The sequence below is a fragment of the Ranitomeya variabilis genome, chromosome 4 (assembly GCF_051348905.1).
Source record: "Ranitomeya variabilis isolate aRanVar5 chromosome 4, aRanVar5.hap1, whole genome shotgun sequence".
Classification (NCBI taxonomy): Eukaryota; Metazoa; Chordata; class Amphibia; order Anura; family Dendrobatidae; genus Ranitomeya; species Ranitomeya variabilis.
The window spans coordinates 639,719,782-639,791,870 of NC_135235.1; the positions used below are offsets into that span (position 1 = coordinate 639,719,782).

Here is a 72,089-nt window from a genome sequence, read left to right on the forward strand (position 1 = left end):
ACAATCAGAGGGATGGCGCACTTCCGCATTCCAGTTGCGTTCCACAGAGGTGAACTGTCCTCGGATACATCAGGGTGACGTACTTCCGGTAGCGCCGGTTCCTCTTGCGTGTCACCTATCGTTTCAGGCACTTTTCTTAGACGTCACTTCCGGGCGGGTAGCTATAAAAGAATTAGCGCAGTAACCAGCCAACATGCAGGCTATTTCCCAGTGTCTTGTGTGCGGTCAGCAGTTATACTCACCACCGGATTTAATTGCGGTAAGCTCATTTCTTATACTATGGAGGAGTCTTTTTGCTTTTGTTTCTGTTTTTTGTCTTGGTATTAGCAGAGCTATCTGTTTATAGGCACGCATTCTTATTTAGTCTTTTGTCTTTGTACAGAACTCCTATTGGAGTCATATATATCTGAATGGTCGGTTCTTCTCAGCCACTTTGCTTTTCTCAGTTTCCACATTTGTCTGGTAAGCGAGTTTTCTTTCTCTTTTTCTTGGATTTGTTTTTTTGTTTTTGTGTTTTTTTGTTTGTTTTTTTGATTCTCTTATCACGAAGTTGCAGCATTCCTATATTTAAACAGTATGGAGTGATGTTTTAAGTTCTCCTTATTTCTTTGTGGGACACAGATCAGTTCTTTCATGGAGACCCCATTTATTATTTAGTAAATGTATGTGATTTTTTTCATATGGTAACATGCGGAAAACCTTTAGTGTGAACATGATCCGTTTAAAGAAAACATTTTTTGAAAAAATTGTAAATCATATTATATATAAAAATTATAACATATTATAATACTGATGTGAGGATAAAAAGATGACATTTTTGTCTTTCATGGTTATGTAAAAATACAAATTATATGTAAATATAATGAAATGTAATTTTGTATGGATCGTTATTGGTAAATATTAAATATACTGGGAACATATGAATAAATAAAAAATATTTTTTTTTTTTTTTTTCTTGAGTGCCGGACTTTGGATTATGTTCACCTGATACCAGAGCTTGACCAAGGAGCTCCTATTGTCTTACTCCTCGGAAGAGACATACTATGGGTGCACAAGGCTAGAGGACAGATTAACGGCCCACAAAACGCCCCGTATGCTCAGAGACTTGACCTAGGATGGGTCATCGTGGGAGACGTCTGTCTTGGTGGAGCACACAGGCCGACATCAGTCAACAGCATGCTCACCAATACTCTTGAGAATGGACGTCCGTCTCCCTTCCAGCCATGCGAGAGCAGTTTCCTGGTTAAAGAATTGCCACACAACACCCCTAGACCTTGTCCGTTAGCTGACCCTTCCTGCGAAGACCATGCATGCGACGGTGAGCAAGATCACATAGGGTGCACAGTTTTCCACAGGACAAGAGAAGACAACCAGGTAGCAACGTCCATAGAGGACAGACTGTTCTTGGAAATCATGGAGCGAGAGATAGTAAGAGATGAATCAAAGAGTTGGGTCGCACCTTTACCATTCAAACCACAGAGGCAACACTTACCCAACAACAGAGAACTTGTCTACAGTCATTTGTCTCCCTTACACGCAAACTGCAGAAGGCACCAGAAACAAGAGAACACTTCTTTACCTTCATGGAGAGAATTTTCCAGAGTGGCCAGGCGGAAATTGCACCTGCAGTTCAAGATTCCGAGGAATGTTGGTACTTACCTATTTTCGGCATGTATCATCCGAAGAAACCAGGTCAGATAAGAGTGGTATTGACTCAAGTGCCAGATACGAAGGTGTTTCTTTAAACGACATCTTTCTGTCTTGTCCAGACCTCAAGAACAGACTTCTGGGAGTACTTCTTCATTTCCGCAAAGATGCAGTAGCATTTATGGCCGACATACAACATATGTTTCACTGCTTCCTTGTTAAAGAAGAACACAGAAACTACTTGAGGTTTTTCTGGTACCGCGATAATGACCCCTACAAGGACATCGTGGAATATCGGATGAAGGTACACATCTTCGGGAACAGCCCTTCCCTTGCCGTCGCTATCTATGGCCTTAGACATTCAGCCAGAGAGGGTGAAGCAAAGTATGGATCGGATGTAAGATCGTTTGTGGAAAAGGATTTCTACGTAGATGACTGCCTGAAATCCACACCCACAGATGAGTCGGCAGTTAATCTCCTGAAAAGGGCTCAAGAAATGCTCGCTTCATCCAATTTGAGGTTGCACAAAATTGCTTCCAACAGCCAAAAACTAATGGCAGCCTTTCCCTCTCAAGATTACTCAACCGATTTAAAAGACTTGGATTTAAGCATGGACTCCATTCCCATGCAGCGGATCCTGGGTTTACTCTGGGATTTGAAAAATGATGCATTCACCTTCCAGATCAACGAGGAAGAGAAACCCTTCATGCGTAGAGGTGTCCTGTCCGTTGTAAACAGCTTGTACGATCCTCTGGGATTTGTAACCCCTGCAACTATCCAAGGTAAAATGATGTTGAGAGACTTCACCCAAGAGACGTCCGATTGGGATGATCTGCTTCCCAGCGAGAAAAGAGACTTGTGGGTAAGATGGAAGAACTCTTTAGAAGCCCTGTCAAGTCTCTACGTGGCACGACCATATGCTTCTGTGCCATCAACAGAAATCAAGATGCAAAGGCTTTGTATCTTCTGCGATGCATCAACCAAAGCAATTGCAGCAGTGGCGTATTTGAAAACTACCGACATCAATGAACAATGCTATGTAAGGCTTGTTATGAGCTGGACAAAACTGGCCCCACTCTGTGAACACACAGTACCCAGACCCACAATCAAAAAAAGATACTGCTGGTAATATGTGGTTTTGGAAAATGAGTTACACGCTCAACAGTACTTTATCTGAGGAGTAAAAAGGAACCTGGAAGTCTGGATGACCTCCTCAACAATCATCCAAACTTACGTGTTTTCCCGATGGCTTGTTTCCCTATGGGCATATTGAGCAGTCTTTGAAAAAATATCCAGTATGACCACAGTAGAGGCAAAATATAAGATCGGTACAACAACGGGCAGCTCCAACTTCCATTGGTTCCACCTCAGGTAGGTAGACTGATTTGGGGGAAATGACCAAAACCTCCTGTAGCTCATAGCACCTCTCCCGAATTTTGCGATCCAACCAAATGGCATAAGTCATGGCCTACCCCATGGAACAGGGTGGAATATGCAGAGCCAGAGCTTCCTTAAGGTGTATCCGAAAGGCCACAGCGAAACTGACACCTGAGAGCTGCATCATTCAGAACTTCAGAGGACCATTGCTGGAATTTGGTACTATAGTCAGGCTCATGATCTTTTCCTCCACAACCAGCATTATGTCAAGTTCATCGTAGATTAACCCCAAGGCGTAAAAAAAAGCATCAACAGATGACCGTTCTGTGGTTTGGGAAGACAAAATGCCCAAATCTGAAGACCCCCCCTCGCTGTATGGATATAATTATTCCCATCCACTGGGACTTATTCTCTGATGAGCAGGGTTGCAGGGTAAAAACTGGTTCTCCGTGAACACCCAAAACAGGTCTTTTGCCCCTGAAAATTTGTCAGGAAAGGACATTACTGATTAGGGAGAAACCAATTGCATATCAGAGGATACTGACATCACAGCCACTGCCAGTAGTGGAGACCAATGGGAAGTTTTCATCAAACTAATTATCTGACACGGCAACTGATATTGCGACAATTCAATACACTGGTATTATTTTGCCAGATCCTGCATCATCTGTGTCAGGTTTGCCATTTGGTCACAGAGCATGTGAACACGTTCTATACATTGTAATGTTACGCTAGTCACTACTCATGGACAAGCCCTTAGGCTGGGTGGTCTACAGGTTCAAGGTCAAAAGTCAGGGGGGGTACATCACAGACAGCGGGGTGAAACAAAGGCATAGTCATGTCACAGTCTGGAGTACTGGATAAGAATTCCAAGAAGGTAGCGGATTATGAAAAAAGGGCAAGTCAAATGCAAGGTAAGAAGCAAATCGAAAGTTGAGCAACAAAGATCAGAATACAAGACTAGGAGCCCAGACCACACACCTGTTGAGCAAAGCTACAATTGGCAGTAATTTAAGGAACAGAGCTGACTAAATAGTAAGATAATTGTTCATAACGGGGCACATGGATGAAGATTTGGCACGCTGTGGACCTGATTGGATGGTTAAATTGTCACTCATGACACTGACAGTCCTCACGCTCTGTCCTAGATTGGATGGCAGAACTCTCATTCACTGCATCCAGACACACTGACAAGCAGAATCATGACAGTACCTCCTCTTTTAGGGGGGCCATCAGACCCCCAGGTTTCCCAGGAAACCTATGACGGAAGGCTCTCACCAGATCGAATGAACCTGAACCCAAGATCCCTTCTCGGATCCATATCCCCTGCAATAAACGTGATATTGAAGTTTCTGACCCTCCGAGAATCCACGATCCTCTGCACCTCATACTCCAAACCTCCATTAACATAAAATGGTGGAGGCAGAAAAGAGGCAGACAACACTGATGGGACAAACTCCTTCAACAGGAACACTGATAGACAGAATCGTGACAAATATATTATCAAAATGTTCCTTAGAAGTTATGACCCATATTATCTAACAGGAGGAAATCAAATTGCACAAGTAACATTTCACTGGCGACAAAGACAAGGCTTTTACGTGGTTTTCATTCTTTTTGTGGTAACATTCTGATCCAAACCATGGACAATAAAAAAACAAGACAGAAGAAGAATAGCAGCCTTTGAAGTGTGGTGCTGGAGAAGGATGTAATGGATTTTCTATAAAAATCCAGCAGCACTTTTTCCATTTTTATATTCACTTGCTGAACCTGACAAGGTTTCTCTGCAGATTTAAGGACTGATCAACATATACAGGTCCTTCTCAAAAAATTAGCATATAGTGTTAAATTTCATTATTTACCATAATGTAATGATTACAATTAAACTTTCATATATTATAGATTCATTATCCACCAACTGAAATTTGTCAGGTCTTTTATTGTTTTAATACTGATGATTTTGGCCTACAACTCCTGATAACCCAAAAAACCTGTCTCAATAAATTAGCATATCAAGAAAAGGTTCTCTAAACGACCTATTACCCTAATCTTCTGAATCAACTAATTAACTCTAAACACATGCAAAAGATACCTGAGGCTTTTAAAAACTCCCTGCCTGGTTCATTACTCAAAACCCCCATCATGGGTAAGACTAGCGACCTGACAGATGTCAAGAAGGCCATCATTGACACCCTCAAGCAAGAGGGTAAGACCCAGAAAGAAATTTCTCAACAAATAGGCTGTTCCCAGAGTGCTGTATCAAGGCACCTCAATGGTAAGTCTGTTGGAAGGCAAAAATGTGGCAGAAAACGCTGTACAACGAGAAGAGGTGACCGGACCCTGAGGAAGATTGTGGAGAAGGACCGATTCCAGACCTTGGGGAACCTGAGGAAGCAGTGGACTGAGTCTGGTGTGGAAACATCCAGAGCCACCGTGCACAGGCGTGTGCATGAAATGGGCTACAGAGAAGCAGCACTGGACTGTTGCTAAGTGGTCCCAAGTACTTTTTTCTGATGAAAGCAAATTTTGCATGTCATTCGGAAATCAAGGTGCCAGAGTCTGGAGAAAGACTGGGGAGAAGGAAATGCCAAAATGCCTGAAGTCCAGTGTCAAGTACCCACAGTCAGTGATGGTGTGGGGTGCCATGTCAGCTGCTGGTGTTGGTCCACTGTGTTTCATCAAGGGCAGGGTCAATGCAGCTAGCTATCAGGAGATTTTGGAGCACTTCATGCTTCCATCGGCTGAAATGCTTTATGGAGATGAAGATTTCATTTTTCAGCACGACCTGGCACCTGCTCACAGTGCCAAAACCACTGGTAAATGGTTTACTGACCATGGTATTACTGTGCTCAATTGGCCTGCCAACTCTCCTGACCTGAACCCCATAGAGAATCTGTGGGATATTGTGAAGAGAAAGTTGAGAGACGCAAGACCCAACACTCTGGATGAGCTTAAGGCCGCTATTGAAGCATCCTGGGCCTCCATAACATCTCAGCAGTGTCACAGGCTGATTGCCTCCATGCCACGCCACATTGAAGCAGTCATTTCTGCCAAAGGATTCCCGACCAAGTATTGAGTGCATAACTGAACATTATTATTTGATGGTTTTTTTGTTTGTTATAAAAAAACACTTTTATTTGATTGGACGGGTGAAATATGCTAATTTATTGAGACAGGTTTTTTGGGTTATCAGGAGTTGTAGGCCAAAATCATCAGTATTAAAACAATAAAAGACCTGACAAATTTCAGTTGGTGGATAATGAATCTATAATATATGAAAGTTTAATTGTAATCATTACATTATGGTAAATAATGAAATTTAACACTATATGCTAATTTTTTGAGAAGGACCTGTATATGGAACTGGTAATGGTGAGAATATTTTTTAAAGTTTTGCACTTTACTAACCTTCAGTTAGTCGCGTCAAAATATTTACACTATTATTTGTATTGGGTTCATGGGACCTCAGTTTTCATATTGAAAAAAAAACCCCAATAAATTAAAGAAGAATTTTTAGTTTATTTAGGAACTTAAGGTACAACATCTTAGCTAAATGAAAAATATAACATTTTTAGTAATCAACAAAATGTAAACGGCTACTTACATACTATGAAATAAAAAAACAAGTAATTATTTGGAATCACAAATCTTCTTATGGTGCTCATTGTACATAATTCTTGCAATTATCACATCTGGTTTTGCTTTTTTCGGTCACTAGATCTCACATACAAATTGACATTGACCTACTTCCAGAAAATAAGGCTCGGTGTCATCATTGAGTCGTCTTTTCAGTAAACTTGGTCATTTCTAAATTAATGCTTTCATAATTTTATGAGTTCTTACAAATTACATCGGAAAAATAATTTCAGAAATTCTTTTGGGGTAATTATAATCTTATTAATCATGTTACAAATAATGTAAGCATTTATATCTGATACATTGAAGAGATAAAAAAGTAACGTTGAGCAACGTTTTAAGTTTAGCACAGTTTGACTTTTCTATCAATGCCACCCTGGGTTTTATGGTAAAAGTCTATTATTTCCAGCTTCTTGTTATCACCGTCACATATAACTATCATGATTCATAGTGGACAGTATGGTGGCTCAGTAGTTAGCACTGCAGCCTTGCAACATCTGCAAGTTTGTATGTCCTCCCCGTGTTTGCGTGGGTTCCCTCCCACACTCCAAAGATATACGGATATAGGATATAGACATTTTAGATTGTGCCAATAATGTCTGTAAAACGTTATGGTATAAATGGCGCTACACAACTGAGTAAAATAAATACTAGAAATACCTTGGGATTTTTTTTTGCTGCAGCACATGTAGTTGATGCAGCGTCATTAAGGACTAGGAAGCTACCAAAACAGACTGTTAACTGCCTTCCATATTTGCGGAAATATGACAAAAACAAACTTGATTGGGGTCCAATGGACTCCACTTGACTAAAGGTTAAATGGTACACAAAAACAGTAAATATTTTATAGAAATTAGGATTGTACTTACTTTATGGTCATTGATAATTATATACATTTTCTATCAATCATTTAGTGATCCGAGTTGATTTTCCTCTCTCTTGTAGAAAAGTGACTTTACTTGATTATAACTTGTAATTTTTCTGTTACATGATAACAATGTAATGATTTAAAACAAAAGAGGCTTCTCTCCTGTGTGAATTATTTCATGTTTAACAAGATCTAATTTCTTGGTAAAACATTTCCCACATTCTGAACATGAAAATGGCTTTTCCCCCATGTGAGTTCTCTGATGTCTAACAAGATTTGATTTTTCTAAAAAACATTTCCCACATTCCGAACATGAAAATGGCTTTTCCCCAGTGTGAGTTCTCTGATGTCTAACAAGATTTGATTTTTCTAAAAAACATTTCCCACATTCCGAACATGAAAATGGCTTTTCACCAGTGTGACTTCTCTGATGTCTAACAAGATCTGATTTCTGTTGAAAACAATCCGCACATTCGGAACATAAAAACGGTTTCTCCCCTGTGTGAGTTATTTGATGTTTAACAAGAGTTTGTTTGTCACTAAAACATTTCCCACATTCTGAACATGAAAATGGTTTTTCTCCTGTGTGAGTTCTCTGATGTGTAACAAGATGTGATTTATATATAAAACATTTCCCACATTCTGAACATGAAAATGGCTTTTCTTCTTTGTGTCTTCTCTGATGTGTAACAAGATAGAATTTATCTATAAAACATTTCCCACATTCCGTACATGAAAATGGCTTTTCGCCTGTGTGACTTCTCTGATGGGTAACAAGATAGAATTTATTTCTAAAACATTTCCCACATTCCGAACATGAAAATGGCTTTTCACCAGTGTGAATTCTCTGATGTCTAACAAGATCTGATCTCCGACTAAAACAACCCCTACATTCAGAACATAACAACGGTTTCTCCCCTGTGTGAGTTATTTGATGTTTAACAAGAGTTTGTTTCTCACTAAAACATTTCCCACATTCTGAACATGAAAATGGCTTCTCCCCTGTGTGAGTTCTCTGATGTATTACAAGATGTGTTTTATGTCTAAAACATTTCCCACATTCTGAACATGAAAATGGCTTTTGCCCTGTGTGAATTCTCTGATGTGTAACAAGATGTGATTTATCTGTAAAACATTTCCCACATTCTGAACATGAAAATGGCTTTTCCCCTGTGTGTTTTCTCTGATGTGTAACAAGATGGTATTTATGTCTAAAACATTTCCCACATTCCGAACATGAAAATGGCTTCTCCCCTGTGTGAGTTCTCTGATGTCTAACAAGATGTGTTTTATCCATAAAACATTTCCCACATTCTGAACATGAAAATGGCTTTTGCCCTGTGTGAGTTCTCTGGTGTTTAACAAGAATTGTTTTCGCACTAAAACATTTCTCACATTCTGAGCATGAAAATTGCATCTCCCCTGTGCGAGCTACTTCATGTTCATCAGAACTGTAGTAGTTTTTGTTTTTCATATTTTCCTTTAACGAAGTCAAAGAAAAGACCTGTCTAAAAGGATCAGATAATAGATTTTTTCTTAGAAGGTCTTGAGGTATATCGGTGATAATTATATCTTCTTTATATGTATCTGATGTGATACCTTGATCCCCTGCTGCAAAATCTGAAAATATCAGATGTCCCTCTGAGCTCCTGGTATAGTTATCTGCCAAAAATAAAATTATTATTTGTCAATAACACTGCATTGAAATTATATTAATATTTATATTATCTATATAATTTCCATACAAACTGTAATACAATTCATTTTTAGACAATAGACTACTACCCAAGGACTTGTAGATTATAATGTTAGGCCACCAGATTGTGCTTTTTTCAATATTTTCTCTTCTCTGTTGAAGCCACATTCTCTATAGGTTCTGGTTTCACTTCACCTGTCACCAATCATATGCAGTTTCATGTTCAGTGGATCTTTAGAAATTTAACTGCAAGTCAGTGCTATTAGGCCACGTTAACACGTTCAGTATTTGGTCAGCATTTTACCTCAGTATTTGTAATCCAAAACTAAGAGTGGAACAATCAATGGAAAAGTATAATAGAAATATGTCACCACTTCTGTATTTATCACCCACTGCTGGTTTTGGTTTACAAATACAGATATAAAATACTGACCAAATACTGAACGTGTGAACGTGGCCTTAGATAGTTTTCATCTCTCATACACTCCCTGACAGGTATATACTGTACATGCATCTAGCACAGAGCACGGCTGTATGGTCATGTAAAAATAAGCCACGGCTTTTATGCAAGTGTAGGTTTTGTATTTTTTTTATAAAAAGAAACTAAGCGTTAGATACAAGATAGGAGAAGAAGTTTTAAGTACTATTTTATATGTATTGGAAGTCAACAGAAAGCATTGGATTCCATAATGAATATGGGAGCACTGGGGATCTGAAAATGAATTCCCTGTAATCCATGGATGGCAGTTGTTGGTTCTTTCAAAGATCACCTAGCTTAAAGGCTACAGAAATCTTTGTGCACAACAAATAGGTAACCACATAGGTGACTAAACTTCTGTGGTAACAAAGCTCCACATATCTGGTTTTTTTTGCATGGAGCTATCCTGCTCATCAGAAACCCTCACAGCTGTTTTTTCACTTCTTCCACATTCAAACTTTTTTCTCTCGGGATGTTTCTCCAGCACAAGGAAAGAAATGTCAACATACACCATTCTGATTTAGTTAATGAATCAGGATATTTTTGATGGCATGTGAGTGCTATCCGGAAATGCAAACCCATTCCCTTGAATGGGCAAATTCAATCAAGGGGATCAAACCCAGACATGGGTTCTCTTCAGGAAAATGGCATTTATGTCCAAAACAGTGGGCCTGTTAATTGTTGCCCGTCTAGATTCCATTATTATTATTATTTGTGTCCTTTTTTAGAATGGAAATCAAAGTTCTGCATGATAAGCTTTCTTTGCCGATAAAATATTATATATATATATATATATATATATACACTCACTGGCCACTTTATTAGGTACACCTGTCCAACTTCTTGTTAACACTTAATTTCTAATCAGCCAATCACATGGCGGCAACTCAGTGCATTTAGGCATGTAGACATGGTCAAGACAATCTCCTGCAGTTCAAACCGAGCATCAGTATGGGGAAGAAAGGTGATTTGAGTGCCTTTGAACGTGGCATGGTTGTTGGTGCCAGAAGGGCTGGTCTGAGTATTTCAGAAACTGCTGATCTACTGGGATTTTCACGCACAACCATCTCTAGGGTTTACAGAGAATGGACCGAAAAAGAAAAAAAATCCAGTGAGCGGCAGTTCTGTGGGCGGAAATGCCTTGTTGATGCCAGAGGTCAGAGGAGAATGGGCAGACTGGTTCGAGCTGATAGAAAGGCAACAGTGACTCAAATCGCCACCCGTTACAACCAAGGTAGGCCTAAGAGCATCTCTGAACGCACAGTGCGTCGAACTTTGAGGCAGATGGGCTACAGCAGCAGAAGACCACACCGGGTACCACTCCTTTCAGCTAAGAACAGGAAACTGAGGCTACAATTTGTACAAGCTCATCGAAATTGGACAGTAGAAGATTGGAAAAATGTTGCTTGGTCTGATGAGTCTCGATTTCTGCTGCGACATTCGGATGGTAGGGTCAGAATTTGGCGTAAACAACATGAAAGCATGGATCCATCCTGCCTTGTATGGAGCATCTTTGGGATGTGCAGCCGACAAATCTGCGGCAACTGTGTGATGCCATCATGTCAATATGGACCAAAATCTCTGAGGAATGCTTCCAGCACCTTGTTGAATCTATGCCACGAAGAATTGAGGCAGTTCTGAAGGCAAAAGGGGGTCCAACCCGTTACTAGCATGGTGTACCTAATAAAGTGGCCGGTGAGTGTATATATATATATATATATATATATATATATATATATATATATATATATATACTGTTCAAAAAAATAAAGGGAACACTTAAACCACAAAATATAACTTCAAGTAAATCACACTTCTGTGAAATCAAATAGTCCACTTAGGCAGCAGCACTGTTTGACAATCAATTTCACATGCTGCTGTGCAAATGGAATAGACAACAGATGGAAATTATTGGCAATTATCAAGACACACTTAATAAAGGAGTTTTTCTGCAGGTGGGGACCACAGACCACATCTCAGTACCAATGCTTTCTGGCTGATGTCTTGGTCACTTTTGAATGTTGTGCTTTCACACTCGTGGTAGCATGAGACGGACTCTACAACCCACACAAGTGGCTTAGGTAGTGCAGCTCATCCAGGATGGCACATCAATGCGAGCTGTGGCAAGAAGGTTTGCTGTGTCTGTCAGCGTAGTGTCCAGAGGCTAGAGGCGTTACCAGGGGACAGGCCAGTACACCAGAGGATGTGGAGAGGGCAACAACCCAGCAGCAGGACCTCTACCTCAGCCTTTGTGCAAGGAGGAACAGGAGGAGCACTGCCAGAGCCCTGCAAAATAAATATAGAAAAACTGACTGAACAGCCATCTAGTCTGAACTGGTGCATAACCAAAAAGTCTTACATAGCAAATAGATAATGGCTGCACTCAAAATTTACTGTGCTAAAGCAAGGAAATGTGCGATACATGAAATGTGAATAGCATAATGGCTTGTGAAATTTATGAAAAAACACATGAGATTCTTAGCACAAGATTTGGCCAAAAGTTGTGAGCCCATCCACCAAACGTCAAGGTAATCTCAGAACGGATGGGTAACTAACCTGTCTGCCTAGTGTGAACACTTACCTATGGCTAATAACATGGTAAAGCCTGCATTTATAGGAAGGTTAGAACCAACTATGTTTGGATGTAATTAAAATCACAGCATGGTGAAGGGCGGGGCGTTCTAACCTTCCTATAAATGCAGGCTTTACCATGTTATTAGCCATAGATATGTGTTCACACTAGGCAGACAGGTTAGTTACCCATCTGTTCTGAGATTACCTTGACGTTTGGTGGATGGGCTCACAACTTTTGGCTAAATCTTGTGCTAAGAATCTCATGTGTTTTTTCATAAATTTCACAAGCCATTATGCTATTCACATTTTATGTATCGCACATTTCCTTGCTTTAGCACAGTAAATTTTGAGTGCAGCCATTATCTATTTGCTATGTAAGACTTTTTGGTTATGCACCAGTTCAGACTAGATGGCTGTTCAGTCAGTTTTTCTATATTTACTATGTACTGTTTTTTTCTGACTTGAACGCCCCGCCCTTCACCATGCTGTGATTTTAATTACATCCAAACATAGTTGGTTCTAACCTTCCTATAAATGCAGGCTTTACCATGTTATTAGCCATAGGTAAGTGTTCACACTAGGCAGACAGGTTAGTTACCCATCCGTTCTGAGATTACCTTGACGTTTGGTGGATGGGCTCACAACTTTTGGCCAAATCTTGTGCTAAGAATCTCATGTGTTTTTTCATAAATTTCACAAGCCATTATGCTATTCACATTTCATGTATCGCACATTTCCTTGCTTTAGCACAGTAAATTTTGAGTGCAGCCATTATCTATTTGCTATAGAGCCCTGCAAAATGACCTCCAGCAGGCCACAAATGTGCAAGTGTCTGCACAAATGGTTAGAAACCGACTCCATGAGGATGGTCTGAGTGCCCGATGTCCACAAATGGGGCTTGTGCTCACTGGCCAACACCGTGCAGGACACTTGGCATTTGCCACAGAACACCAGGTGTTGTGAATTTGGATTCTGGGCTCCCCCGGTGGCCACTGGTGGAATTGAACTGGTGTTTTCATCTTCTCTGTTCACCTGTTCCCATCAAGATGTGGGAGTCGCTATATAACCTTGCTGCTCTGTTAGTTGCTTGCCGGTCAACAATGTTATCAGAAGCCTCTCTGTGCTTGTTCCTGCTCCTAGACAACTACTAGATAAGTTGGACTCTTGTCCATGTTTGTTTTTGCATTTTTGTTCCAGTTCACAGCTGTAGTTTCGTTACTGTGTCTGGAAAGCTCTTGTGAACAGGAATTGCCACTCTGGTGTTATGAGTTAATGCCAGAGTTTTAAAGTAATTTCTGGATGGTGTTTTGATAGGGTTTTCAGCTGACTATGAAAGTGCCCTTTCTGTCTTCTGCTATGTAGTAAGTGGACCTCAAATTTGCTAAACCTATTTTCATACTACGTTTGTTATTTCATCTTGATTCACCGCCAATACATGTGGGGGGCCTCTGTCTCCTTTCGGGGTATTTCTCTAGAGGTGAGCTAGGACTAATATTTCCCTCTGCTAGCATTATTTAGTCCTCCGGCTGGTGCTGGGCATCTAGAATCAACGTAGGCATGCTACCCGGCCACTGCTAGTTGTGTGTTAGGTTTAGTTCATGGTCAGCTCAGTTCCCATCTTCCAAGAGCTAGTTCCTATATATGCTGATGCTATGTTCTCTTGCCATTGAGAACATGACAGTTTGACCGGCCCACTAAAGGGTTAAAATCCTTGGCTGAGAAAGGAGAGAAATAAGAAGTCTGCTGAGAATTTTTTTTTTTTTTCTCCTTCTAATCTTTGAATGGCTCTGTGTCCACCTGTTTGTAATGGATCTTCAGAGTGTAACTGCAGGTTTGAATAATCTCGCCACGAAGGTACAAAATTTGCAAGACTTTGTTTGTCATGCACCTATATCTGAGCCGAGAATTCCTTTGCCGGAATTTTTCTCGGGGAATAGATCTGGGTTTCAGAATTTTCGAAATAATTGCAAATTATTTTTGTCCCTGAAATTTCGCTCTGCCGGAGACCCTGCACAGCAGGTCAGGATTGTGATTTCCTTGCTCCGGGGCGACCCTCAAGACTGGGCTTTTTCGTTGACACCAGGGGATCCTGCGTTGCTCAATGTGGATGCGTTTTTTCTGGCCTTGGGGTTGCTTTATGACGAACCTCATTTGGAGCTTCAGGCAGAAAAAACTTTGATGTCCCTATCTCAGGGGCAAGATGAAGCGGAAATTTACTGTCAAAGATTCCGTAAATGGTCTGTGCTTACTCAGTGGAATGAGTGCGCCCTGGCGGCGACTTTCAGAGAGGGTCTCTCTGATGCCATTAAGGATGTTATGGTGGGGTTCCCTGTGCCTGCGGGTCTGAATGAGTCCATGACAATGGCTATTCAGATCGATAGGCGTTTGCGGGAGCGCAAACCAGTGCACCATCTGGCGGTGTCCACTGAGAAGTCGCCAGAGAGTATGCAGTGTGATAGAATTCTGTCCCGAAGCGAGCGGCAGAATTTTAGACGGAAAAATGGGTTGTGTTTCTATTGTGGTGATTCTACTCATGTTATATCAGCATGCTCTAAGCGCACTAAAAAGCTTGATAAATCTGTTTCCATTTGCACCTTACCGTCTAAGTTTATTCTATCTGTGACCCTGATTTGCTCTTTGTCATCTATTACCACGGACGCCTATGTCGACTCTGGCGCCGCTTTGAGTCTTATGGATTGGTCCTTTGCCAAACGCTGTGGGTATGATTTAGAGCCTTTGGAGACTCTTATTCCTCTGAAGGGGATTGACTCCACCCCATTGGCTAATAATAAACCACAATACTGGACACAAGTAACTATGCGTATTAATCCGGATCACCAGGAGATTATTCGCTTTCTGGTGCTGTATAATCTACATGATGATTTGGTGCTAGGATTGCCTTGGCTGCAATCTCACAACCCAGTCCTCGACTGGAGAGCTATGTCTGTGTTGAGCTGGGGATGTAAGGGGGCTCATGGGGATGTACCTGTGGTTTCCATTTCATCATCTATTCCCTCTGAAATTCCTGAGTTCCTGTCTGACTATCGTGACGTCTTTGAGGAGTCCAAGCTTGGTTCATTACCTCCGCACCGAGAGTGCGATTGTGCCATAGATTTAATCCCGGGTAGTAAATACCCAAAGGGTCGTTTATTTAATCTGTCTGTGCCTGAACATGCTGCGATGCGAGAATATATAAAGGAGTCCTTGGAAAAGGGACATATTCGTCCGTCGTCATCTCCCTTAGGAGCCGGTTTTTTCTTTGTGTCAAAAAAAGACGGCTCTTTGAGACCATGTATCGATTATCGGCTTTTGAATAAAATCACTGTAAAATATCAATACCCATTGCCGTTGCTGACTGATTTGTTTGCTCGCATAAAGGGGGCCAAGTGGTTCTCTAAGATTGACCTTCGTGGGGCGTATAATTTGGTGCGAATCAGGCAGGGGGATGAGTGGAAAACCGCATTTAATACGCCCGAGGGCCACTTTGAGTATTTAGTGATGCCTTTTGGTCTTTCAAATGCTCCGTCAGTTTTCCAGTCCTTTATGCATGATATTTTTCGCGATTATTTGGATAAGTTTATGATTGTGTATCTGGATGATATTCTGATTTTTTCGGATGACTGGGACTCTCATGTCCAGCAAGTCAGGAGGGTTTTCCAGGTTTTGCGGTCTAATTCTTTGTGTGTGAAGGGTTCTAAGTGTGTTTTTGGGGTACAGAGGATTTCCTTTTTGGGATATATTTTTTCTCCTTCTTCCATTGAAATGGATCCTGTCAAGGTTCAAGCTATTTGTGATTGGACGCAGCCCTCTTCTCTTAAAAATCTTCAGAAATTTTTGGGCTTTGCTAATTTTTATCGTCGATTTATTGCTGGTTTTTCGGATATTGCTAAGCCATTGACCGATTTGACTAAGAAGGGTGCTGATGTTGCTGATTGGTCCCCTGACGCTGTGGAGGCCTTTCGGGAGCTTAAGCGCCGTTTTTCCTCTGCCCCTGTGTTGCGTCAGCCTGATGTTGCTCTACCTTTTCAGGTTGAGGTCGACGCTTCTGAGATCGGAGCTGGGGCAGTGTTGTCGCAGAAAAGTTCTGACTGCTCCGTGATGAGGCCTTGTGCCTTCTTTTCCCGTAAATTTTCGCCCGCTGAGCGGAATTATGATGTTGGGAATCGGGAGCTTTTGGCCATGAAGTGGGCTTTTGAGGAGTGGCGCCATTGGCTTGAGGGGGCCAGACATCAGGTGGTGGTATTGACTGACCACAAAAACTTGATTTATCTTGAGACCGCCAGGCGCCTGAATCCTAGACAGGCGCGCTGGTCATTATTTTTCTCTCGGTTTAATTTTGTGGTGTCATACCTACCGGGTTCTAAGAATGTTAAGGCGGATGCCCTTTCTAGGAGTTTTGAGCCTGACTCGCCTGGTAACTCTGAGCCCACAGGTATCCTTAAGGATGGAGTGGTATTGTCAGCCGTTTCTCCAGACCTGCGGCGGGCCTTGCAGGAGTTTCAGGCAGATAGACCGGATCGTTGCCCACCTGATAAACTGTTTGTTCCTGATGATTGGACCAGTAGAGTCATCTCTGAGGTTCATTCTTCTGCGTTGGCAGGTCATCCTGGCATTTTTGGTACCAGGGATTTGGTGGCAAGGTCCTTCTGGTGGCCTTCCCTGTCACGAGATGTGCGAGGCTTTGTGCAGTCTTGTGACGTTTGTGCTCGGGCCAAGCCTTGTTGCTCTCGGGCTAGTGGATTATTGTTGCCCTTGCCTATTCCTAAGAGGCCTTGGACGCACATCTCGATGGATTTTATTTCAGATCTGCCTGTTTCTCAGAAGATGTCTGTCATCTGGGTGGTGTGTGACCGTTTCTCTAAGATGGTCCATTTGGTTCCTCTGCCCAAGTTGCCTTCTTCTTCCGAGTTGGTTCCTCTGTTTTTTCAAAATGTTGTTCGTTTGCATGGTATTCCTGAGAATATCATTTCTGACAGAGGGACCCAATTCGTGTCTAGATTTTGGCGGGCATTCTGTGCTAGGATGGGCATAGATTTGTCTTTTTCGTCCGCTTTCCATCCTCAGACGAATGGCCAGACCGAGCGGACTAATCAGACCCTGGAGACATATCTGAGGTGTTTTGTGTCTGCTGACCAGGATGATTGGGTTGCTTTTTTGCCATTGGCAGAGTTCGCTCTCAATAATCGGGCCAGCTCTGCCACTTTGGTGTCCCCGTTTTTCTGTAATTCGGGGTTTCATCCTCGATTTTCCTCTGGTCAGGTGGAATCTTCGGATTGTCCTGGAGTGGATGCTGTGGTGGAGAGATTGCATCAGATCTGGGGGCAGGTGGTGGACAATTTGAGGTTGTCCCAGGAGAAGACTCAGCTTTTTGCCAACCGCCACCGTCGTGTTGGTCCTCGGCTTTGTGTTGGGGATTTGGTGTGGTTGTCTTCTCGTTTTGTCCCTATGAGGGTCTCTTCTCCTAAGTTTAAGCCTCGGTTCATCGGCCCGTATAAGATATTGGAGATTCTTAACCCTGTTTCCTTCCGTTTGGACCTCCCTGCATCCTTTTCTATTCATAACGTTTTTCATCGGTCATTATTGCGCAGGTATGAGGTACCGGTTGTGCCTTCCGTTGAGCCTCCTGCTCCGGTGTTGGTTGAGGGTGAGTTGGAGTACGTTGTGGAGAAAATCTTAGACTCTCGTGTTTCCAGACGGAGACTCCAGTATCTGGTCAAGTGGAAGGGATACGGCCAGGAGGATAATTCTTGGGTTAATGCATCTGATGTTCATGCCTCTGATCTGGTTCGTGCCTTTCATAGGGCCCATCCTGATCGCCCTGGTGGTTCTGGTGAGGGTTCGGTGCCCCCTCCTTGAGGGGGGGGTACTGTTGTGAATTTGGATTCTGGGCTCCCCCGGTGGCCACTGGTGGAATTGAACTGGTGTTTTCATCTTCTCTGTTCACCTGTTCCCATCAAGATGTGGGAGTCGCTATATAACCTTGCTGCTCTGTTAGTTGCTTGCCGGTCAACAATGTTATCAGAAGCCTCTCTGTGCTTGTTCCTGCTCCTAGACAACTACTAGATAAGTTGGACTCTTGTCCATGTTTGTTTTTGCATTTTTGTTCCAGTTCACAGCTGTAGTTTCGTTACTGTGTCTGGAAAGCTCTTGTGAACAGGAATTGCCACTCTGGTGTTATGAGTTAATGCCAGAGTTTTAAAGTAATTTCTGGATGGTGTTTTGATAGGGTTTTCAGCTGACCATGAAAGTGCCCTTTCTGTCTTCTGCTATGTAGTAAGTGGACCTCAAATTTGCTAAACCTATTTTCATACTACGTTTGTTATTTCATCTTGATTCACCGCCAATACATGTGGGGGGCCTCTGTCTCCTTTCGGGGTATTTCTCTAGAGGTGAGCTAGGACTAATATTTCCCTCTGCTAGCATTATTTAGTCCTCCGGCTGGTGCTGGGCATCTAGAATCAACGTAGGCATGCTACCCGGCCACTGCTAGTTGTGTGTTAGGTTTAGTTCATGGTCAGCTCAGTTCCCATCTTCCAAGAGCTAGTTCCTATATATGCTGATGCTATGTTCTCTTGCCATTGAGAACATGACAACCAGGATTGGCAAATTCGCCACTGGCGCCCTGTGCTCTTCACGGATGAAAGCAGGTTCACATTGAGCACATGTGACAGAAATAACAGTCTGGAGACGCCGTGGAGAGCGATCTGCTGCCTGCAACATCCTTCAGCATGATCGGTTTGGCAGTGGGTCAGTAATGGTGTGGGGTGGCATTTCTTTGGAGGGCCGCACAGCCCTCCATGTGCTCGCCAGAGGTAGCCTGACTGCTATTAGGTACCGAGATGAGATCCTCAGACCATATTGTTACACCCGGTCCAACCCCTGTACCTTCGCGGGATACCTGTTGGGACTCCCGCTCTGTGTCGGCTCCATGCTGTCCGGATGCAGCCTCTGCTCCTCCTTCCTCATTTGCTTCCTGGCACGCAGCCAGCAGGTTTCCGGGCAGAGTGCTTGGGTTGTGCATGTGCTCACTCCCGATCTCTTAAAGAGACAGCGCGCATTTTCCAAAAAGTACTTCTGACCAATGGCGTGTTAGTGATCACTATTTCTAGCCCCTCCACCATAGGGAGGGTGCCGGAGCAACAAGTATCCACTGTTGCTTACTTCCGGTTCCTGCTAGCACGTGCTCCTGTTTCTGAAGTTCTCTGCCAGTACTCCGCTTATACTGTCTGTCTCCACAGATCATCAGCTTCCTGCTACCCAGATATCCTGGACGACGTCTGTTCTATCAACGCAATCCCATTTTGTCCCTTTAGTCAGCCATCCTCCTCTCTGTACAACGCCAGACTCGCCGGTACCAGCTCTTACCCGTACACTCGGTATCACCTGGTTAGCTCCACGTCTTCTGCTAACCCTGCTTGTCCGCCTGTTCTGGTGGGACAGTTGCCACGAGTCCAAGGTCAAACTGAAGGTTGCACCCTTGTCCCCCAGGCATTCCATTCTGACCCTGTTTGAGGGGACATACTACGGGTGTCTGGGGCTCACGTAGTCACGCCCCCTTTGGCGCCCCCTGACCATGGTCCCGAAGTTCCACGTTAAACTTAAAATAAAAACTAATGTGAAATTCAGCTTCTGTGCCTCTGTTTACATTTGTTACAGATTGCTTCGGCCAAGGAACCCGCTGGATCCCAGACACCTCCGGCCGTGGAGCTATATCAAGATGTTACCCGTCTGAGGAGTCAACAGGACAAGATCATGACTTTTCTGCACAACTTGTCTACTCGCATGGATACTTTGGTCTCCTCGCCTGCACCCGTCTCTGCCACCGGTATCCAGGTACCTAGCTGCACAGCAAGTAAAGGTCCTCACCTGGTGGCTCCCAACCGCTTCCGTGGCAACCCCGTTCAATGTCCGGAGGTTTATTAACCAGTGCACGCTGCACTTTGAACTCCTGGGGCATATGTTTGCTTCTGATCGGGTCAAGGTGGGCTTCATCATGTCTCATCTTGACGGAGAGGCCCTCGCCTGGCTGAATCCTCTGTGGGAGAGAATGGATCCTCTGTGGGAGAGAATGGATCCACTGGATACTAATCTTCAGTCATTGCTAGAGGCATTCCGCAGGACCTTTGACAAACCTGGTCGAGCTACGTCAACAGCTTCGGCTCTTCTTCGACTACGCCAGGAGGCTCTTACTGTGGTTCAGTATGCGGTGCGGTTCTGTACCCTTTCGTCTGAATTATCCTGGAACAATGAAGCCTTGGTGGCTACATTCTTGGAGGGTCTTTCAGGAAGAATAAAGGATGAGCTGGCGTGACAGGACATGCCCACAAGCCTGGATGACCTGATTTCTCTGGCAGTCCGGACTGACCTACAGTTTCAGGAATGATCCAAGGAGACCAAAAGTGAAATAGGTTCCTACCACCTGGCCGCTAGTACTTCAAAATCAGAGACTTCCCCGACTTCATTCCCCTCACCTATGCCTATGGAAGTAGATTGGGTAAGCTTGGGTAACTACCGCCAGGAGGGGAGCTGTTTCTACTGTGGCAGTTCCGAGCATTTCATCCACACCTGTCCAAAGAAGTCAAGAAACTCCAGTACCTAGAGTCGGTAGGAGAGGCAGCCCTAGGTAAGGATCATCTCTCTCCACCACTACAAATAACAGTTTCCGTGGTCTTTGGCAAGGTAAAATTTTCTGAACTGTTACCTGGACTCTGGAACCGCTGGGAACCTCATGCAGCAGGAGCTTGTGGATCCTTATCAGATACCAGTCCAGCACCTTCCAGAACCATTGCAGGTGACATCTGTAGATGGCAAACCCCTGTCCGAGTCCATTCAGTTCCAGACTGTGCCCATGGAACTCTCGGTAGGTTTAGCTCATTCAGAAAGAATCCGCTTTTATGTGTTGCCATGTTCGTCTCACCCATTGCTTTTAGGTCCACCCTGGCTCCGGATGCAGGAACCTGTCTTAAATTGGAAGACGGGTGAGATTCTGCATTGGGGAGACTCCTGCTTGGATCGGTGTATCATCCCTGTTCGACCTGTTCTTCCTCCAGTCCAGCCCACTGCCCTGCCGGGTCTACCCTCCTCTTATTGGCCCTTTGCTGATGTCTTCGGGAAAAAGGAGGCTGAGAAATTACCTCTGCACAAGTCGTATGATTGCCCGATTGATCTGCTCCCCGGAACATCTCCTAAATGGCAAATGTATCCTCTTTCTCAAGCAGAGACCCAGTCCATGTCTGATTACATACAGGAGAACCTGGCCAGAGGATTTATCTGGAGGTTATCCTCGCCAGCAGGAGCAGGATTCTTTTTAGTGAAGAAAAAGGATGGATCTCTACGGCCCTGTATCAATTACAGGGGGCTGAACCTGATTAAGGTAAAGAACAGGTATCCGTTGCCTCTTATTTCTGAGTTGTTTGATCGCCTTAGGGGGTCTAAAATTTTCACCAAACTGGACCTCAGGGGGGCCTACAACTTGATACGTATTCATAAAGGAGACGAGTGGAAAACCGCTTTTAACACCCGGGACGGACAGTACGAATACCTGGTAATGCCGTTCGGCCTAAGTAATGCACCTGCAGTTTTTCAAGAATTTGTAAATGATATTTTCAGAGATCTGCTCTATTCGTGTGTTGTTGTTTACCTGGACGACATCTTGATTTTCTCTGAAGATTTAGCCTCCCACCGGAGACAAGTACATCTGGTTTTACAGAGACTTAGGGAGAACAGACTTTATGCTAAATTTGAAAAGTGCCTCTTTGAACTATCTGCTCTGCCTTTCCTTGGTAATATAGTCTCGTCCACAGGGGGTAAAGATGGATCCGGAGAAGGTATCCGCCATCCTTAAGTGGCCTCGCCCATCCGGTCTGAAAGCCATACAACGGTTCCTGGGCTTTGCCAACTAATACCGTTTATTTATCCCTCATTTTTCCACCCGAGTGGCACCCATCTCGGCCTTCACCCGGAAAGGCGCAAACGCCAAGGATTGGACTCCTGAAGCAGAGGAGGCTTTTGTTTCTCTAAAACAGGCCTTCTCCTCCACACCCGTTCTTCATCGACCTGATTCAGATAAACAGTTCTTGCTGGAGGTAGATGCTTCTTCCATAGGTGCTGGAGCAGTACTCACCCAGAAGTCGTCCACCTGTTGGATGGTCACCTGTGGTTTCTTCTCAAAGAATTGTTGGCTATCAAGTTAGCCCTGCAAGAGTGGCGACATCTCTGAGGGAGAGGCCTATCAGGTTGTCATCCTTACAGATCATAAGAACCTCGCTTTTCTTCAATCTGCACAAAGGCTGAATCCTTGTCAAGCCCGTTGGGCCTTGTTTTTTGCCCGATTTAATTTTGTTCTTCATTTCCGTCCAGCTGATAGGAACATTAAAGCCGATGCACTCTCTTGAGCATTCCTGCCTCCCGATATTGAGGAAGAACTGCAACACATCATTGAACTGTCAAGGATTGTGCCTGTAGCCGCAGTTAATCTTGTTCGACTTCCTCCGGGAAAGACTCTAGTATCTACTTCAAATCGGAGCCGTGGCCTCCGGTGGGGTCATTTTTCCCAGTTGGCCAGCCATGCCGGCCAGAAAAAGACTCTGCAACTCATCTCCCGTTATTACTGGTGGCCCATCATGGGCAAACATGTCCAGGAATATGTTGCTGCCTGTCCTTCGTGTACCCGCAACAAGATGGCTAAGCATCTGCCCTCCCGGCTGCTATTACCTCTTTCTGTTCCTTCAATTCCCTGGCAGCACATCACGATGGACTTCATTACTGATCTTCCTGTCTGTTCCGTCATCTGGGTAGTGGTGGATCGTTTTTCGGAGAAGGCTTATTTCGTTCTGTTACCCGGTCTTCCATCTGCTTCTGAGCTCGCGGACCTTTTCATACAGCACATTTTCTGTCTTAATGGTTTTCCTCTCCACATTGTGTCCGACAGGGGTGTCCAGTTCACCTCCAAGTTCTGGAGAGCAGTTTGTAAATTGGTGAAAGTGGAACTGGACTTCTCTTCTGCATACCACCCTCAATCCAGCGGGCAAGTAGTGAGGACCAATCAAATCCTGACTGGATTCCTGAGTCATTTCGTCAATGTACATCATGATGACTGGATCAATCTGCTGCCTTGGGCATAATTCTTGTACAATAATCAAGTAAGTGAATCCTCTGGAAAATCTCCTTTTCAGATAGTGTTTGGACTCCAACCCGGGATTCCTCTTCCCATGACTGGGTCTTCGGGCATTCCTGCTGCTGACACCTTTATTGGGGAATTCTCGAAGTATGGAGCGAAACCAAGGTCGCTTTGGAAAAAGCCTCACATCGTTTGAAGCACGCGGAAAAAAGACGTCTGGATGCACCTATCTTTCAGCCCGGAGATAAGATGTAGCTCTCCTCCAGGTATATCCGTCTGAAGATGCCCTCATACAAGTTGGGCCCCAGCTTCATCGTCTCGTACAAATTGAAATTGCCTGCTTCTTTACGTGTGCCTAACTCTTTCCATGTTTCCCTCCTCAAACCAGTAGTTTTGAGCTCCTTCTTTAAAGATCCAGGTTCCACTCCTGATCCCGTCAGTGAGGAGGATGTTTTTGAGGTAGACAATATCTTGGCCTCTAAAAGAGTAAGGGGTAAGATTTAATATTTGTTGGACTGGAGGGGCTTTGGACCTGAGGAGAGGTCATGGGAGCCTAAAGAGAATATTCGGACTTCTCTCCTTCTGAAAAGATTTTACGCAGGCTTGAAAAAGAGGGGGCATAAGGAGGGGGATACTGTTACACCCGGTCCAACCCCTGTACCTTCGCAGGGTCCCCGCTCTGTGCTGGCTCCATGCTCTCTGGATACAGCCTCTGCTCCTCCTTCCTCATCTGCTTTCTGGTACTAAGCCAGCAGATTCCCAGGCAGAGTGCTTAGGTCTTGCGCGCTCCCGGTCTGTTAAAGAGACAATGCACATTTTCCAAAAAGTACTTCTGACCAATGGCGTGTTATTGATCACTATTTCTAGCCCCTCCACCATAGGGAGGGTACCGGAGCAACAAGTATCCACTGTTGCTTACTTCCGGTTTTTGTCAGCACGTGCTTCTGTTTCTGAAGATCCATGCCAGTACTCCGCTTATACTGTCTGTCTCCACAGATCATCAGCTTCCTGCTACCCGGCTATCCTGGATGACGTCTGTTCTATAAACACAATCCCGTCTCATCTCGTTAGTCAGCCATCCTCCTCTCCAGACAACGCCAGACTCGCCGGTACCAGCTCTCATCCGTACACCCGGTTAGCTCCACATCTTCTGCTAACCCTGCTTGTCCACCTGTTCCGCTGGGACAGCTGCCATGAGTCCGGGGTCTAACTGGAGGTAGCAATCGTGTCCCCCAGGCTTTCCATTGTGACACTGTTCGAGGGGACATATACTGGTGTCTGGGGCTCCCGTAGTCACGTCCCCTTAAGGGCCCCCCTGACCGTGGTCCCGAGGTTCCACGTTAAACTTCTATAAAAACGAATGTGAACTTCACCTTCTGTGCCCCCGTTTCCATTCGTTACACATATGCTGGTGCGGTTGGCCCTGGGTTCCTCCTAATGCAGGACAATTCCAGACCTTATGTGGCTGGAGTGTGTCAGTAGTTCCTGCAAGATGACGGTATTGAAGCTATGGACTGGCCCGCCTGTTCCCCAGACCTGAATCCGATTGAACACATCTGGGACATTATGTCTCGCACCATCCACCAATGTCACGTTGCACCACAGACAGTCCAGGAGTTGGAGGATGCTTTAGTCCAGGTCTGGGAGGAGATCCCTCAGGACACCATCCGCTGCCTCATCAGGAGCATGCCCAGGTGTTGTAGGGAGAACATACAGGCACGTGGAGGCCACACACTACTGAGCATCATTTCCTTGCCTTGAGACATTTGCACTGAAGTTGGATCAACCTGTAACTTCATTTTCCATGTTGATTTTGAGTATCATTACAACTCCAGACCTCCGTGGGATATTAGTTGTGATTTACATTGATCATTTTTAGGTTTTATTATTCTCAACACATTCCACTATGTAATGAATAAAGATTTACAACTGGAATATTTCATTCAGTGATATCTAGGATGTGAGATTTTAGTGTTCCCTTTATTTTTTTGAGCAGTGTATGTATGTATATATATATATATATATATATATATATATATATATATATTGTAGCATTTTGCATACTACGTGTCTTGGGGACACTCGCTTGGCACGGGATCAAGCACTTTGGCACGGTTTTTCCACTTAAAGCAGTCTGTTTGGTTTATTCTCTCCATAAACCATAGAAACAAGAACAAGCGGTAAACAGTCTTACATCAGACAGATAAATCCTCAATGTCCATAGTAGAGCTCCGCTCTCTCAGGTCTGTGGGCGCTCAGGCTGTGCTAAGTCCAGCACGCAGGCTCTACAGCCTAAACACAGTCTCTCTGTAGTGTCCAGCCGGGACACATGTGAGTCTGTCCACACTGGCAGACTCCCAAACACTCACTACCATGTGCTAAACACACCTCCTTTAGGTAGCATGTAACCACACCCACAGGTGAGGTAACATCACATGCACTGGTCACATGATCATGACATCACTGCAGGTCCTCAAACTCAAGCACTTCCCGCAGGGAAAAGGGGTACAGTAAGCACCCTCACCCAGAGATGAGGCATGTGGGTAGCCAGACCCTCCCATCTCTCATAGCTACCCGCAACACGGACCCAGGTGCAGTAAATGATATCTTTAGTAGGGTTGAGCGAAACGGGTCGGCCATTTTCAGAAGTCGCCGACTTTTGGCAAAGTCGGGTTTCATGAAACCCGACCCGACCCCTGTGTGGGGTCGGCCATGAGGTCGGCGATCTTCTGAATCTGGTATCGGAATTCCGATACCGAGTTCCGATATGTTTGCGATATCGGAAATCGGTATCGGAATCCACATTTAAGTGTAAAATAAAGAATTAAAATAAAAAATATTGATATACTCACCTCTCCGGAGGCCCCTGGACATCGCCGCCGGTAACCGGCAGCCTTCTTTGCTTAAAATGAGCGCGTTTAGCGCCTTCCATGACGTCACGGCTTGTGATTGGTCGCGGCCGCCCATGTGACCGCTCACGCGACCAATCACAAGCCGTGACGTAATTCTCAGGTCCTAAATTCCTAATTCTAGGAATTTAGGACCTGAGAATTACGTCACGGCTTGTGATTGGTCGCGTGGTGGTCACATGAGCGACCGCGACCAATCACAAGCCATGACGTCATCTAAGGCCCTTCACGCGCTCATTCTTAAGAAGGAAGGCTGCCGGAAAGAAGCAGGGCGCGTCCGAGGGTGAGTATATACCTAATAGGAATATACTCACCCTCGGCTTCTTTCCGGCAGCCTTCCTTCCTAAGAATGAGCGCGTGAAGGGCCTTAGATGACGTCACGGCTTGTGATTGGTCACGGCCGCTCATGTGACCGCCACGCGACCAATCACAAGCCGTGATGTAATTCTCAGGTCCTAAATTCCTAGAATTAGGAATTTAGGACCTGAGAATTACGTCACGGCTTGTGATAGGTCGCGTGAGCGGTCACATGGGCGGCCGCGACCAATCACAAGCCGTGACGTCATGGAAGGCACTAAACGTGCTCATTTTAAGCAAAGAAGGCTGCCGGTTACCAGCGGCGATGTCCAGGGGCCTCCGGAGAGGTGAGTATATTAATATTTTTTATTTTAATTCTTTATTTTACACTTAAATATGGATCCCAGGGCCTGAAGTAGAGTTTCCTCTCCTTCAGACCCTGGGAACCATAGTATCCCATTGCACTGCATTGGGTTTCGTGTTTCGGCCGACCCCGACTTTTTTATAGGATCGGCCTATTTCACTCGACCCGACTTTTGAGAAAGTCGGGTTTCGTGAAACCCGACCCGATCCTATAAAAATAAAAGTCGCTCAACCCTAATCTTTAGTGCTCACGTGCACTAAAGACAAAATACTCCGGGTTGCATCGCAGGGAGCATCCATCCCTGTGACACATACCTCCCATTAACCACACGACCACCAGTCACACCACAATATATATATATATGTGTGTGTGTGAATGAAAACAAAGATGTCATTTTTATTTACACTATTTACCGATCACCATAAATCACTATATTGTACATGTTGTTACAATTACAGGGACACAAAATATGTTCATATTTACTGTGATGATTTTGTATGACTTTTGAAAATGATTCTATAGTTAGAAATCTCTGGTGATTACTTTTCAGCACTTATAATGCTCTGGCATGATATCTGTATATAACTTTATATTATGCATGTAGAGAAGAATGCTTTTGAGGTTTTCAGGCTGAGAAAATTCTCCATAACAGTACAGCCTGTGGCTCCCTAGTAATGTTTCTACCTTCCATATCAGGGGTCTTGAGTTCAGATCCCCGGTGCTGACAAACTTCAAACTTATATTAAGAGACATCCACTATGTGTCCTGTATTAACCCCTTTACCCCAAGGGTGGTTTCTGACCACTGTCTCTTTATGAGGTTATAACTCTGGAATGCTTCAATGGATCCTGATGATTCTGATAATTTTTTCTCGTGACATATTGTACTTCATGATAGTGGTAAAATTTCTATGAGATAACCTGAGTTTATTTGAGAAAAAAACTGAAATTTGGCGAAATTTTGAAAATGTCGCAATTTTCCAACTTTGAATTTTTATGCCCTTAAATCACAGAGATATGTCACACAAAATGCTTAATTAGTAACATTTCCCACATGTCTACTTTACATCAGCACAATTTTGGAACCAAAATTTTTTTGTTTTCAGGGAGTTATAAAGGTTAAAAATTGACCAGTAATTTCTCATTTTTACAACACCATTTTTTTTTAGGACCACATCATATTTGAAGTCCCTTTGAGGGGTCTATAGGATAGAAAATACCCAAGTGTGACACCATTCTAAAAACGGCACATCTCAAGGTGCTCAAAAACACATTCAAGAAGTTTATTAACCCTTCAGGTGTTTCACAGGAATTTTTGGAATGTTAAAAATAAACATTTAACTTCTCTTCACAAAAAAATTACTTCAGCTCCAATTTGTTTTATTTTACCAAGGTTAACAGAACAAACTGGACACCAACAGTTGTTGTAATTTGTCCTGAGTACGCTGATACCCCATATGTGGGGGTAAACCACTGTTTGGGCGCATGGCAGAGCTCGGAAGGGAAGGAGCACCATTTAACTTTTCAATGCAAAATTGACTGGAATTGAGATTGGACGCCATGTCGCGTTTGGAGAGCCCCTGATGTGCCTAAACATTGAAACCCCCACAAGTGACACCATTTTGGAAAGTAGACCCCCTAAGGAACTTATCTAGAGTGTGGTGAGCACTTTGACCCCCCCCCAAGTGTTTCACTACAGTTTATAACGCAGAGCCGTGAAAATAAAAAATCTTCTTTTTTCCACAAAAAAAATGTTTTAGCCCCCAGTTTTGTATGTTCCCAAGGGTAACAGGAGAAATTTGACTCCAAAAGTTGTTGTCCAATTTGTCCTGAGTACGCTGATACCCCATATGCGGGGGGGGAACCACCGTTTGGGTGCATGGCAGAGCTCGGAAGGGAAGGACCGCCGTTTGGAATGCAGACTTAGATGGATTGATCTGCAGGGGTCACATTGCATTTGCAGAGCCCCTGATGTACCTAAACAGTAGAAACCCCCCACAAGTGACCCCAAATTGGAAACTAGACCCCAAGGAACTTATCTAGATGTGTTATGAGAACTTTGAACCCCTAAGAGTTTCACTACAGTTTATAACGCAGAGCTGTGAAAATAATAAATCCATTTTTTTTCTGCAAAAATTATTTTTTAGCCCCCGGTTTTGTATTATCCCAAGGGTAACAGGAGAAATTGGACCCCAAAAGTTGTTGTCCAATGTGTCCTGAGTACGCTCATACTCCACATATTGGAATAAACCCGTGTTTGGGCGCACGGGAGAGCTCAGAAGGGAAGGAGCGCTGTTTAACTTTTTCAACGCAGAATTGGCTGGAATTGAGATCGGATGCCATGTTGTGGAAAACCCCTGATGTACCTAAACATTGAAACCCCCCAATTTTAACTGAAACCCTAACACAAACACACCCCTAACCCTAATCCCAACCCTAAAAATGACCCTAACCAAACCCCTAACCCGAACATGCCCCTAATCCCAACCACAACACACCCCTAACCCCAACACACCCCTAACCACACCCCTAACCCTAATCTCAACCATAACCCTAACCACACCCCTAACCCTAATCCCAACCGTAATTGTAATCCAAACCCTAACTTTAGCCCCAACCCTAACTTTAACCCCAACCCTAACTGTAGCCCCAACCCTAACTGTAGCCCCAACCCTAACCCTACCTTTAGCCCCAACCCTAACTAGCCCCAACCCTAACTGTTGCCCCAATCCTAACCCTAACTTTAACCCCAACCCTAACTTTAGCCCCAACCCTAACTGTAGCCCTAACCCTAATGGGAAAATGGAAATAAATAAAAAATTTTTTATTTTATTATTTTTCCCTAGCTAAAGGGGTGATGAAGGGGGGTTTGATTTACTTTTATAGTGGATTTTTAAGTTGATTTTTATGATTGGCAGCTGTCACACACTAAAAGATGCTTTTTATTGCAAAAAAATAGTTTTTGCGTCTCCACATTTTGAGAAAAATTCAAAAAGATTCAATTTGAGAGCTATAATTTTTCCAAATTTTAGTCTACAGAGTTATGTGAGGTCTTGTTTTTTGCGGGACAAGTTTACGTTTTTATTGGTACCATTTTCGGGCATGTGACTTTTTTTATCGCTTTTTATTCCGATTTTTGTGAGGCAGAATGACCAAAAACCAGCTATTCCTGAATTTATTTGGGGAGGGGGAGTTTATACCGTTCCACGTTTGGTAAAATTGATAAAGCAGTTTTATTCTTCGGGTCAGTACGATTACAGCGATACCTCATTTATATCATTGTTTTGGCGCTTTTATACGATAAAAACTATTTTATATAAAAAAATAATTATTTTTGCATCGCTTTATTCTGAGGACTATAACTTTTTTACTTTTTTGCTGATGATGCTGTATGGCAGCTCGTTTTTTGCGGGACAAGATGACATTTTCAGCGGTACCATGATTATTTATATCCGTCTTTTTGATCATGTGTTATTCCACTTTTTGTTCGGCGATATGATAATAAAGCGTTGTTTTTTGCCTCGTTTTTTTTAAACGGAGTTCACTGAAGGGGTTAACTAGTGAGACAGTTTTATAGGTCGGGTCGTTACGGACGTGGCGATACTAAATATGTTTAATTCAACAAAAACCGACATATCATAGACATCTATTAATATCCAAAAATGGAAAAATGTCCAAACAATTTACGGACCATAGGACAACTCCCATTAACAATAGAACCTATAAAGACCAACGGAGTATAACACCCCAAGAAATATTCGACACTGTACATAATATAGTGAAAAATACAAATAGTTTTATTAATGAATACAAAAAATCATAAAAACACAGTAGAATGATAGAAACTTGGTGATGACAGAATAGGAAACCATGACGGTACCATAGAGAAATTCCAAGCAATCCAATGAAGGTATGGACCAAAGAAGTGTCAGTCCTCACTTCAAAGGACGGGACCTGACACATATAGCATGCAGACAAGTGTCCAAACAGCGGCGCACAGGAAAACCGGCATTACCACAGATAAACAAACATTGTATAGTTGGTTGCCAAGAGACCCATGTGCTACCGCCCCACAATAAAGTGCCAAGTGCATAAGGTCGATACTATCTATGGTGATTACCCATATGGAAAAGGTACCTGCCAGGTACGTAGCCCCAACGTACGTTTTGCTTTTATTAACTTCCTCGGGAGGCTTGTGTGAGGTTGCCAAAAGTGGAGGGGCTTTTATAATGAACAAGTAATGAGTGGCGTCGCTCTATGCCACGCATGTGGGGCGGTCCCCGATACTAAATATGTGTACTTTTTTTGTTTGTTTTTTATTTAGATAAATAAATTTATTTATGGCAACAATATTTTTTTTTCTTTATTTAGGATTTTCTTTTTTTTTTACATATGTAAATATTTTTATTTTTACTTTATAACATTGCCCCTGGGGGGACATTACAGTATAGTGTCAGATCGCTGATCTGACACTTTGCAGTGCAGTGTGCCAGATCAGCGATCTGACAGGCACTGCAGGGAGGCTTCCCGGCACCTGCTTTGAGCAGGCGCTTGCAAGCCACCTCCCTGCATTACCAGGAAGGAGCTCAGTGGCAATTTTTGATCCAGGGCCTGCAGGGAGGAGACGCTCGGTGCAACGCGATCTCATCGCTTGCTCCGAGGGTCTTAGGGATACTTCCCTATGCCGCCGGAACGCTGTGATCATGTTTGATCGCAGTGTTACGGGGGTTAATGTGCCAGGAGTGGTCCGTGACCGTTCCTGGCACATAGTGCCGGATGTCAGCTGCGATAGTCAGCTGACATCCTGCCACGATCGTCCACGCTCCCCCCGTGAGCGCGGTTGATCGAGTTAGACGTACTATCCCGTCGGTGGTCATATGGGTTACACCTCGACGGGATAGTACGTCTAATGTCAGAATGGGGTTAAACAGGACTGTGAATACAGAAGTATCTCTTCTGCTTCAAAAGTGGCAAAAACAAAAGGACCTAAAAAGGTTAAGTACATGATATGTAATGGTTCCAAAACAGGGCCACGATTATAGAGCTATAACTGCAAAAAATCACTACTAGAAGTAAAAGAGTGAATTAAAAACCATCAATATCTTTTATCACATATGTAAAATATAAAGTAAACAAAATGGATCAAATGTAATGTAAAAAAATCACTAGATACAAGAGGGAAGATGTAAGAATGTGAGAACATGATTGTACAAAAATGAGGAAGGGAACCAAAATCTGTTTAAGATTTAGGAATACAGACACATAATCCACGTGTTTAATTAGGGTTAAAATATACTATGTAATGATCAGAGTGGATGGTAGTAGGTTTACAAAAAACAGGGTTATACCGGACATAGCAGAAGTCTGCAGCAGATCACCATATAATGTAATATAATAATAATTATCATGTGCTGCAAGACAGATAATGTAAACTGACCAGATATGTGCAAGAGATGAAATGTCCGAACATGTCACAAAATAATCATATATTATTATATGCACAATCATGGCGCATAAATAAATACCCATAATGGATTTGTGCTCCCTCTGGGATGGAGCCAACCCGATGTGCGCTCCTGGCACTGATTGTTTTTTAGGTTATACTCACCTGTGCGGTTATCTGTGGGAATCTCCTCTTTACACCGCTCATCACCAATCATATATGTCTCTGTACTATTAATATGGGGCAGATATTTACCCTGAAACAAAAAAATTAAGAGTCAGAGAAAGAGGAAAAATCATATCCAGAAACCTGGGGGAAGATCCAGACAACATTTAATGTCTATGATCAGATTTACCCTGTCATCTCCACCAAGTATAGAACACACACTGAATGGCCACATTATTAGAGACACCCACGTTGTCTATTCAGATCCTCAGCAATTCAGATTGTAATAGATTCCACTAGATGAAGAAGTAATTCTGTGGGATTATTGGCCCATCCGCAAATAATATGGAGATACTGATATGTTGTGAACAGTCTCTTTCATCTCATCATGAAGATGCGCTATAGGATTAAAACATGAGGACTATGAATCCCGGGGAAGCAACAAAAACTCTCTAATATTCCTGGAAGCAATCCATAACTAGTGGATCATTGTGTCATGGTACATTGTCCTTTTACCGCAAGGAAACAGCTGCCATGAAGTGATGAACTTGGTTGGCCAAAATGCTTATGTAAGCCCTAATGTCCAAACATCCATCCACAGATAACTAAGGATCCAGGATGAACCAAGAAAAAATCCCCCGCCATTACTCTACCTCCACCAGCCTGAAATGATGACACCTGATAGATGGTGGCACAGGAACTGTTCATCTGATGTTATAGCCCATCTGTGCCAAGGAAAAATGAGTGATTTCAAACACATTAGTTGGACACCAGTCCTGTAGTCAGTTAAAATTTAGAACACTGTGCACTACCTACAATTTGTAGGGCAGCGGTATCCACGCTATGCAGTGATGAGGCAGTGACACAGCAAAGTTCCAAACAAAAGTCTCTTTAATGTGTTTACTTGACAGAATTAATGTCCAACTCACAGCATTAATGTCCAACTCACAGCATTACACAGTACACGATATCCTCCGGATAGCAGCCGAGAACCATATCCTCCAGTTTGCAGCCAATAAACACGCCAGTTCAGCTCCAAGACCAATTGCCATGGGCGACTGCACCGCTATGTACGCTGCGGGTGCCAGGCATCTCAGCTCCCCTGGCTGTTTGGCTCCACTTGCCTGTGTTGCCTCACACAGGTGGAGCTCTGCAGCGCCGACTGCACTGCAATCTAGCAAACACCAGACTGACACTAATGCCGGGGTCAGACATGCGAAAAACACGAACGAGTCTCGCATGTCAGTATCAGGAACTGTTGCCGGCACTTGGACAGGAGCGTGCGGCTGCATGTATTTCTATTCAGCCGCACGCTCCGGTCCTGAGTGCTGGCGGCAGTGCCGGGCACTGACATGAGAGACTCCTGCGAGTTTCACGCATGTCTGACCCCGGCCTAACTCTGACCCTGACACACCCAAACCCTTTACTGCAGGGCTTTTAACCAAAGAACCTGGAGCCTTCGGCCACATGGAAAACCAGGTCAGGAAGGAAAAGGACTGCCATACTACCATTCTGTAGTCTGTTTCAAAACAAAAGTCCAGCAGGTTTTCTCAAATCTGCCCTGGACAAATAGCTTGTCCAAGACTAACACTCACTTTTAGTTTTCATTGCAATCACAGCTACGCCTGTGACTGCAATGAACTCCCATGGCCTCAATACACCTCCATGTGCATCCTGGGGGGAACATACAGTGACCCTCACATGTAACACCAGTCACTGCCTCACATATTATTAATATCTTCCTCAACAAATCACGTATGTCCTATGGATCCCCTTTCATTGTATTTTTTCCCTCAATCACGATATTCTCACTACTAATACTTTTGCCAAGAAAAACTGAAGAGGTTAGGAATTTTTCAAAATTTCCCTTACAATCATGCCTAGGTGAAGTGATCAAAATTCCCATTCTAATGTGGTTTCAGACTGAAAAGTGATCACTTTATTTTATATTACACTAGTTATTAGTATTCTCTGTACAGGAAAGTTTAGATAAAGAAAGTGTCAGTGTTTCTAATAAATTGGCAGTTCAGTGTATAATACTGGGGGATTGTTGTGAATTTGCTTTTTGCTCCCTCTAGTGGTTACTAGTTTTTTGACTCTGGTTTTTCTGTCATTCCTTTTATCCGCACCTGGGTCGTTAGTTAGGGGTGTTGCTATATAAGCTCCCTGGACCTTCAGTTCAATGCCTGGCAACGTAGTTATCAGAGCTAGTCTGCTGTGCTCTTGTCTACTGATCCTGGTTCCAGTAATTTCAGCTAAGTCTGCTTTTTGCTATTTGTTTTGGTTTTGTATTTTTGTCCAGCTTGTTCCAAATTTATATCCTGACCTTTGCTGGTAGCTCTAGGGGGCTGGTGTTCTCCCCCCGGACCGTTAGACGGTTCGGGGGTTCTTGAATTTCCAGTGTGGATTTTGATAGGGTTTTTGTTGACCATATAAGTTACCTTTCTTTATTCTGCTATCAGTAAGCGGGCCTCTCTGTGCTAAACCTGGTTCATTTCTGTGTTTGTCATTTCCTCTTACCTCACCGTCAGTAGCGTAGCTACCAGGGGGGCAGAGGGGGCGGTCGCCCCGGGCCCTGTGCTCTGAGGGGGCCCACCCGGAGCTACGCTACTGTCAGGGCCGGCGTTAGGGGCCCCTGCCTCCGGTCAATGATTATCTTTTATTCCCCTTGCGTTTGTACTGTGTATGTTGCGTTTGTACTGTGTATGTAGCTAAAGTAACATGCACGGTACAAACATGATCACAGGGAGTCAGAGAGAAGGAACAGAAAGCCTCCAATCAGAGTGCAGGGAGTGAGTCATGTGATCGCTCTTCTGCAGTCTGTGTGGAGGAGAGGGGGAAGGGAGGTCACTCACCCAATCCCGGCTGAGCGCGCTGTGCTTCAAAGCTCCCTGCTGCAGAGAAGAGATCAGCACCAGCAGCAGCCAGGACACAGGGGACCTCACTATCTACACATGTCTGCATCTGACCAGAAGGAGCCTGAGAGCCGAGGAGCAGCAGCCAGGACCAGAGGACACACTCCACACAGCATGTGGACTGAGGAGTATTCTGGCACTTGGCATTTACTAGGTGCTATGTCTGAACTGTTGTTTTGAATACATACATACAGGCACAGTATATAAAGCAATAAAGGTTCTTACACTTGTATGTCTTGTTTAACCTGCAAGCTGGACAGACTCTGAAAGCTGATCAATGTGTGTCTTGGCACATGTAATTTATTTCATGTGTTTACAATAGCACAAAGGTATATTAGATCTGTAGGTGGGAATATACACATTCTAGTTTTTGGAACCTTTCTTGCCTGACATGATAACACTGAAAGACTGACATGTGGACTGACAAGTATCTTGGCAAATGACATTTATTATATGTAGGCAAATCAAAGCATAAAAAGATATATCTGATCTGTGTATAGGCATATAAGTTCAGTAACCATCTTGCTTTTCAGTTTTATAGGTTTTGCCTATCATGCAAGCCCCATCTGGGGGGTTATGTTATATATACATCCACTAACTTACATTAAAGGGAACCTGTCACCCCCAAAATGGAAGGTGAGCTAAGATGAGAAAAAGAGGTTAGATTATACTCACCCAGGTCCAATGAGCGTTGCGGTCCGGGTCCAGGTCCTCCCATCTTCTTACGATGACGTCCTCTTCTTGTCATCACGCTGCGGCACAGGCGTACTCTGTCTCCCCTGTTGAGGGCAGAGCAAAGTACCGCAGTGCGCAGACGCCAGGAAAGGTCAGAGAGGCCCAGCGCCTGCGCACTGCAGTACCTTGCTCTGCCCTCAACAGGACAAAGTACGCCTGCGCCGGAGCGTGAATACAAGAAGAGGACGTCATCATATGAAGATGGGAGGCCCCTGACCCGACCGCGACACCCATCAGACCACCCGCCCAGGTGAGTATAATCTAACCTCTTTTTCTCATCTTTCACGATACATCGGGGGCTTATCTACAGCATTACAAAATGCTGTAGATAAGCCCCTGATGCCGGTGGGCTTAGCTCATCTTCCATTTTGGGGGTGACAGGTTCCCTTTAAAGGGAGCCTGTCACCATATAAGGTCCGGCATCTGTACGCCCTCACATAGTGTTCTAGAATGCTCTCTATAGCTCCAAAATCCTCTATGCAAGGCACAACAAAGAGCTTTTATATTACTCACGGATGGTGCGGTCCGGGCGTCTCTAGTCTTGATCCGGCACCATCCCTCTTCTTGTGATCGCTGTCCCGCTTCGTGTGGAAGATGCGTCCTACATCATGCAGTCAGTGTCCTCTATCACACTCCTGTGCAGGTGCACTTCTCTTTGCCCTGCTAATCTCAGAGCAAAGTATTGTAGTGCGCATGCGCCAGCTTTATTTCCAGGTAATCAGCGCCCTTTGGCCAGCGCATATGCACTACAGTACTTGGCTCTGCTTTCAGCAGCCCAGAGAGAAGTGCGCCTGCACAGGAGCGCAATGGGTGACACTGTGTGGATGACGTAGGGCGTGTCATCCAGATGAAGCAATAATGGAGGATGGCGATCTTAAGTCAAGACCAGTTATGCCTTGGTGAGCGCCGTTGGTGAGTATAATGAGAGGCCATTTTTATGCCTTGCAGAGGGGATTTTGGACAGATTTACAGCCTTCCATATAGAGGCTGCCTATGGGGATGCATTACGCTATAGAGGCTGCCTATGGGGAGCTGCATTATACTATATGGAGGCCTATGGGGAATGTATTATACCATATTGAGGACTATCTGGTGTACTATGCTATATCGAGGCTATCTAGGGGGCCATCATTCAGTGTGGAGATTACAGTGATGGGGCCATCATACAGTGCTGGAGCCAGTTTGGGGGATATTAAGGGGTCAGTATATACAGTGAGGGGGCATCATACTGTGTATAGAGGAGCTGTAAAGGGGGGATACTCTGGACTTTATTAAATGTAAAGTGGGCACTTATTCTTATAGGGGAACTCAGGTTACTGTGACTATCAAAGGGGCACACAGGGCAATATTACTTTCTAGGGGGCAAAATGTGGGCACTGTTTTCTAGGGCACTTGCACCCGGCATTACTATATTATAGAGGGGTGCTTTAGAATTTAGAGGGCACAGAGAACCACACAGGAGGTGCAGTAATGGGAACACATACAACAGCAGCGGCTCAGTATTGGGATATCGGGTGCAGTAATAGGGACACATACGGCAGCAGCGGCTCAGTATTGGGGTATCAGGGGCAGTAATAGGGACACATACTGTACGGCAGCAGCGGCTCAGTATTGGGGTATCAGGTGCAGTAATAGGGTCACATACGGCAGCAGCTGTTCAGTATTGGGGTATCAGGGGCAGTAATAGGGACACATACTGTACGGCAGCAGCGGCTCAGTATTGGGGTATCGGGCAATAATAGGGACACATACGGAAAAATGAATAATACGGGCGACAAAAAATGAATGGCACAAGGAGCACAGTCCCGAGGAGAGGATACCCTTTCTGTCGGATCCAACTATCGACATGCGGTGATACGCCCCACTGGTAGTAAGGTGCTCTGCATATATGCAAGTAGTTTATTCAATCTTCATGTCAAGAGAAAAGAAAAATATGCGGCACTCACCCAGCTTGCGTGATATCGTAACCTTTAATGCACCAAGATTTCGGTTACAAACATTTCATTCAGCTCGGCAAGTTACGTGGGGGTGCGGGGAGTGTGGAGGGGACAACGGCCGTTTCGCGCGATCAGCGCTTCTACGGGTCTCCTGTATGATGGACCCGTAGAAGCGCTGATCGCGCGAAACGGCCGTCGTCCCCTCCACACTCCCCGCACCCCCACGTAACCTGCCGAGCTGAATGAAATGTTTGTAACCGAAATCTTGGTGCATTAAAGGCTACAATATCACGCAAGCTGGGTGAGTGCCGCATATTTTTCTTTTCTCTTGACATGAAAAATGAATAATATGTTCTGTAGGGCTGGTATTTACCACAGTACAGCCATATGGTCAATCAGTGTTGCTTTTTGTATAGAGATTATTTTCAGCAGCAGCACGTTCATCTGCTGAGGTTCTCCTCCTCTATTAGGCTATGTGCACACATAGGTGGGATCTCTGGATTTTTTCGCTCCTGTTTTTGTAAATCTGCAGGTAAACTGCACTGCGGATTTACTGCGGTTTTTGTGCGGATTCCACCTGCGGTTTTACACCTGCGGATTCCTATTGTGGAACAGGTGTAAACCGCAGCGGAATCCACACAAAGAATTGACATGCTACGGAATAAACAACGCAGCATTTCCGCACGTTTTTTTCCGCAGCATGTGCACTGCGGATTTTGTTTTCCATAGATTTACATTGTACTGTAAACTCATGGAAAACAGCTGCAGATCCGCAGCGTTAAAACCGCTGCGGATCCGCAGCAAAATACGCAGCGTGTGCACATACCCTTAGGGTGCGTCACCGAATTGTAATGAAGGTTACCTGGTTAGGGGCCCATTGAGAAGTTTCGCCCCCCCTGAGCCAAAACCCTAGCTACGCCTCTGCTCACCGTTATTATTTGTGGGGGGCTTCTATCCAGCTTTGGGGTCCCCTTCTCTGGAGGCAAGAAAGGTCTTTTGTTTTCCTCTACTAGGGGTAGCTAGATTCTCCGGCTGGAGCGTGTCATCTAGAATCAACGTAGGAATGATCCCCGGCTACTTCTAGTGTTGGCGTTAGGAGTAGATATATGGTCAACCCAGTTACCACTGCCCTATGAGCTGGATTTTTGTATTCTGCAGACTTCCACGTTCCTCTGAGACCCTCGCCATTGGGGTCATAACAGGGGATAAAACAAGTCTGATCAAAAGACCTTCACAACCTTCTACACATCATAGGGAAGATATCATGACACCTTCTCTCCATCTACCTGATGATCCTGAGGAACATCGAGATCTTCTTGTTTACAGTCCTGTGGAAGAAGAGGACGGGGACATCTCTCTGGTGTTGTCCTCTCACTGGATAGAACTGGAAGAAACACATACAGGGACTGAATTCATTCTTTACATACAGATAATTATAGGCCTTGGTATTTAGTCCTATTACCTGGTGATGTGAGGGGCTGGGGAACCTCCATCATGACGTCTTTGTACAGATCTTTGTGTCCTTCTAAATACTCCCACTCCTCCATGGAGAAATAGACGGTAACATCCTGACACCTTATAGGAACCTGACACATACAATGATACCGTCATCCCCCGATCCCTCCATAGCGTTACTGTATAATGTCCCAGCATTCCCAGCAGTGTCACCTCTCCAGTCAGCAGCTCAATCATCTTGTAGGTGAGTTCTAGAATCCTCTGGTCATTGATGTCCTCATGTATCAGGGGGTGAGGTGAAGGCCCCGTGATTGGGCTCAGGGGTCTTTCCCATCCCTCAGACACAGGGGCCTGACAGCGCTCACTAGAGGTCTTCTTCACTACTGTGTAATCCTGGTTATGGAGAGACACATTAATAAACCTCACTACAGACATTCCCAGAGTCCTCACCTCTCCAGTTCTGTACATCTGTTATTCCCATAGATAAGAATGATGTAATGTGACGTCATCAGAATCTCTCACCTCTCCAGTAAGCCGGAAGAGGATCTCTAGGGTGAGGTGTAATATCCTCTCCGCCATCTTGTCCCTGTCCCTATCCATCCTTGTAGGGTCACTCAGGAGAATTCTCTTATATAGAAGATCTCCACTGAGAGGATCCGATATTGTAGGGACCTGAATGGGGAGAAGATGGCGATGTAACATCATAAAGATCCCATGTAAGAAATCTCCGGAGCTGTTACCGGCGTCACATGATCACTACATCCAGTCATGGCCCCGTCCTGCACCCAGTATAACACACAGTCCCATTATAGTCACATACAGAGATGTATCACAGGCTCAGCACTGAGGGGGTTAATGTCCCCTGTGCCCAGTAATGGGGAATCTCCAGCACCTACCTCCACCTGCAGAGCCGCACACCACATGTATGGCTGTTCTGTGTGCACAGGACCTGTGATGAGGTCACAGGAGGGGAAGAGTCAGGGGGTCACATAATCAGGGGCCTCTATGACTAGTGGACCATGGTGTCATGGTACACGGTTCTTCTAGGGTAGGGTAAAAAGCTGCCATAAAGTGATGAACTTGATTGGCCAAAATGCTTATGTAAGCCCTAATGTCCAAACATCCATCCATAGATAACAAAGGACCCAGGATGAGCCAAGAAAAAATCCCCCGCCCTTAAGGCCCCGTCACACTTAGCGATGCTAAAGCGATCCCGACAACGATACGACCTGTCAGGGATCGTTGCTGCGTCGCTATGTGGTCGCTGGTGAGATGTCAAACAGTGAGATCTTCCCAACGACGCAGCAGCGATGCGGCGACCTGTAGTGACCTGTACAACGATGTCGTTGGTCGTTGTGACCCTGTCACATGGCAGCTATTATGACGATTCAGACCTCGATGAGGGACGTCCTGTGTGACGTTGTAGTCAACGAGGTCGTTGGTAAGGTGTCAAACACAGCGATGTGTGCTACCCAGCGGGACCTCAACGATCAAAAAAAGGTCCAGGCCATTCCGACACGACCAGCGATCTCACAGCAGGGGCCTGGTCGCTGCTACGTGTCAAACATAGCGAGATCACTACTGAGGTCGTTGTTGCGTCACAAACTTGTGACTCAGCAGCGATCTCGCTAGCGACCTCGCTTAGTGTGACGGGGGCTTTACTCTACCTCCTCCCGCCTTAATGATGACACCTGATAGATGGTGGCACAGGAACTGTTCATCTGATGTTATAGCCCATCTGTGCCAAGGAAAAATGAGTGATTTCAAACACATTAGTTGGACACCAGTCCTGTAGTCAGTTAAAATTTACAACACTGTGCACTACCTACAATTTGTAGTGCAGCGGTATCCACGCTATGCAGTGATGAGGCAGTGACCCAGTAAAGTTCAAAACAAAAGTCTCTTTAATGTGTTCACTTGACAGCATTAATGTCCAACTCACAGCATTACACAGTACACGATATCCTCCGGATCCCAGCCTGGAACCATATCCTCCAGTTTGCAGCCAATAAACATGCCAGTCCAACTCCAAGACCAGTTACCGTGGGCGACTGCCCAGCTATGTATGCTGTGGGTGCCAGGCATCTCAGCTCCCCTGGCTGTTTGGCTCTGCTTGCCTGTGTTGCCTCACACAGGTAGAGCTCTGCAGAGCCGACTGCTCTGCACTCAAGCAAACACCAGACTGACAACAACTCTGACCCTGACACACCCAAACTCTTTACTGCAGGGCTTTTAACCAAAGAACGTGTAGCCTTCGGCCACATAGAAAACCAGGCCAGGAAATAAACAGACTGCCATCCTGTAGTCAGTTTCAAAAGAAAAGCTCAGCAGGTTTTCTCAAATCTGCCCTGGACAAATAGCTTGTCCAAGACTAACACTCACTTATATTTTTCATTGCAATCACAGCTACGCCTGTGACTGCAATGCACTCCCATGGCCTCAATGTGCCTCCTTGCGCATCCTGGGGGGAACAAACAGCAACCCTCACATGTAACACTGATCACTGCCTCAGATATCATTGATATCTTCCTCAACAAATCATGTATATCCTGTGGATCCCCCTTCATTGTATTTTTTCCCTCAATAATAATGTTCTCAGTATTAATACTTTTGACAAGAAAAACTGAAGAGGTTTGGAGCTTTTCAAAATTTCACTGACAACCATGTGTAGGTGAAGTGCTCAAAATTCCCATTCTAATGTGGTTTCAGACTGAAAAATTATCAATTTATTTTATTACACTGCAATATATTCTAATGGTACAACTTCCCATCTCTGATTGCTGTCTCATCTCCTGCAATATATTCCAATGGTACAACTTCCCACCTCTGATTGCTGTCTCATCTCCTGCAATATATTCTAATGGTACAACTTCCCATCTCTGATTGTTGTCTCATCTCCTGCAATATATTCTAATGGTACAACTTCCCACCTCTGATTGCTGTCTCATCTCCTGCAATATATTCTAATGGTACAACTTACCACCTCTGATTGCTGTCTCATCTCCTGCAATATATTCTAATGGTACAACTTCCCACCTCTGATTGCTGTCTCATCTCCTGCAATATATTCTAATGGTATATAATTCTAGCTACTGCACACAATTCCTGCATGAGTTCACAAATGTTATCCATCTTAGCTGCATAGATAATGCTATTTAGTTATTACAACTTACTCTGTTTGTCTTTTATGCTATGAGGTGAACTAACTTCTCAAAGTGGTTTATGATCCATGTAGGCCTGGACATTTGTCCATCTGTTCACTACATTTATTGTGTCATGCTGTCTCAACTTAGTCTGATTGATTGCTAACGAGAGAAAAAAGTAAGATCTAACCTCCTCTTTCAGCCTCTCGCAGCATACTAACTCTTCAACTCATGAAGCTGGAAACTCCCTCGACTTGGTCTTCTCCCGGCTTTGCTCAGTGGATGATTTCACAAACTCCCCTCTCCCGCTCTCTAACCACAACCTTCTTTCATTCTCTATCAAGAACTACCATCCCGCTCAGGTCACCCTCACTTTCCACACTTATAGAAACATACAGGCCATTAACACCCAGAAACTTATGAAGAACTTGCAGTCCTCATTGGTCCCTATCTCCTCCCTCTCATGTCCTGAATCTGCACTGAAGCATTACAATGAAACCCTGCAAAGTGCCCTGGATGAAATTGAACCTCCTATACATAGAACAACTCGACACAGACGGTGAAAACTATGGCACACGCTGCAAACACGTTTCCTACAGAGGTGCTCCAGGTGCACCGAACGCCTGTGGAAAAAATCTAATCTACCCGAAGATTTCATCCATTTTAAGTTTTTGCTTAAAACATACAACTGTGCCCTTCACCTCTCCAAACAAACCTATTTCAACACCCTCATCATCTCACTGTCTAATAACCCTAAACATCTCTTTGACACTTTTCATTCCCTACTCAACCCAAGAGTGCAGGCCCCAACCACGGATCTCCACGCTGACGATCTGGCCAACTACTTCAAAGAAAAAATTGACCATATCTGACAGGAAATTATCTCCCAATCTCCTCATATCATGCACTGTCCTACCTCCCCCACTGCATCTAGATCACTCTCTGACTTTGAACCAGTCACAGAAGAAGTAATCAGGCTCATTGCATCTTCTCGCCCGGCCACTTGCACCAGTCACCCCATTCCGTCACTTCTCCTACAGTCCCATTCCCCTGCTGTCACCTTTCACCTAACACAAATATTCAACCTCTCTCTCTTCCGGTATCTTTCCCTCCTCATTTAAGCATGCCATCATACATCCAAAACTTAAAAAAACGTCCCTCGACCAAATCTGTGCCACTAACTATAGACCTGTGTCTAATCTTCCCTTCATCTCTAGACTCCTCGAACGCCTGGTCCACTCCCGTCTTATCCGCTATCTCTCAGATAACTCTCTTCTCGACCCTCTTAAATCTGGTTTCCGCTCTTTACACTCTACTGAAACTGCCCTCACTAAAGTCTCTAATGATTTACTAACAGCTAAATCTAATGGTCACTACTCCATGCTAATTCTCTTGGCTCTCTCTGCAGCATTCGACACTGTGGATCATCAGCTCCTCCTCACTATGCTCCGCTCCATCGGCATCAAGGACACCGTTCTCTCCTGGTTCTCCTCCTATCTCTTCGACAGCTCTTTTACTGTATCTTTTGCTAGTTAATAATAATCTTTATTTTTACATAGAGCTAACATATTCCGCAGCGATTTACAGTTTGCAAACATTATCATTGCTGTCCCCTTTGGGGCTCACAATCTAAATTCCCTCTCAGTATGTCTTTGGAATGTGGGAGGAAACCGAAGTACCTGGAGGAAACCCACGCAAACACGGGGAGAACATACAAACCCCTTGCAGATCTTTTCCTTGGTGGGATTTGAACCCAGGACTCCAGCGCTCCTATTTCTTTGACCACTATTTCACTGTATCTTTTGCTGGTTCCTCCTCCTCTCATCTTCCCCTTACTGTTGGGGTTCCTCAAGGATCAGTCCTAGGCCCCCTCCTCTTCTCTTTGTATACCGCCCTTATTGAACAGACAATCAGTAGATTTGGGTTCCATTACCATCTCTATGCAGATGACACCCAATTATACACTTCTTCTCCTGATATCACGCCTGCCTTTTTAGAAAACACCAGTGTTTGTCTTACTGCTGTCTCTAACATCATGTCCTCCCTCTATCTGAAACTGAACCTGTCAAAAACTGAACTCCCCGTGTTCTCTCCATCTACTAACCTACCTTTGCCTGACATTGCCATCTCCGTGTGTGGTTCCACCATTACTCCCAAGCAACATGCCCGCTGCCTTGGGGTCATCCTTGATTCCGAGCTTTCATTCACCCCCCACATCCGATCACTGGCTCGCTCTTGTTATCTGCACCTCAAAAACATTTCTAGAATTCGACCTTTTCTTACTTTCGACTCTGCAAAATCTCTTACTGTTTCTCTTATTCACTCTCGTCTGGACTATTGTATCTCTCTACTAATCGGCCTCCCTCTTACCAAACTCTCCCCTGTCCAATCTGTCCTGAATGCTGCAGCCAGGATCATATTCCTCACCAACCGTTACACCGATGCCTCTACCTTGAGCCAGTCATTACACTGATTACCCATCCACTCCAGAATCCAGTACAAACTTATGCACAAAGCGCTCCATAGCTCAGCACCACCCTACATCTCCTCACTGGTCTCCGCCTACCAACCTACCAGTGCTCTCCGTTCTGCTAATGACCTGAGGTTAGCATCCTCAATAACCAGAACCTCACACTCCCGTCTCCAAGACTTTTCACGTGCTGCGCCAATTCTTTGGAATGTACTACCCAGGTTAATACGAATCCCCAATCCCCACAGTTTTAAGCGTGCCCTAAAAATGCATTTGTTCAGACTGGCCTACCGCCTCAACGCATTAACCTAATTATCCCTGTGTGGCCCATTCAAAAAACTTAAACCATAATCCGGTTCCTTGCATCATGTTCTGTTACCATCCACCTCTGATGTCTCCCCTTTTCCCATAGATTGTAAGCTTGCGAGCAGGGCCCTCATTCCTCTTGGTATCTGTTTTGATCTGTGTTTATTGCTATGCTGTAATATCTATTGTCTGTACAAGTCCCCTCTATAATGTAAAGTGCTGCGGAATATGTCAGCGCTATATAAAAAAAAATTATTATTAGTAAAATATATTTTATTAGTATAAAAATTATTAGTTATTAGTATTCTCTATACAGGTAAGTTTCAGTAAAGAAAGTGTCAGTGTTTCTAATAAATTGTCAGTTCAGTGTATAATACTAGGGGATAAAACAAGGCTGAACACAAGACCTTCACAGCCTTCTACACATCATAGGGGAGATCTCATGACACCTTCTCTCCATATACCTGATGATCATCGAAATCTTCTTGTTTACAGTCCTGTGGAAGAAGAGGATGGGGACATCTCTCTGGTGTTGTCCTCTTACTGGATAGAACTGGAGGAAACACATACAGGGACTGAATTCATTCTTTACATACAGATAATTATAGGCTGTGTGTATTTAGTCCTGTCTATTACCTGGTGATGTGAGGGGCTGGGGAACCTCCATCATGACGTCCTTGTACAGATCTTTGTGTCCTTCTAAATACTCCCACTCCTCCATGGAGAAATAGACGGTGACATCCTGAGACCTTATAGGAACCTGACACATACAATGATACCGTCATCCCCCGATCCCTCCATAGCGTTACTGTATAATGTCCCAGCATTCCCAGCAGTGTCACCTCTCCAGTCAGCAGCTCAATCATCTTGTAGGTGAGTTCTAGGATCTTCTGGTCATTGATGTCCTCATGTATCAGGGGGTGAGGTGGAGGCCCCGTGATTGGGCTCAGGGGTCTTCCCCATCCCTCAGACACATGGTCCTGACAGCGCTCACTAGAGGTCTTCTTCACTACTGTGTAATCCTGGTTATGGAGAGACACATTAATAAACCTCACTACAGACATTCCCAGAGTCCTCACCTCTCCAGTTCTGTCCATCTGTTATTCCCATAGATAAGAATGATGTAATGTGACGTCATCAGAATCTCTCACCTCTCCAGTAAGCCGGAAGAGGATCTGTAGGGTGAGGTGTAATATCCTCTCCGCCATCTTGTCTCTGTCCCTCTCCATCCTTGTAGGGTCACTCAGGACAATTCTCTTATATAGAAGATCTCCACTGAGAGGATACGATATTGTAGGGACCTGAATGGGGAGAAGATGATGATGTAACATCATAAAGATCCCATGTAAGAAACCTCCGGAGCTGTTACCGGCGTCACATGATCACTACATCCAGTCATGGCCCCGTCCTGCCCCCGGTATAACACACAGTCCATTATAGTCACATACAGAGATTTATCACAGGCTCAGCACTGAGGGGGTTAATGTCCCCTGCGCCCAGTAATGGGGAATCTCCAGCACCTACCTCCACCTGCAGAGCCGCACACCACATATATGGCTGTTCTGTGCGCACAGGACCTGTGAAGAGGTCACAGGAGGGGAGGAGTCAGGAGTCACATGATGGGCAGTCCGGCTCACAGAACGGCTCTTTTTTTTTAATAGAAATACGTTTCCCACAGTCATGGCTCCCGCTCTTTGCCTGTACAGTGAGGGCCTCATTATACACCTGGATAAGTATCTAGTGGAGCAGTACAGACGGTGTTTTTAGCATTGCTGTTTCCTCAGATTGTTCGCTCTTGTGAACAGCGTCCCTGCTACTCGGTTGTAGTGATAACACGTGTTACTTTCTAATATGCGGCGGTCTTTGTACATTGCTGTAGTCATTCCCTCTTGGACACAAGTTATCTGCATCCATATTTTTCTGCAACCGGATAGAAACGCACAGAACTGCCTCCTGATCAGGATTTGGTTGGAAATGTGACATTCTGACTTCTGGGGCAGAGGGGAAAGAGGAGAGAAGAGAGGAGAGAGACTGGGGAAAGGGAAAAAAAATGGTTCTCCGAGCCTCCACAGTATGACAGCCACATGCAGATTGGACGCAGACATCCTGATTCGGGGCGTCTACACTGACAATCAGATGTTTTTTGGATGCGCTGCCAAGTACCAGGATGTTTGCAGATTTTTTTTAACACCCAAAATTTGCAACAAGTTGTGTTTTGGGAGCACATGAAAAATCCTGATGCAAAAGCAGGTCCATGCGACCGGATTCAAGTTAGTCTGCAGTTAGCTGTTAGATATTAGTTAGTTATTCGATTTTCATGTATGGCAGTAAGCAATTAGTTATTAGTTAGCTATTCGATTTTCCATGCATGGTGAATTATACATAGAGTGGATATTGTTTGGGTAAAATTTTGATCAGGACTTTCAGATGTTTATTTTGACTACTTGTGGTCCTGGGTTATTCACATAAATCGCTTATGTCGCACATAATCAAACGCACTCAATCGTACGTAAGTTCAATTTGAAAAGAGGTACCCTGGACTACTAGCACTCAAAATGACCAGCTCAATGTCCTGAACAATATTTACCCCAAAAAATATCAACTCTATGTGTAGTTCAGAAGTTATTCACGTAAATCGCTTATGTCGCGAATAAACAAACGCACTCAATCGTACGTAAGTTCAATTTGAAAAGAGGTACCCTGAACTACTAGCACTCAAAATGACCAGCTCAATGTCCTGAACAATATTTACCAAAAAAATATCAACTCTATGTGTAGTTCTGAAGTTATTCACATAAATCGCTTATGTCGCGAATAAACAAACGCACTCAATCGTACTTAAGTTCAATTTGAAAACAAGTACCCTTGACCACTAGTACTCAAAATGACCAGCTCAATGTCCTGAACAATATTTGCCAAAAAAATTATCAACCCTATGTGTAGTTCAGAAGTTATTCACGTAAATCGCTTATGTCGTGAATAAACAAACGCACTCAATCGTACGTAAGTTCAATTTGAAAATAGGTACCCTTGACCACTAGTACTCAAAATGACCAGCTCAATGTCCTGAACAATATTTGCCCAAAAAAATATCAACTCTATGTGTAGTTCAGAAGTTATTCACGTAAATCGCTTATGTCGCGCATAATCAAACGCACTCAATCGTACGTAAGTTCAATTTGAAAATAGGTACCCTTGACCACTAGTACTCAAAATGACCAGCTCAATGTCCTGAACAATATTTGCCAAAAAAAATATTAACTCTATGTGTAGTTCAGAAGTTATTCACGTAAATCGCTTATGTCGCGAATAAACAAATGCACTTAATCGTGCGTTAGTTCAATTTGAAAACAGGTACCCTTGACCACTAGTACTCAAAATGACCAGCTCAATGTCCTGAACAATATTTGCCAAAAAAATTATTAACCCTATGTGTAGTTCAGAAGTTATTCACGTAAATCGCTTATGTCGCGAATAAACAAACGCACTCAATCGTACTTAAGTTCAATTTGAAAAGAGGTACCCCGGACCACTAGTACTCAAAATGACCAGCTCAATGTCCTGAATAATATTTGCCAAAAAAAATATCAACTCTATGTGTAGTTCAGAAGTTATTCACGTAAATCGCTTATGTCGTGAATAAACAAACGCACTCAATCGTACGTAAGTTCAATTTGAAAACAGGTACCCAGGACCACTGGCACTCAAAATGAACATATCAATTTCCTGAATAATATTTGCCAAAAAAAATATCAACTCTATGTGTAGTTCAGAAGTTATTCACGTAAATCGCTTATGTCGTGAATAAACAAACGCACTCAATCGTACGTAAGTTCAATTTGAAAATAGGTACCCTGGACCACTAGCACTCAAAATGAACATATCAATGTCCTGAACAATATTTACCCCAAAAAATATCAACTCTATGTGTAGTTCAGAAGTTATTCACGTAAATCGCTTATGTCACGAATAAACAAACGCACTCAATCGTAAGTAAGTTCAATTTGAAAACAAGTACCCTTGACCACTAGTACTCAAAATGAACATATCAATCTCCTGAATAATATTTGCCAAAAAAAATATCAACTCTATGTGTAGTTCAGAAGTTATTCACGTAAATCGCTCATGTCGCGCATAATCAAACGTACTCAATCGTACGTAAGTTCAATTTGAATAGAGGTACCCTGGACCACTAGCACTGAAAATGACCAGCTCAATATCCTGAACAATACTTGTCAAAAAAAAATATCAACTGTATGTGTAGTTCAGAAGTTATTCACGTAAATCGCTTATGTCGCAAATAAACAAACGCACTCAATCGTGCGTTAGTTCAATTTGAAAACAGGTACCCTGGACTACTAGTACTCAAAATGACCAGCTCAATGTCCTGAATAATATTTGCCAAAAAAAATATCAACTCTATGTGTAGTTCAGAAGTTATTCACGTAAATCGCTTATGTCGTGAATAAACAAACGCACTCAATTGTACATAAGTTCAATTTGAAAATAGGTACCCTGGACTACTAGCACTCAAAATGACCAGCTCAATGTCCTGAATAATATTTGCCAAAAAAAATATCAACTCTGTGTGTAGTTCAGAAGTTATTCACGTAAATCGCTCATGTCGCGCATAATCAAACGTACTCAATCGTACGTAAGTTCAATTTGAATAGAGGTACCCTGGACCACTAGTACTCAAAATGACCAGCTCAATGTCCTGAACAATATATGCCAAAAGAATTATCAACTCTAAGTGTAGTTCAGAAGTTATTCACATAAATCGCTTATGTCGCGAATAAACAAACGCACTCAATCGTACTTAAGTTCAATTTGAAAAGAGGTACCCTGGACCACTAGCACTCAAAATGACCAGCTCAATATCCTGAACAATATTTACCAAAAAAAATATCAACTCTATGTGTAGTTCAGAAGTTATTCACATAAATCGCTTATGTCGCGAATAAACAAACGCACTCAATTGTACGTAAGTTCAATTTGAAATCAGGTACCCTGGATCACTAGTACTCAAAATGACCAGCTCAATGTCCTGAATAATATTTGCCAAAAAAAATATCAACTCTATGTGTAGTTCAGAATTTATTCACGTAAATCGCTTATGTCGTGAATAAACAAACGCACTCAATCGTACGTAAGTTCAATTTGAAAACAGGTACCTAGGACCACTGGCACTCAAAATGAACATATAAATTTCCTGAATAATATTTGCCAAAAAAAATATCAACTCTATGTGTAGTTCAGAAGTTATTCACGTAAATCGCTTATGTCGCGCATAATCAAACGCACTCAATCGTACGTAAGTTCAATTTGAAAAGAGGTACTCTGGACCACTAGCACTCAAAATGAACATATCAATGTCCTGAATAATATTTGCCAAAAAAAATATCAACTCTATGTGTAGTTCAGAAATTATTCACATAAATCGCTTATGTCGCGAATAAACAAACGCACTCAATCGTACGTAAGTTCAATTTGAAAATAGGTACCCTGGACTACTAGCACTCAAAATGACCAGCTCAATGTCCTGAATAATATTTGCCCAAAAAAATATCAACTCTATGTGTAGTTCAGAAGTTATTCACGTAAATCGCTTATGTCGCGCATAATCAAACGTACTCAATCGTACGTAAGTTCAATTTGAATAGAGGTACCCTGGACCACTAGCACTCAAAATGAACATATCAATGTCCTGAACAATATTTACCCCCAAAAATATCAACTCTATGTGTAGTTCAGAAGTTATTCACGTAAATCGCTAATGTCGCGAATAAACAAACGCACTCAATCGTACGTAAGTTCAATTTGAAAATAGGTACCCTGGAACACTAGCACTCAAAATGACCAGCTCAATGTCATGAACAATATTTGCAAAAAAAAATCAACTCTATGTGTAGTTCAGAAGTTATTAAAGCAAAAAAAGGGCGGGCACCGCACAAAAGATATGTAAGCTCCAGGGATCAGCCACGTGCATATATAATGTATACACTCAACACAAAGAAAAAGAATATGCACACAGTGGGATCAACCTGATATGATAAATTTTATTTTATTATAGAATAACACCTCACTACACATAAAGGCAAAGCAGGAAGGAACATACATTTAAAAACATCTAAAAACCAGACAGACCTACCCTCAACCCCCCACATATACAATCCAGGGCCTATAAATGAAAAAATTATGCATGTACAATTACCGTAGAGAGCATAACATACAATTGGGCAAATGAGAAACAATACAGGTATATAAATTTAATGTCTAGTATAGCCAATTGGCATAATGCCCCTACACAGACAAATATATTAATAGAACCCTAAACAATAGCCCTACCTCCCAGTCCTGTTACAGGCCTGTGGTAAAAACACAATACCATTTGCCAGGTTAATACCTGGTGTAGCCACAGCCTGCCCTAAATCTAACACCCCAAGTAATACATTACCAAGCTAAATGTGAAGTATCCTGCCGCCAAAGATGATAATGTATCTAAATCCAAGAAATGCCTATGGGGCAGGAACACAACAGGCTGGTAGAGGTATATATACCTAAGTGCGGCTGGGGTAGATGAAAAAGTCCAAGACCGGATCCAAGGCAACATGGAGGAGGGGGGGGGGGGGGAGGGACAAAGGCCCCACGCGTATCGACGCTGCTAGAGCGTCTTCGTCAGGGGAAGGTAATGAAGCAGATCCCCCTGACCTACCTTTTATGTGCAAACCAAAATAGAGGCTGATTGGTATCACCTGTTAGGCCGCTGACGGTGTTTCCATTCTCTCTTAGTGTGGAGTGTCTGGTGATTAGTTCCGGACCTGCGCACACTCCCCCTGCAAATACACACTGGAGCAATAACCAATCAGCTCCCCTGTATCAAAATCCATTCAGCAATTGGTCAGAAGATCACATGGGGTTTGTGTGTAAACACAGGGAGTTACTACCACTGAATCTAATCTATTTTAATATTGCGCTTCACCGGGTTGCCGTGGAGGCCTTCAACACAAACATAATGTGCACGGATTGCACAGCAATAGCTGTGCATCTGCGCACAAATGTCAGAGGCCGTGACGCACACCTCCAAATTGCCATAGAAACAAAGATTGGTTATTGCACCAGTGTGTATTTGCAGGGGGAGTGGTGCTCAGCAGGGAGGTACTACAACACATAGGTGCTAGTAGGAAGGCTACTGATTTCCTCCTGGATAAGGGAACTCTGGATTTGCCTTTTGACCGGCCGGACTCTGCCTGCCCTGTAATCGGTGCTCTGGACTGTGGATGTTGAAGCCCTCAGTAAAGGTAAAGAGACTGCACCCTTTGTGTCCTCGTTATTCACTGCGTCTTACATCGTCCACCATCACCACCTACACATCTGGGAAGCCCTGGGGACATACTTCACCTGTGGGAAGGTATACCATCTAGCTGCCATTCCATCACCCCAGCGAACCCCTAAGCAGTGTCGGTCACCCTGACCGAATACCACAGGTGGCGTCACGAACACTAGACAAACTACACCTTTAATTGGACACCCCTCAAAGGGCCACAGACCAAGTTGGGCCACCATGACATCCCCCGAATTGAAGGACCCGGTACCGAGTACCCCATTGCCCTACACGTGGGGGCGATCCAAATTTTTGGCATCATGAACACGATCTACTTGAGCCTGAAAATCGGGTCACGTGTGCCTTAGAACTGTGCCAGAATTGTGCTTGAACTGTGATTTGCTTAGAGACTGTGTATTGCCAATTGCCGCCAAAATTCCCGCCAAAACCGCCGCCATTGCTGTGCCACTAGGAGTGCAGGAGAAGAAGAAGAGCGTGGAGTTGTGGCCGTGAACGAACTGAGAAGCGCAAAAAATAATGGCCGCCCAGTCTAAATATTTCTGTATCTTGAAGACGCGTCCGTCAGCAACCGAGGTCCGCCTCCTGATTCTCCATGGAGGGCGGAGACAACAAAAACTAAACCGATCCCCAGGGGAGGAAGGAATGGAGCTGGAGATCAGAGGGGACCCTCGCAAAAGAATGGCCCCGCACAGACCTCCGTCACCGGAGGATTACTCCGGCATGCCACCGCTGGAGAGAATGGACCCCTGGGAGCTGTCCACAGGACCTCCGCTGCCTGCACCAGCTCTGGCGCCAACCCCAGAGGAATGGAGTGGCGTCGGAAGAGTCACCTCACGAGCGGGTACTCAGTGCCCTAATATGCCGGGATTCTGCATCCCTCCCGCCTTTACCCCGATTGTCGCCGCGGCTGATGGAGCCCCGGAGCCTCCGCCACCAGGCCCGGAATTATGCGAACATGACCTTGGCCCTTCCCCTGGGGAGAATACCGGCAACACCTGATCACAGAATACCAGAAATGCACAGCCCTCTTGGCGGTATCCAGGACCCTGGAGGAAGAACTTACCGCTGAGGCAGCTGCGGCAACCCCCGCTGTAACATGCATCATCCACCAGACCACCCAGACTTTTATCGCTGCGCACGATCTGACCGTGCATGAGAAACAAACTCACGGAGTGTATCTGGCGCCGGGAGTGAGCTTGGACACGAACCATCCCAAGCCACAGAAGGCTACATGTCATGTAAAGCCCTTGTGGAGACCGCCAGAATAAACCTCGGAAACCTGAGATTGTAAATAGTTAACTGTTCTTTTCCTTGCTGCTTAAACTCGTTTAGGGTTAATTCCTAAGGGATCCCTTTGTTTACCCGGGATCCCTATTGTTTCAAGTTTTCCTATTTCTTCTAAAGAACTGCAGAATCATGAACGGTACATGATCAAGAACTACTTGTACATAGTTTGCACCTTCTTAAAGGTGCTTCCTATTGGTTTTACATAGGAGGCTTTTACAGAGACTGCCTCCTAACAGAAACTGCTGTTAATTATGCTGTAAAAATAACTGCTTTGCTTCACAGACCTGAAGAAAAACCCATTGGTGTGGAAGAATTCCGTGTCAGGATTACACATCTTGTAGCCCACCCAAGACCAACGTTTGGGGGTTCGTAACGGGTCCCTCAGATCACGTCATACCGCTTTAAACAAAACTTAGAAAAATTAGTGATGTGATTATTTGCCTTACCTCAGAAAAGACTTGGATTTCCTCTTAAAGGGGATGTTATAATGTTGCCTTAAGTAGTTAGATAGCCATAATGTTTATACATAGTGATAGTATGTAGTCAGAAACTAGTGATAAGAAATGTTTGATGACGTTAAGAATAGAATGTTTAAAGATGTACTTTAAATAAAATTGAGGACAGAAGGAAAGTTGAAAGAAAGATACAGTCTAGACTGTAGTGGAGGTGAAACTTGATCTGAATTTCAATAAAGCGAACCCGTGGGGGTTAGTGAGTTCTCTAGAGAGCCATAGATAGATGGTTGATAGACTTTGCACTTAAAGGAAATGTTAAATTATTGTTGTGAGATAGCACTTAGTAGATAATAGATAGAATACCTGTATGGGTAATAGCATTCCATCGATAGATAGTAACTGTTTGCAAATCTGCCTTTTGCACAATGTAAATATGTTCTTGTTTGCAACGTTCAAGTGTTCTCACCTCCCATAAAGGGACGCACTGTTAAATTAATTTGTTTTAAAGCATTCCAAAAATGTTGCATGTCTTTTGTAACCTGTAATTGTTGTCTTCTTTTCCCAGTCCCGGAGTACTGGATTCAACGGGGGGGGGGGGGGGGAGTGCAGCGCCCCAGAGTCCTGGTTGCTGCAGTAATGTCGTTCTCCCACCAGGGGGAGTGATATTACGTCTGATGGCATTAAAGGAGTTCACCTTTCCAGGTATCACGGCATCACAACACACTTCACACTCCAGACCGCCAGGGGGAGCTATGCTCCTATCTAGTAGGGTACTCCTCACAGTCGGGTAAAACTGGTCGTTTGGATAGAAAGTCAGAGAGAAGCTGACTGGGCTTTGCCCTGGGGGGGCGCTCCATATATATGCTTGTATGTGTATGCCTATATGTGTATATATGCTTTCATGTGTATATATGCTTGTATATGTATGCCTGTATGTATGCATGGTATATATGTGTATGTATGCATGATATATATGTGTATGTATGCATGGTATATGTGTGTACATATGCTTGTATGTGTATGCCTATATGTGTATATATGCTTGTATATGTATGCCTGTATGTATGCATGGTATATATGTGTATGTATGCATGGTATATGTGTGTACATATGCTTGTATGTGTATGCCTGTATGTGTATATATGCATGGTATGTGTGTGTATATATGCCTGTATGTGTATATATGCATGGTATATGTGTGTGTATATATGCCTGTATGTGTATATATGCATGGTATATGTGTGTAAATATGCTTTTATGTGTAAGTCTGTATATGTGTGTATGTATGGTGTGTATATGCTTGTATATGTATGCCTGTATGTGTCTGTATGCATGGTTTATGTGTGCATATATACTTGTATGTGTATGCCTGTATATATGTGTGTACGTATGTGTGTCTGCATGCACATTTGTGTGTGTATGTCATTGAGTGTCTGCATGTGTGTGTGACTGTCTTCCTGCGTGTGCTTGTATGTGTCTAGTCTATGTGTGCATTTCTGTCTGTGTCTTCACGTGTGTGTGTGTTTGTGCTTGTCTGAGCGTGAATTTCTGTGTGAGTATCTGTGTGTATGAGCATGACTGTCTGTTTGCATGCATAAGTGCGCTTGCCTGCGTGTATATGTGTGTGTCCCCATTTCTGTGTGTGTGCGCAATCTGCAAGTGTATGTGCGTGTGTGTCTATTAATGCATGTCTTCGCGTGTGTGTGTGTATATATGTGCTTCTGTATTTCTTTGTGTGTCTTTGTGCTCTTCCAAATATTTTAATTGGGGAGAGATTGGGGGGGTGAATTTTAGGATACAGTATGCGGAGAATGTGGTAAGAAACAGTATGGTGAATAAGGGGAGGGGAGAATGGGTGCGGGAACAGAAGGGGGATGTATGAGGAAAAAAAAAACATGTTCCAGCTCCATGGTAAAATTCAGGCGTTATATCTTTATTAAATCCTGTTTAACCCCTTCAAGTCGCGGCCCTTTTTCGTTTTTGCGTTTTCGTTTTTCACTCCCCTCCTTCCCAGAGCCATAACTTTTTTATTTTTCTGTCAATATGGTCATGTGAGGCTTATTTTTTGCGGAACGAGTTGTACTTTTGAACGACACCATTGGTTTTACCATGTCGTTTACTAGAAAACGGGAAAAAAATTCCAAGTGCGGTGAAATTGCAAAAAAAGTGCAATCCCACACTTGTTTTTTGTTTGGCTTTTTTGCTAGGTTCACTAAATGCTAAAACTGACCTGCCATTGTGATTCTCTAGGTCATTGCGAGTTCCTAGACACCTAATATGTCTAGGTTATTTTTTATCCAAGTGGTGAAAAAAAATTCAAAACTTTGCTTAAAAAAAAAAAAAAGTGCCATTTTCCGATACTCGTAGCGTCTCCATTTTTCATGATCTGGGGTCGGTTGAGGGCTTATTTTTTGCGTGCCGAGCTGATGATTTTAATAATATCACTTTTGTGCAGATACGTTCTTTTGATTGCCCGTTATTGCATTTTAATGCAATGTCGCGGCGACCAAAAAAACGTAATTCTGGCGTTTTGAATTTTTTTCTCACTACACTGTTTCGTGATCAGGTTAATGCTTTTTTTTTTGATAGATCGGGCGATTCTGAACGCGGCGATACCAAATACGTGTAGGTTTGATTTTTTTTAATTGTTTTATTTAGGATGGGGCGAAAGGGGGGTGATTTAAACTTTTATGTTTTTTAAATTTTTTTTATATTTTTAAAAACATTTTTTTTTACCTGTGCAATGCTTCAATAGCCTCCATGGGAGGCTAGAAGCTGGCACAGCACGATCGGCTCTGCTACATAGCAGCGATCATCAGATCGCTGCTATGTAGCTGAAATGCAGGTGTGCTGTGAGCGCCGACCACAGGGGGGCGCTCACAGCAGGCCGGCATCAGTAACCATAGAGGTCTCAAGGACCTCTATGGTTACTGTCCTGACACATCGCCGACCCCCGATCATGTGACAGGGGTCGGTGATGACGTCATTTCCGGCCGCCCGGCCGGAAGCTTTAGTTAAATGCCACTGTCTGCGTTTGACAGCGGCATTTAACAGGTTAATAGCGGCGGGTGAATATCAATTTCACCCGCCGCTATTGCGCGCACATGTCAGCTGTACAAAACAGCTGACATGTCGCGACTTTAATGTGGGCTCAGCGCCGGAGCCCACATCAAAGGGGGAGACACGGCATGCGCAGTACATGTACGGCGCATGTCGTGAAAGGGTTAAAAACGATGGCTATAAAGCTCTCCATGGGCTTTTGTGCCCATGGAGAGCTTTACAGCCATCATTTTTAAACAAGATTTAATAAAGATATAATGCCTGAATTTTACCATGGAGCTGGAACATGTTTTTTTTTCCCTTTGGATTTGACCTCCTTGATCAGCGTGGAGTTAAGTGCACCTGCGGTGTTGGCTTGTTGAGCTGGTATTTTTTCCTCTATTTCTATGGATGTAGGAGGAGACAATATGGAGAGGGAGAGGAGACAGCATGGGGAGAAAAGAGTGAGGGTACACAGAACAGAGACTACGTAGTGTGGGTAGAGGTATATAGATGGGGCAGTATGGGGGTACAGTGTGAGGGCACAGCAAGGAGGGAATAGTATGCTGTAGAGCGGTAGTGTGATGAAGGGGCACATTATAGAGATGGGCAGTATAGTGGGGACACCATGTGAGAGGACAGTGTGAAGAGGAGGCCCAATATAGAAAAGAGAGCTCAGTGAGGAGGGCATGTGCCATAAGAAGTGTAGAGTGTGTGGGTCATATTTAGTGCAGGGAGCATTGTGAGTGTTAATAGTCTATACAGGGGCTCAGTGTAGGGCAGATATTTTTATTCAGGAGCATTGCAATGAGTCTGCTATTTTCAGGGGCGTCGTGTGGGGATGTGCTGCAGAAGACTGGAGAAGATGGAGGTCTGCGGAGAACAGCTGTGCATGAGAAGAGTCATCATGGAGTCTGGACAAGTTGGAGACGAAAAGAAAGGGCTCCTTTCCACTTGCGAGAAATACGTCCGTGTCTCGCATGTGGAAACCAAGCTGTGGCGCCGGCACTCCAGAGCGGAGCATGCGGCTGCATAGGAACACATGGAGCTGCAAGCTCCGCTCCAAAGTGCCGGCGCCACAGCTTGGTTTCCACATGCGAGACACGGATGTGTTTCTCGCAAGTGGAAATGAGCCCAAAGAGAAAGACTCCAAGCAGAGAAGAGGTCACAGGTAAGATACCTGGATGTAAATGTTTATTTTTGATCCAGCCTGCGTCTCATCAGTGCTGTGGTTCCTGTATGGTCCGCAGGCTGATGACTGATGACAACAACTCCCAGTATCTCGATTGTTAAGGACATACTGGAAGTTGTAGGTTCATGTGATACAAAGGTAAATGGGACTGACCTGACACTACAATGGATGTACCATGTACTGATGGTGGTTCAGGTGATGTATTCATGTACTGGCGTGTTTGTGCCTGTCTGCGTGTTTGTGCCTGTCTATGTATTTGGAAATATATGTATTTTTGTAAAACGTGTATTCTGGAGTGTAAAAACATTTGTATGCTTGGGTACATTTACTAAATCTATAAGGGCTCTTTCACGTGTTGGGGAATTCCATTTGTCTGTCCATGTTTAGGAACAGTCGTGAAATTATCTAACCTTGTCATAACTGTCACCTTAGGGATATGATTGTATGGAGCGGGTTCAGGAGCGGAGCCTGCTCCATACCAGACAGATGTCGGATGTAATACACAGCCGGCATCTGCCTGTAACAGCAGTGATCAGAGCTCACCTTCATTGCTGCTGTTTTAGGTATTTAAATGCCCTTGTCAATCACTGACAGCGGCATTTAGATGGCCGGTACCTGCACCCATCAGCCTCCTGTGACGCAGCTGCAGGTTGCTGATGGGTGTCACGTGATGCTGCCATCTTAGTCGTCAGTGAAGCTCAGCCTGAGGTTGGGCTTCCAGGACGATGTCACAATCAGTGTCGGGACGTTATTACAGCACGCTCACTTTGTAGTTAGCAGTGACTGTAATTTCTCCCTCCTTGCACCGACCCTATCACAGGAAGCGACTGGCGGAAGGGAGAATAAAGCGTAAATTTCTCCCTACAGCCAACGCTTTCCCATTATGTTTGCTAACCAGTCTTTAAACTCCATTTACCTGCAGATTAACCCTATATCTGCAGATAAATAATGTTTCTGAAGATGACAAGTTACCCTTAAAGGGACTCTGTCAGTGCAGAATGACTGTTCAAACTAAGTCCTACCGCTCAGTGCTTCACGGTGTGGCCAATCATGTACATTCACCTTCCGACCTGTTTGTATTCCATCATTCTCCACCCCCTCTAATGTGATTGACAGCTCTGACTTCATAGAGTCAGAGAAGGATGGAAATGGATGGGAAACAAGCAGGTGGGAAGGTGTATATAAATGATTGGCCACCATGATGATCTGAGCGCCTGTGCTTGGTATCAATAGTCATTCTGTGCTGTGCTGACAGAGAGCCTTTAAAGAGGTGTCCGATACACCTGAAGGATTTCACTCTGACTCAAAACATTGTATATAATGCACCCAGCATTATATATGAGAATATATCAGTATAATGTTGGCACGATCCTCCTCCAGAGCAGGTCCACTGTGGGATACAAGCAGCAGGCATCCCACAGTGAAGTTGGATCGCCCCCACGTGTAGGGCAATGGGGTACTCGGTACCGGGTCCTTCTCGCTTCTGGGGATGTAACGGTGGCCCGACCCGGTCCGTGGCCTTTCTGAGGGGCGTCCAATTAAAGGTCTGAAGTTTGTCTGGTGTTCGTGACGCCACCTGTTTTATTCGGTCAGGGTGACCGACGCTGCTTAGGGGTCCGCTGGGGTGATGGAATGGCAGCTAGATGGTATACCTTCCCACAGGTGAAGTATGTCCCCAGGGCTTCCCAGATGTGTAGGTGGTGATGGTGGACGATGTAAGGCGCAATGAATAACGAAGACACAAGGTTGCAGTCTCTTTACCTTTTACTGAAGACTTCAGCGTCCACAGTCCAGAGTACCGTTCACAGCGCAGGCAGAGTCCGGCTGGTCCGAAGGCATATCCAGAGTTCCCTTAACCAGATTGAAATCAGTAGCCTCCCTACTAGCGCCTGTGTGTTGTAGTACCTCCCTGCTGAGCACCACGGGATAGTCCTCAAAACCTTGGTAGATGTTTCTGATGCTCTCTCTCTCTCTGTCCCCCAGATGGTATGGATAGGACAACCCATATGACGGGGTAGGCCTGGAGCGTATTTATAGGGACCCTAGAGACGCCCTTCTCGCACAATTTGCCTCCGTGTCTTCTTAGGTGTTAAGGTCGGGCAGACAACTTGAAATTGACTGTCCTGCCGGTCTCTGAAGTAATGCGTAGTCAATTACTCCCTCGGTGTTCCGGGCACCGGCTACGCGCCTCGGAAGGAGGCTGCCGATCTCGGGGCAGAACTCCTCCCGGTGTTATCTCCTTGTGCTGTGACTTCGTTTCTCACTCTCCACAATACACTTCGCTTCGTATCCTTTCTTAGGATGCTGCCGCATGGGGTGCAGGCGCAGCTCCGTAGCATTCTATCTCTTGCTAGGCTTCTGTCAGGATCCCACCCCTGACAGGGACCTTCTGTCTGCAGCTCAGATGTTCCTCCTCCCCCTGTCTGCCTGACAGGTCCTCTCTGGGTTAAACCCAGGCAGCTTCTGACTCACTTCCTATCCAACCCACCAGTTTTACCCGTGTGTGAGGAGTGCCCTAGTAGATAGAAGCAAGCCTCCCCCTGGTGGACTGGAGTGTGAAGTGTAGTGTGTGACTTGTGATACCTGGCAAGGTGAACTCCTTTAGTACCATCAGACGTAACATCACTCCCCCTGGTGGAAGAGCGACATTACTGCAACGACCAGGACTCTGGGACCCTGCAGACTCGCTAGTGTGAAATTACCATAAAGGTGTTATCCAGGGATTCTGTTACAGGGAATCTGTCACTGATTTCATGGTGTCTTAACTAAGGGTAACAGACTAGTGACAGATCCCCATAGCAATATTCCGGGTCACTCAGTTGAACCACAATCTTGTATTGGGAGCTCCAGCACAAAATGATGAGTCCTGAATATTCATGAGTTCCTGACTTTCTCTGCCCTCCGCTGCTAATTCAGTTTTAAAAAAACAAACCTGTAAATCAGAGGCCGAGTGTAGAGAAAGCTGGGAGCTCAGGAACATCCGGACTCATCATTCACTGCTGACAGAAACTTTTTTTCCTAATGAGGTATATTGCAAATATGATTAACATCTCTGTCCGTACATTATATTAAAAAAATGTTTATGGAAGCTGTAGAGTGGGCCCCTAGAGTTAATTCTCCTGGTGGGCCCTAGGCACCCCAGTCCGACCCTGCATGGATGAGTGAAGCCACACCTGGCAGGCTTTATATTCACCCTTCCTAATTGGGGGCTGGCCAATTGTATCGTAATTAAATCTGAGCATGCGCAGTTAAAAAAAAGGGGAATCCGGCGCCGGATTCCGTCATGTGACAGATCCGGCGCCCATAGGATTCCATTCTAGCAAACGCTGGACAGCGATGTCCGGTTTTTCACCGCAGACAAAAAACGTTACTTTGTCCTTTCTTTCTCGCCGCCGGATAAACAACTTTCGAAGGATCCAGCGAACGACGGATGAAACGTGAGGCCATCCGTCACAATCCGTTGTTAATACAAGTCTATGAGAAAAAAACGGATCCAGCGGCATCATTTGCCGGATCCGTTTTTTTCAACATTCGCCGGATTGAGCATGACAGCAAAAGACTGATGTGTGAAAGGGGCCTTACCTAGATGTGTATTGAGCACCTTGAACCCACAGGTGCTTCACAGATGTTTATAGCGTAGAGCCATGGAAATAAAAAAAATCACATTTTTCCTAAATAAATCTTTTTTTGCTCCATATTTTGCATTTTCACAAGGGCAAAAGAAGAAAATGGACACTAAAGTTCAGGATGAACAAACACCAGCAATTCAGGATTTGTCTTTTTTTATACCACCACATGTGGTAAAATTGGCAGCATTATTCTTCGGGTTAGACTGCTGGGAAAATTTTGCTCTTCCATGTGGTCGCCGTACAGCTCAAATCGCCGCATGCAGGCACATCCGCATGCAACGCCTGTCCCTGCTTACCCAATGTTAAAGATAGGCATGCAGGGAAACGCAGGATGCATGCGGCAGTAGGCAGAGCGTGAGTAGAGCTTCACAGAGGTAGCAAGCTGCCATCTGCAGCCCTCCTCAACGCAAGTGTGAAACCACCCTAACCCCTTCATGACCGGAGGGAGGTATTTTTGGTTTTATGTTTTCGATTTTTGATACCCTTCTTCCCAGAGCCATAACTTTTTTATTTTTCCATCAATATGGCAATGTGAGAGCTTGTTTTTTGCGGGACAAGTTGTACTTTTGAATGACCCCATTGGTTTTAACACATCTTGTCCTGGAAAATGGGAAATAAATTTAAAGTGCTGTGATACTACAAGAAAGTGCAATCCCACAGTTTATTTTTGTTTTGATTTTTCACTAGATTCACTAAATGCTAAAACTTACCTTCCATTATAATTCTCCATGTCATCATGAGTTCACAGACACCAAACATGTCTACGTTCTTTTTTATCTAAGTGGTGAAAAAAAATTCCAAACTTTGTCAAAAAATAAAAATTGCGCCATTTTCCAATATCCACAGCATCTCCATTTTTGTGATCTTGGGTTGGGTGAGGGATTTATCCGCGTGCCGAGCTGACATATTTAATGATACCATTTTGGTGCAGATACAATCTTTTGATTACCCGTTATTGCATTTCAATGAAATGTCGCAGCGACCAAAAAAGCGTAATTCTGCTGTTTTGATTTTTTTCTCACTACACCATTCAGCGATCTCTTTAATCATTTTATTTTATAGATCCGGCGATTCAGAACTCGGTGATACCAAATACATTATGTGTATGTTTGATTTTTTTTTTATGTTTTATTTTGCTAGAGCGAAAGGGGGATGATTTGAACTTTTATATTTTTTTCATTTTTTGAAAAACATTTTTTTTTTTTTTACTTTCGGCATGCTACAATAGTCTCCATGGCAATCCGACAGTGACAACCATAGAGGTCGCCAGGACACCTCTAGTTGTCATGCCAACCCATTGGTGACCCAGGATCATGTGACGGGGGTCACCGATGGGCAGATTTCTGGCATGATTGCCAGAAATGCATGTTAAATGCCGCTGTCAACATTTGACAGCAGCATTTAATGGGCTAACAGCCGTGGGAGGATCGCAAATTCTCCTGCAGCTGTTAGGCCGGTTTCACACGTCAGTGGCTCCGGTACGTGAGGTGACAGTTTCCTCACGTACCGGAGCCACTGACACACGTAGACCCATTAAACTCAATGCATCTGTGCAGATGTCATTGATTTTTTGCGGACCGTGTCTCCGTGTGCCAAACACGGAGACATGTCAGTGTTCGTGGGAGCGCACATATTACACGGACCCATTAATGTCAATGGGTCCGTGTAAAACACGGACCACACACGGGCCTTCTCCGTGTGCAGTCCGTGTGGCGTGCAGGAGACAGCGCTACAGTAAGCGCTGTCCCCCCCCACATGGTGCTGAAGCCGCCATTCATATCTTCTCTGCAGCAGCGTTTGCTGCATAGAAGATATGAATAATAGTGTTTAAAAGAAAGATCTATGTGTCCGCCGCCCTCCCACCCCCTGTGCGCCCCCCCGCTGTTCTGAAAATACCCGCCTCCCTCGCAGTGTTCTGAGCTGGCCGCCCCTTCTACTGTATGCAGTCACGTGGGGCCGCCGATTAGAGTCATAAATAGGTGGCTCCACCTCCCATAGGGGTGGAGCCGCCTATTCATGACTGTAAATGAGCGGCCCCACGTGACCGCATACAGTAGAAGGCGCGGTCAGACCAGGAAGCATCGACAGCCAACGAGGGAAGCGGGTGAGTATTTTCAGAACAGCGGGGGGGGGGCGCACAGGGGGTGGGGGGGCGGCGGACACATAGATCTTTCTTTTAAACACTATTATTCATATCTTCTATGCAGCAAACGCTGCTGCACAGAAGATATGAATCGCGGCTTCAGCACGATGCAGTGTACCACATGCGTGGGTACCACACGCTCCGTGTGGTACCCACTCGGCACACGGGCGGCACACGTGTGCCGCACGTATGGCCTACGTGAGCTCACGGGCACACGGACACGGATAACTCCGGTACCGATTTTTTCCGGTACCGGAATTATCTGGACGTGTGGGACAGCCCTTAGCTTCACTTGTCAGCTGTTCAAAACTGCTGACATACGCTGGAAAAGGTGCAGGCTCACAGCCGAAGCCCACACCAAACCGGGGTAGGCGTCCAATGACAGATAAATCCGTCATTGGTAGTTAAAGGGCTAAGTTAGGCCATAGGGCCATGTGCTTTTTACTGCTCTTACATAAAATAAAATATTGGAATATTATGTTAAGATGTATTAATTAAAATGTACTTTGTTCGTGGAACAGACCCTTTAAATTTGTTTCCATATTAAAAAGTTCATTGTTATATTTGATAAAGAAAATCTTCAACAATTGTGCTAGTTTTTTTTAAATATATCAAGGTTGTCCAAGATTTTAATTTTGGCCTTTTGTGTATTTGAGTTTGACATCCTTGTTAACCATTTTGCTAATTCAATATAAGCTTCATTTTTAGGCTCCGCCACAGAAGTGAGCTGTTGAATCAATTACAAGATTGTGAATACTCAGCCATGCAATCCCCAATACCAACCCAGCAGGCAAATTATCCAAAACATAGCAGGAGATGGACTCAAGGTGAAGTGTTCCATCTTTAAGTGTGAAATCCACCACTACCAGCTGGACAAGGTTTCGCAGTAATGGTGTCCTGTCAATGGCAACAATTTGAATGGGTGAGGTAAGCCCACCGGCATCAGGGGCTTATCTACAGCATTCTGTAATGCTGTAGATAAGCCCCCGATGTATCCTAAAAGATGAGAAAAAGAGGTTATATTATACTCACCCAGGGGTGTTCCCGCTGCGAGTCCGGGTCTGGCGCCTCCTGTCTTCATCAGATGACGTCCTCTTCTTTTCTTCAGGCTCCGGCGCAAGCGTACCTTGTCTTCCCTGTTGAGGGAAGTACTGCAGTGTGCAGGCGCTGGGCCTCTCTGACCTTTCCCGGCACCTGCGCACTGTGTTGTGAATTCCGTTCTCGGGCTCCCTCCTGTGGTCATGAGTGGTACTGTGTGAGTTTGTTCTTGGGCTCCCTCTGGTGGCCTTTAGCTATATGGCTGGGCTCAGCTGCTTCATTTCCTTCTATGCTGGGCCTATTTAACTCACCTGGACCTTCATTTGTTGCCTGCTGTCGGTGTATTCAGTCCTGATTCTGAGCTCTCCTGAATATTCCTTGTGACCAGTCTCCTGCTGGAGAAGCTAAGTTTGCTTGTTCATTTTGCTCATTATTTCCTTGAAAACGTTTCTCAGTATATGATGAGTTCAGTCCAGCTCGCTTTTATGTGATTTTTTGCTTGCTGGTTAGTTCTGGGGTGCAGAATGCGCCCCTCACATCGTGAGTCGGTGTGGGGGTTCTTGTATTCTCTGCGTGGTTTATTTTTGATAGTTTTTGTACTGACCGCACAGATTCCTATCTATTTTCTGTCTATCTAGTGTTAGCGGGCCTCATTTGCTAAACCTGTTTCATTTCTACGTTTGTAATTTCCCCTTTACTCACCGTTATTATTTGTGGGGGGCTGTCTATAACTTTGGGGTTATTTCTCTGAGGCAAGTGAGGTCTTTGCTTTCTCTCTAGGGGCAGTCAGTTTCTCAGGCTGTGAAGAGGCGTCTAGGTTTTTAGGTAACGCTCCACGGCTGCCTTTAGTGTGTTGGATAGGATCAGGATTGCGGTCAGTATAGCTTCCACATACCCAGAACTTGTCCTATCATTCTGGTTATATGTGTCAGGTCAGTTTTGAGATCCTACCACCGGATCATAACAGTACAGCAGGCCGCAAAGTGTTAATGCAGCAGAAGAGGGAGAAGAGAAATCCCGAAGCCATTTTTTTTTTTTCCTCTGCTCTGTGTTTAGTCTCTCTCCTCCCCTTAATCTCTGGGTGGTTCTGAACTCAGCTGCAGATATGGACATTCAGAGTCTGTCTTCTAGTGTGGATCATCTCACTGCAAGGGTACAGGGCATTCAGGATTATGTAGTCCGCAGTCCTATGTCAGAGCCTAAAATACCAATTCCTGAGCTGTTCTCCGGAGATAGATCTAGGTTTTTGAACTTTAAGAATAATTGTAAGTTATTCTTTTCTCTGAGACCTCGCTCCTCTGGTGATTCTGTTCAGCAAGTTAAAATTGTTATTTCTTTGTTACGTGGTGACCCTCAAGATTGGGCATTCTCTCTGGCGCCAGGAGATCCTGCATTGCTAAACGTGGATGCGTTTTTTCTGGCGCTTGGATTGCTTTATGAGGAACCTAATCTAGTAGACCAAGCAGAGAAGGTTTTGCTGGCTCTCTCTCAGGGTCAAGATGAAGCAGAGGTTTACTGTCAGAAGTTTAGGAAGTGGTCTGTGCTCACTCAATGGAATGAGTGCGCCCTGGCGGCGATTTTCAGAAAGGGTCTTTCTGAAGCCCTTAAAGATGTTATGGTGGGGTTCCCCACGCCTGTGGGTCTGAATGAGTCTATGTCTTTGGCCATTCAGATAGATCGGCGTCTGCGGGAGCGCAAACCTGTGCACCATCTGGCGGTATTTTCTGAGCAGAAACCTGAGCCTATGCAATGCGACAGGATTCTGACCAGAGTTGAACGGCAAAACCACAGACGTCAGAATGGGTTGTGCTTTTACTGTGGTGATTCTACTCATGTTATCTCAGAGTGTTCTAAGCGCACAAAAAGGTTCGCCAAGTCTGTCACCATTGGTACTGTACAACCTAAATTCATTTTGTCTGTTACTTTGATTTGCTCTCTGTCATCCTACTCAGTTATGGCTTTTGTGGATTCAGGTGCCGCCCTGAAATTGATGGATTTGTCATTTGCCAGGCGCTGTGGTTTTATCTTGGAGCCTTTACAGTTCCCTATCCCACTAAAGGGAATTGATGCTACGCCATTGGCCAAGAATAAACCTCAGTACTGGACCCAAGTGACCATGTGCATGGCTCCTGCACATCAGGAGGTGATTCGCTGTCTTGTGCTACATAATTTGCATGATGTTGTCGTGTTGGGTCTGCCATGGCTGCAGGCTCATAATCCAGTCCTGGATTGGAAAGCAATGTCTGTGTCAAGTTGGGGTTGCCAGGGAATTCATGGTGATGCTCCTTTGGTGTCAATTGCTTCTTCTACTCCTTCTGAAGTCCCTGAATTTTTGTCGGACTACCAGGATGTATTTGATGAGCCCAAATCTAGTGCTCTACCTCCTCATAGGGATTGTGATTGTGCTATAAATCTGATTCCTGGTAGTAAGTTCCCTAAGGGACGACTTTTTAATTTATCTGTACCAGAACATGCCGCTATGCGGAGTTATATAAAGGAGTCCTTGAAGAAGGGGCATATTCGCCCGTCCTCGTCCCCTTTAGGTTCGGGGTTCGTTTTTGTGGCCAAGAAGGATGGTTCTCTGAGACCCTGTATAGATTATCGCCTTCTAAATAACATCACGGTCAAATTTCAGTACCCCTTGCCACTGTTGTCCGATCTGTTTGCCCGGATTAGGGGGGCCAGTTGGTTCACCAAGATAGATCTTCGAGGAGCGTATAATCTTGTGCGCATAAAGCAGGGCGATGAATGGAAAACAGCATTTAATACGCCCGAAGGCCATTTTGAGTATTTGGTGATGCCTTTTGGGCTTTCTAATGCCCCCTCTGTGTTTCAGTCCTTCATGCATGACATCTTCCGAGAGTATCTGGATAGATTTATGATTGTGTACCTGGATGATATTTTGGTCTTTTCTGATGATTGGGAGTCTCATGTGAAGCAGGTCAGGATGGTATTTCAGGTCCTGCGTGCCAATGCCTTGTTTGTGAAGGGCTCTAAATGTCTCTTCGGAGTCCAGAAGGTTTCCTTTTTGGGCTTTATTTTTTCTCCTTCTACTATTGAGATGGATCCAGTCAAGGTCCAGGCTATTTATGACTGGACTCAACCTACATCTGTGAAGAGTCTTCAGAAGTTCTTGGGTTTTGCTAATTTTTACCGTCGCTTCATCACTAATTTTTCTAGTGTGGTTAAGCCTTTGACGGATTTGACCAAGAAGGGTTCTGATGTGACGAATTGGTCTCCTGCGGCCATGGAGGCCTTTCAGGAGCTGAAACGTCGATTTTCTTCGGCTCCTGTCTTGCGCCAGCCCGATGTCTCTCTTCCCTTTCAGGTCGAGGTTGATGCTTCTGAGATTGGAGCAGGGGCTGTCTTGTCGCAGAGAAGCTCTGATGGCTCTGTGATGAGACCATGTGCTTTCTTTTCAAGAAAGTTTTCGCCTGCCGAGCGGAATTATGATGTTGGTAATCGTGAGTTGTTGGCAATGAAGTGGGCTTTTGAGGAGTGGCGACATTGACTTGAGGGAGCCAAGCATCGTGTGGTGGTCTTGACGGATCACAAGAATTTGACTTATGTCGAGTCTGCCAAACGGTTGAATCCGAGACAGGCTCGATGGTCGCTGTTTTTCTCTCGTTTCAATTTCGTGGTTTCATATCTTCCGGGTTCGAAAAACGTGAAGGCTGATGCCCTTTCTAGGAGTTTTGTACCTGACTCCCCGGAAGTTTCTGAACCGACTGGTGTCCTCAAAGAGGGGGTGATTTTGTCTGCCATCTCTCCTGATCTGCGACGGGTGTTGCAGGAGTTTCAGGCCAATAGACCTGACCGTTGTCCACCGGAGAGACTGTTTGTCCCGGACAGATGGACCAGTAGAGTTATTTCCGAGGTTCATTCTTCGGTGTTGGCAGGTCATCCTGGGATTTTTGGTACCAGGGATTTGGTGGCGAGGTCCTTTTGGTGGCCTTCCTTGTCGCGGGATGTGCGTTCCTTTGTGCAGTCCTGTGGGATTTGTGCTCGGGCCAAGCCTTGCTGTTCTCGTGCCAGTGGATTGCTTTTGCCTTTGCCTGTCCCGAAGAGGCCTTGGACGCATATTTCCATGGATTTTATTTCGGATCTTCCTGTCTCTCAGAGGATGTCTGTCATCTGGGTGGTTTGTGATCGTTTTTCTAAAATGGTCCATTTGGTACCTTTGCCTAAGCTGCCTTCCTCCTCCGATTTGGTGCCACTGTTTTTTCAGAATGTGGTTCGTTTACATGGTATTCCGGAGAACATTGTGTCTGACAGAGGATCCCAGTTTGTGTCCAGATTTTGGCGGTCCTTTTGTGCTAAGATGGGCATTGAATTGTCTTTTTCGTCGGCCTTCCATCCTCAGACGAATGGCCAAACTGAACGAACTAATCAGACCTTGGAAACTTATTTGAGATGTTTTGTTTCTGCTGATCAGGATGATTGGGTGACTTTTTTGCCATTGGCTGAGTTCGCCCTCAATAATCGGGCTAGTTCTGCTACTTTGGTTTCGCCTTTCTTTTGCAATTCTGGTTTTCATCCTCGTTTTTCCTCGGGTCAGGTTGAACCCTCTGACTGTCCTGGGGTGGATTCTGTGGTGGATAGGTTGCAGCAAATTTGGAACCATGTGGTGGACAATTTGACGTTGTCCCAAGAGAAGGCTCAGCGCTTTGCTAACCGCCGTCGCTGTGTGGGTCCCCGACTTCGTGTGGGGGATTTGGTGTGGTTGTCTTCTCGTTATGTCCCGATGAAGGTTTCCTCTCCTAAGTTCAAGCCTCGTTTCATCGGTCCTTATAAGATTTTGGAAATCCTCAACCCTGTGTCATTTCGTTTGGACCTCCCAACATCGTTTGCCATTCATAATGTGTTCCATAGGTCATTGTTGCGGAGATATGTGGTGCCTGTGGTCCCTTCTGTTGATCCTCCTGCTCCTGTCTTGGTCGAGGGGGAGTTGGAGTATGTGGTGGAGAAGATCTTGGATTCTCGTGTTTCGAGACGGAAGCTTCAGTACTTGGTTAAATGGAAGGGCTATGGTCAGGAGGATAATTCCTGGGTTGTCGCCTCCGATGTGCATGCGGCCGATTTGGTTCGTGCCTTTCATTCAGCTCGTCCTGATCGGCCTGGGAGCTCTGGTGAGGGTTCGGTGACCCCTCCTCAAGGGGGGGTACTGTTGTGAATTCCGTTCTCGGGCTCCCTCCTTTGGTCATGAGTGGTACTGTGTGAGTTTGTTCTTGGGCTCCCTCTGGTGGCCTTTAGCTATATGGCTGGGCTCAGCTGCTTCATTTCCTTCTATGCTGGGCCTATTTAACTCACCTGGACCTTCATTTGTTGCCTGCTGTCGGTGTATTCAGTCCTGATTCTGAGCTCTCCTGAATATTCCTTGTGACCAGTCTCCTGCTGGAGAAGCTAAGTTTGCTTGTTCATTTTGCTCATTATTTCCTTGAAAACGTTTCTCAGTATATGATGAGTTCAGTCCAGCTCGCTTTTATGTGATTTTTTGCTTGCTGGTTAGTTCTGGGGTGCAGAGTGCGCCCCTCACATCGTGAGTCGGTGTGAGGGTTCTTGTATTCTCTGCGTGGTTTATTTTTGATAGTTTTTGTACTGACCGCACAGATTCCTATCTATTTTCTGTCTATCTAGTGTTAGTGGGCCTCATTTGCTAAACCTGTTTCATTTCTACGTTTGTAATTTCCCCTTAACTCACCGTTATTATTTGTGGGGGGCTGTCTATAACTTTGGGGTTATTTCTCTGAGGCAAGTGAAGTCTTTGCTTTCTCTCTAGGGGCAGTCAGTTTCTCAGGCTGTGAAGAGGCGTCTAGGTTTTTAGGTAACGCTCCACGGCTGCCTTTAGTGTGTTGGATAGGATCAGGATTGCGGTCAGTATAGCTTCCACATCCCCAGAACTTGTCCTATCATTCTGGTTATATGTGTCAGGTCAGTTTTGAGATCCTACCACCGGATCATAACAGCACTGCAGAACTTTGCGCTGCCCTCAACAGGGCAGACAAAGTACTCCTGCACCGGAGCGTGAAGACCAGAAGAGGACGTCATTGTAAGAAGATGGGAGGCCCCGGACCAGCAGCGGGAACGCCCCTGGGTGAGTATAATATAACCTCTTTTTCTCATCTTTTAGGATACATTGGGGGCTTATCTACAGCATTACAGAATGCTGTAGATAAGCCCTTGATGCCGGTGGGCTTAATTCACCCTCGATTTTGGGGGTGACAGATTCCCTTTAACTGTCCCTAATCATAATCTCAGGGCCAGTCCTTAGTCAATAAATTTGGAAGCAGACCCACAATCAAAGATAGATACTGCTGGTAATATATGGTTTTGGAAAAGTAGTTACATGCTCAACAGTACTTTATCTGAGGAGTAAAAAGGAACCTGGAAGTCTGGATGACCTCCTCAACAGTCATCCAAACTTACGT

At 44.5% G+C, this 72,089-nt stretch overlaps 1 protein-coding gene across 1 annotated transcript; it reads right to left on the minus strand.

Annotated features, from left to right (window-relative positions):
* Positions 1-6,529: 6,529 nt before the first annotated feature.
* Positions 6,530-46,930, minus strand: LOC143767220 (uncharacterized). Its single transcript, XM_077255370.1, has 10 exons — positions 46,685-46,930; positions 46,376-46,555; positions 46,170-46,293; positions 45,998-46,086; positions 40,137-40,286; positions 39,828-40,007; positions 39,622-39,745; positions 39,446-39,543; positions 32,573-32,663; positions 6,530-9,190 (listed from the first exon to the last, which is right to left on the minus strand). The coding sequence occupies exons 1-10, from the start codon at positions 46,865-46,867 to the stop codon at positions 7,668-7,670; spliced, it is 2,742 nt and encodes a 913-aa protein (XP_077111485.1). The 5' UTR covers positions 46,868-46,930; the 3' UTR covers positions 6,530-7,667.
* Positions 46,931-72,089: the final 25,159 nt, after the last annotated feature.

Excerpts from the sequence above, each read along its gene's own strand:
- LOC143767220 (XM_077255370.1), bottom strand. The coding sequence starts at position 46,867 with ATGATGTTACATCATCATCTTCTCCCCATTCAGGTCCCTACAATATCG. Across the intron at positions 40,287-45,997 it reads AAGATTTCGATGATCATCAG|GTCCCTACAATATCGGATCC; the intron begins GTATATGGAGAG and ends CTCCCCATTCAG. Across the intron at positions 32,664-39,445 it reads ATGTTCCTCAGGATCATCAG|GGTAAATATCTGCCCCATAT; the intron begins GTAGATGGAGAG and ends TTTTTGTTTCAG.